This window comes from Leopardus geoffroyi, chromosome A2, assembly GCF_018350155.1.
Source record: "Leopardus geoffroyi isolate Oge1 chromosome A2, O.geoffroyi_Oge1_pat1.0, whole genome shotgun sequence".
Classification (NCBI taxonomy): Eukaryota; Metazoa; Chordata; class Mammalia; order Carnivora; family Felidae; genus Leopardus; species Leopardus geoffroyi.
The window spans coordinates 72,783,700-72,855,610 of NC_059331.1; the positions used below are offsets into that span (position 1 = coordinate 72,783,700).

The 71,911-nt window shown below is 43.5% G+C and overlaps 1 protein-coding gene and 1 long non-coding RNA gene across 5 annotated transcripts; one reads left to right on the forward strand and one right to left on the reverse strand.

Annotated features, from left to right (window-relative positions):
• Positions 1-251: 251 nt before the first annotated feature.
• Positions 252-36,718, reverse strand: LOC123606242. 2 transcript variants are annotated; one of them, XR_006716186.1, is made up of 3 exons: positions 36,586-36,718; positions 3,429-3,879; positions 252-3,117 (listed from the first exon to the last, which is right to left on the reverse strand). It is a non-coding gene; the product is annotated as an uncharacterized LOC123606242 (long non-coding RNA). The 2 variants fall into 2 exon arrangements; XR_006716185.1 differs by having other exon boundaries at positions 252-3,114; positions 36,586-36,716.
• Positions 21,485-45,690, forward strand: INHBA (inhibin subunit beta A). 3 transcript variants are annotated; one of them, XM_045494351.1, is made up of 4 exons: positions 21,485-21,733; positions 25,125-25,308; positions 30,015-30,579; positions 39,983-45,690. In XM_045494351.1, the coding sequence occupies exons 3-4, from the start codon at positions 30,192-30,194 to the stop codon at positions 40,867-40,869; spliced, it is 1,275 nt and encodes a 424-aa protein (XP_045350307.1). In that variant the 5' UTR covers positions 21,485-21,733; positions 25,125-25,308; positions 30,015-30,191; the 3' UTR covers positions 40,870-45,690. The 3 variants fall into 3 exon arrangements, with proteins under 3 accessions (XP_045350307.1, XP_045350308.1, XP_045350306.1); XM_045494352.1 differs by lacking the exon at positions 25,125-25,308; XM_045494350.1 differs by lacking the exons at positions 21,485-21,733; positions 25,125-25,308 and adding an exon at positions 26,881-27,519.
• Positions 45,691-71,911: the final 26,221 nt, after the last annotated feature.

Consider the following 71,911-nt stretch of genomic DNA (forward strand, 5'->3'; position numbering starts at 1 on the left):
AGAAACAAAACAAATCTTAAGAAGGAGAGTAGACAGGGTACAAAAAATCCTCAAGGGATTAGAAAAACAAGCAAACTGCAGATAAGAATTGAGCATTTCCTGGGCTCCCGGGTGGCTCAGTCAGTTAAACGTCTGACTCTCGATTTCCGCTCCGGTCATGATCTCATGGTTCGTGAGTTCAAGCCCCGCATTGGGTTCCATGCTGACAGTGCAGCACCTGCTTGGGATTCTCTCTCCCTCTCTCTCTGCCCCTCCCCTAATTGTGCACTCTCTCTCTCTCTCTCTCTCTCTCAAAGATAAATAAATAAACTTTAAAAAAAGAAAAACAGAATTGAGCCTTTCCAAGGTCCTACCTGAGACTGGCCAAAAGGACGTATCATCAGCCAATGAGCAAAGCAGTGTGATATTCTTCAGCAGTGCTTCGCAAGTTAGAAATTAGTCGGTTAGAATGAATCATTAGGCTGTTATAGAATAGACTACTTCAAGGCTTATGCAGCAGACGATCAAAGGGTTGGTGGAAATGAGTGTGTCGATGACAGTGTGGTTGAAATAATAAGCCATGAGGTCCAGACAAGTTAGGAAATGAATTGGAAGAAGGAGGGTGGAGAGACTGGTTAAATGGAGACAAGGAAGTGAGTTCAGGTGCAGTCCTGCTGACAGGGAGGAGGGTGGGTGTGAGGGCGGAGTGGTGGTGGAAAGAGGGAGCTGGGAAGTTCACGCGGCGGGGCGTTGGGGGGAAGGCAGGAGGTCAGAGGGGCAGCAGAGCCCAAGGGGTGAAGGCAGAGAAGAGCAAAGTTCACATCACGCACGGTTTTGGAAGGAACAGGTTTAAAGAAGGAAATTGGTCGGGGGGCCAACTGGTCTCAGAGGCCATGGCTATAAACGGAACACCAGTAGCAGGGAGACATGCAGTATCTGGAAATAAGAGCTGGCCAACCAGCTAGGAAGAGGCTTCACGTTGGTATCTTTCAGGATTTTTCTGTAAACGTAAAATCTGGAAGATATGCACTGTTAGCTCCATTTAATGGGTAAGTTTTAGAAAAAGTTTGGAGCACTGTCAGCTAATTGTGAATGATAGATGTTGAGTGCTTACAATTATTCTTCTTTTCCTGACACTAACGAGGACATCTTAGTAGTTAAGACCGAACCGCACAAGCCCTCCGTGCTATTGATTTTTTACTTTTTTCTTGTTCCAGTAGAGGGCACTCAAAGCTCAAATAAATGCATGCAATCGTTTTATGGCAATTGTTTTTATGTAATTAAAGCTCATATTTAAATGAAAACGAGAAATCCTGATTTAGTGAGACTTAATTACTAGTCATGCGTGTAAATTTCACTAACACGAAATGAGATCTTGTAAGTGATCACATGAGAACATGTCTCCCCAGACACTGTCAGCACACACTGAAAGTAGGAGGAAAAAATCTCTTGCCTGTGAGACAAGATGGGACTTTCTAAAGGCATGCCCACAACGGACCCCTGACCCCCAAGTTTCATTTTCATTCCCATCTGACTTCTTCGAGAGGGCTCTTAAATAATGTGGAAATAATCCTGCAGGCTACTGGACAAATATCCTTCATTGAAAGTCATCTGAGAACACACTAATAGAACAAAGGTGACTAAGACAAGAGAAAACCCTTTGCTGGCAGATCTGGGCCACAAATGAGTGAGGTGGCTCAGAGGGAGGCGGGAGCCACTGTGTCCAGCCCATGAGGGTTTCTTAGAGAAGCTTCCAGAAGACCTTGCATTTCAGAGAGAGCTGTGAAAATCCAAGTACTTACTATTAGGACTTGAGGGAAGACAATCTCCCCAGCACAAGATTAGCCTTGCGTGGCTTTGACTGCCAATTTGGCAGAATTACCGTGGACGATGGGAACAGTGGTAACGTGGCTGTCAGTATATTTCGTCAAAGATTCTCCTGGAGGAGTTAGACCTTGGGGTCAAGTGATTCTGCAGCGATGGTCTTTGCCACAAAGGGGGCTGCCATGATCCAAGCACAGCAGCTTTTCCAAACACAGAGGACATTTTGGTTTGGCTTTACGTCTTCTGTCGGAATTAAGGGTTACTTGCAGGCAGTGAATGGGAATCACTTCCAGCATCCTGTAATAATGATGATCTATCAATAAGAATTAGCTTCTTAGGTAGTATGCAGGCTGCTAAAGGGAAGAGAGGACTCTCCCACAAAAAAAAAGTCTTCTTGGCAGAGATCGTGGAGCTGGCATTACAAAGAGTATGTTATGGCTTTATGACTTATTTATAACAGATTTTTTCTGTAAAGCACTGTTACAAGACTCTGAAACTTTACGATTTAAACAACTCCCCTTACCTGCCCCCACCCTCACCAGACGCAGCCTTCCTAGTACTCATAAACTCGGTCCTGTCTCTTCTGGATACCTTAGTGCTGGGATTCTTCAGTCCTACACATGCATTAACTCCCTTACGCTCAGGATGCAAATGCCAGTGGGGCAAGGGTCTGAGAAGCTATGCAAAATGGAATTTTTTAAAAAGCTCTTTCTCTTCTTCTTAATAACATGACAGTACAAGATAAAGGATTTATCCTTTAAGACCCTGAGGGTGTGCAAACATCAATAATGAAAATCAAACAACTTTAAGCTTGTGGAGTTAAATATAGAATATATATTTATGGCTTTGTTGTAATTGTTGGGCACGTCTCGCCTTGCCATATATTGTTGACAGACCAGGCGGCAGCTGTCTCATTGTTTATTGTTTTTCTCAGCTTTCTGACATTGGCTTGATTTATAGTTGTAGGCGATAAATTACAAGGTTGAATCTAGTTTCTAACCCTCTGGCTAAAGATTTCCCATTACCTGGTTAGGCAAGCTAAATATTTTATTTAAAATAACCTCAAAATCGTACTAAATGAAAATGCTTCCAATGAAAGTGAATGCCGATGGTCTTGAAATTAACGAGCCCCACCCCATGTGACCGCTTGGTAGAGCGAAAAACCGTATAGCAGTCCCGTCAGCAAGTCTGGCTTCTGTAATTTAAGCAAGCCACATCTTCTCTGTGAGTCTGCAGAGTTACTCCTTCCCCAACCCAGCCAAACAATCTCGATGCCTCTAGGGATGATGTTTGTAGCACTTAGGATGCATTCTGCTGAAAGAAACAAAAGGCCTAGCTAAAGATGACTTAATAAATAAAGGCATGTATGATCTGGTTTTTTTTTTCCTTTTTTAAAAAATGCATTTTAATTCAAGTTAGTTAACATAGAGTGCAGTACTGGTTTCAGGAGTACAACCGAGTGATTCATCGCTCACATCGCTCACACTTAGTGCTCCTCCCAGTAAGTGCCCTCCGTAATGCCCATCACCCATTTAGCCCATCCTCGCACCCCCACCCCTCCAGCCACCCTCAGTGTGTTCTCTGTATTTAAGAGTCTCTTATGGTTAAGGCACGTATGATCTTACCTAATAGGAAGTCTGGGCACAGGGTAATTTCCAGGGACCTTCACTTGGTAGCTCAGTGATGTCAGCTGGCCTGCAATAAACTTGTCTTTAAAGTCACAAGATGACTGCCATCAGTATCACATCCTCACACAGTGACATTCACAGATAGGAAAATGGGTATTTTTCTTATTTCCATTTTCTTAAGGTCAAGGAACACTTTTCCAGAAGTTCCAGACTTCACGCACTGACCAGAATTGTACAATGTGTCCATCCCTTGGTGAATCACCAGTACAGGAAACAGAACAACCATAGTTAGCCTGGATCAATCATCATCCGTGCCCTGCATCAGGACAGCGTCAGCATGCCCAGGAATACAAGGGGAGCATGAACAAGTCAGTGTTCAGAGAGGTGAAGGTGACAGCCAGGGAGGGTTGCGTAGATGATGTGACCGTCTGTTGCTCCCTCTCAGGCTCTGCGTACGTGGAAACATGCACACAAGACTCACTCACTTGTAGGTTTCAGAGTGGCACAGTAAGTACCCCAAACCCAAACGACAAATCTTTCTATCCAAGTAACACAATTCCATTCAGTAGACACTGCCTTCTTTACTCTGCAGCCTGAAAATGACCCTCTTTGGAACGTATTCCCAGTTTGCTCCAAGCACTTGAGAGCACAGATTAAATTCTATAAGCAATATCTCCTAAACTTACCGAATTTAATTGAATCCTGATCCCTGTAACTAATCACTGAAAAGGCATGACACTCCATGATATGGATTACGGGGGGAAACCGTTCCATCATAACTGCTTAAGCTTTACTAAATGGTGATAGTGTGGGAGGAGAGAAGAAAGCTATGTTGCTTCTAGACCTCATCGTGGTCAAATTGTAAACTTCAGATAATCAGTTTTTACTGTCCTCGTGGCTTCATAATTTCCTTCCAAAAAGATCCAGAAGTCTCCCTCTACTGGGTTATTTCCCCCTCTTTCCATTTCAGGGAGCCTCTTCAATTCAAGATGGTTTTGCCTATGACCAACATGACGCTGTCTTCCCTTCTCTCATGTGAATGGTAACACAGATAAGATAGTTCAAGATTAGGAGACATGTCACGTGGCTCTCACTCTGTATCTTTTAATCTCAGGCTTCATTTTTTTCTGTCTGAAATCCTCTCGTTACTGGTGATGGAAAGAAAATGGAGCTTCTCTGTTGCCATGGGGCTGGAGTTCCTTCCCAGCTAAGTCAACCCGAACTGGAGCGCAATGTAGAGTTTGAGGAGATCATCATTCTAGAAGAGCAGCTGTGTTCACAAATTATAAGAGAGCTGAGGTTCCAAATACCAGAAGGTGAGTCAGGATGTTCTCAACAGGCAGAGAAGCAGGAGAGCGACAGGTGTCAGCTGGGAAATGGATCTGAACATTCAGAGTCAGGGCGGTGTGAGCAAGAGAAAACACAGGAGGATCAAGGGAACAGAGAGAGAGAAGGGAACCAAGTAACTGATGTATATGCCTGGCTCAACCAGGAGTCTGGATAAAAACAGTCTTCCAAATCATTTGCACCATAAAATTATTGCAGTTTTGAGACTGTTGATGAAGAAAATAGAATGCATTTCTAGGGGTGCCTGGGTGGCCTCAGTTGGTTAACCATCTGACTCTTGGTTTTGGCTCAGGTCATGATCTCACGGTTTCATGGGTTCAAGCCCCATGTCAGGCTCTGTGCTGACAGTATGGAGCCTGCTTGGGATTCTCTCTCTCTCTCTCTCTCTCTCTCTCTCCCTCTCTCTCTTTCTCTCTCTGCTCTTCCCTTACTTGTGCTGACTCTGTCTCACTCAAGATAAATAAATAAAGTTAAGAAATGCATTTCTATTTTTTTTTTTATTTTTATTTTTGGAACTTTTAGAGTAGTTGCTTTGGGATCCAAAGCTATTTATTGTCGTAGTAATGTGAGGTTCTGTCAGCAACCTTTTTTTCTGGTATTTTAACCTCCTCTTACTCGAGATTCTTTCTAGAGTTTGTTGTGTCTGCCTTCCTATTTTTGCTACAAATTAAGGTATACTCTTTTACTGGGCATCACAAAGGAGCAGCCTGGAGTCACTACACATATAGGTTTGAGTTCAGATGACAACTTAGTCTACACATTCACATCCTATAGAGCAGTTAAACTCTATTTTCTTCTATGTGCTGATACTGAAAAGAGTCAGAACATTTGCAACAGAGATATATAGAATATCATAAAATATGATTATTCCATTTTAATTACATCATATTTTATAAATATATACTTATAAATATATAAAAATACAAAATATATATCAGTTAGAGAAGGTCTGTGGCTTTAGCTAATAGAAAACTTAACTAATATAAACTTGGGGCATCTGGGTGGCTCAGTTGGTTGAGCGTCCAAATCTTGACTTCTGTTCAGGTCATTATCTCATGGTCATGGGATCAAACCCCACGTTGGGCTCTTTGCTCTGCCATTCTCACCATCATGGCTTATTGCCTTGATGTCGAAAAATGGCTGCTCCAGCTTAACCATCCCATCTGTGTTCAAGGCCAGAGGTAAAGGAAATTACTGGTACAACCTATCCCTTTATCAGGAAAGGATCAGCTTCTTTGGCCAGAATTGAGTCACGTGGATATTGCTAGCTGCAAAGAGAGCTAGAAAAGTGTGTATTTAATTCTTTTAGCTTCGGGGCGCCTGGGTGGCTCAGTCAGTTAAGCATCCAACTTCAGCTCAGGTCATGATCTCGTGGTTTGTGGGTTCGAGCCCTGTGTCAGGCTCTGTGCTGACAGCTGAGAGCCTGGAGCCTGCTTCAGATTCTGTGTCTCCCTCTCTCTCTGCCCCTCCCCCACTCATGCTTTGTCTCTCTCTGTCTCTGAGCTTTCACGAGCTCTCTCTGCTTTGATGAGCACGCTCTCTCTCTAAATGGATAAATAAACTTAAAAAAAAAAAAACCTAATTTATTTGCTTCTTTGCCTTCTTACTATTCTTTACTTCTGCCTACATTTCCATAATAGAATTTCAGACATCTTCTAAAGGTATGTAAATTATTATGAAGTAACCAAAGTTAAAATCGGAGCAAAGGAATAAGGATGATTAGCTGAACCCATTACGGTAATCATTTCACAATGTATGTAAGTCAAACCATCATGCTGTATGCCTTAAACATACACAGTGATTATTTTTGTCAATTATTTCTCAATAAAACTGGGGGAAAATTTTTAAAAAAGAATAAGGATGGGAGCCAATTGGAATCAGGAATTTGACTAAAAAGGCACCCCTTGTTGAGGTAAATATATAGTATGGGTAGGCCCAAAATTTGCCTTTGTCTCTCCTTATCTTTTGCCTTATGTTCCCTCTAAGAGGGACCCTTCCAGGTCTCCTTCAGTTGTGATCGGAATGAGCTCTCGTGGGTCCGGGAGCAAAATCAGCTGGAAAAGCAGGTGTCCATGCATGGGTGACCTTCTCTTTCCTGAGTTACTGCAGCCACTTCTTGGGACCAAGGTCTTCATGGCTGCTCAGCCATTTGAAGTGTTTTTTCAGTGCTCCTCCTGTTGAGGAGAGTTTATTATTATTATTCAGTTGATAAACACTTTTGATTACTTTCTCTCTTGGGTTAAAGGAGAAAGGAGAGAGACATATTAACTGAGGACTTACAAGGTATCAATGACTGGCTCTGTGTCTCCCCGTGGCTCCCACAATCTTCTTTGCTGGCTTGGAGGAAGTCACGTATTGTAGGCAAAGAGGCTGAGGTTCAATGAGGTTGAGTTATGTTTAAACCCAGTCAATGGCAGAGGTAGGTTTAGAGCTTGGATCTGACTCCGAAGCCCACGCCTATCCATTATGCTGCTTTAAAGGAACTGCATTTATCCATAAAACCAAGGTCCACCATCAGAGTTGGACATCTGAGGCTCAACCATTCTCTCCTATTCTCTCTGCTCCCCAACCAGCTTCTCTGAAGGCTGTTCTAGAAAGATTCCCAGGCTTAGAATTAGAAGGCTTGTTTACCACTTCCTGCTCTTTTACTTAATAGCTGTGTGGGTTGGGTAATTCACTGAAGCCTCCTGAAGCCAGGTTTACGCATTCACAAAGAGAGGATGATGACAGTGCCCCCAGCACTTCATGACTGGGGTGGCAGGAGGGAAGGGAATGGTGTAAAACTCAAGCTAGATCCTCTTTGTGGTACACACCTTGAAAGAAGCATAATCTTTAATCCCATTCCATGCATTGTTTTATCTATTTACTTATTACGGGACTCTCAAGATGTTGTTATAGAGAAAATACTACTTCTCTGTTGCTTTTCAGGCCCCAGTTCATTTGTTTAGGAGAATCTGACCTTCCTGTCTAGGAAAACTCTGACTCCACAAACACTCAGTAGCCTATTCATGGCACTCACCCAGTTGTAATCAAACAATCATCTGTTTAATGTCTGCCTTCTTCCTGCATGAAAGGGGTGGTTGCCTGCTTTATTTTGGACCTCTGTTCCCAGCACCCACTACTCTGGTTGGTTAGAGGATACCGAGAACAACATCAACAAGTTGCCATGTTGAGAAACTACTCAGACAACTCCTGAAATCTAAGGGAGTGCATTTCTCCTAGCCTGTATTACCTGCCACAGGGTACTTACTTTGGAAGGGGAGAGCTTTTTGGGTTATGTCAGAGGTAAACAGTTTTTGACTCACACATCTCATATAACTGAGCCTACACATAGCCATTAGAGCAAGAATCAAGGCTGGAGAAGTAAGCTCAAGAACCACTGGATAAAGTAGATCACTGGTGATTGGCATTTTAGTGTCTCCCTAAAACACAAATTGCCTATCCACTGCATTTACTCACAGACAAGGACATGCACACTTGCACCCCTCGAGGCGGGTTTCCCATTGTGCTGGGAACCTCTGAAGAGCATTCTTTGGGAAGAAGGTCAACTTTGGAAAGCCAGCTAATTCTCTTGCAGACCCTGCAGGGATGGAAGCCACTGTGCAACCACAGAGCCGGGCAGTCTCTGGATCCAGTCCTCTGTTTCCCTAGTCCTCTGACTCAGCACTGTTTCCAAAATTTAGAGAAAAAAAGATCTAATAAGTGGAAAAAATTATTTCCCAGTAATGAATAGACGCAAAGCAAAACCAGCTTATACCCAGAATCCAGGAACATATTTTTGGATCTGGCTACCTGGAAATAAGACATTTGAAGTAGGGTCCTCTTGGCCTGACTGCCCAACCAGCAGCACAGTTCAGTGAGTGTAGGGCACAGGACAGGCACCAGGCTGATGCTCAAAAAGAAAATGGAAACGTTCAAAGGAAGCAGTAGGAACATTTTTTTTTTTTTTTTTTTTTTACTGTGCAGCCAATCAAGCAATGGAAACATTTGGGACTCCCTAAATAGAAACATTCAGGAGAAAAGTGAGATGGAACACACATTCCCATTGTCATTATGAAGCAGTGTTTATTGAGTGTGGACAGGGCACGAGGTAGCTTTCCAAACGCAGAGGCACCCCCAGTTCCTGTGGAAAAGTGTGTGGAAGACTGCATGTTGGCAGCTCCCGGCTGTGGCAGAACCCGTGACTCATGACGACCCTGCTGGCTGGCCGAATCTGTGGCTCTGTGGCAAGCTTACAAACTCTTGAGGTGCTTCCTGCTCAGAAAACTGTGCCTTGGGCTGGTTATGAAACAGGAACATTAATTACTATTGTGATCGTTAATGGGGAGTTCTAAGAATTAATGCACTTAAGGTTCTATGTGGTATTTGACTTGTTACCGTGTTTTAAAACATTACGAATCAGATGACTCTTCTCTCTTGGGTGTTTGATGAATTGTGATTGGTAATAGCAGCTAACTCATGATGTCACTCTGAACAGAAACAGGCTGGTTAACAGAAAATGGCGTGCACACGGGGATACAGGATGGAAAGTTACATAGGAGATAGAAAGGTAAAGTCTAGAGAGGCCTTTGTTCTTGTCCAGATCGTATTGCATATTAAAATAATCTTACTCAGGGCACCTGGGTGGCTCAGTCAGTTGGGTGCCCGACTTCGGCTCAGATCACGATCTCATGGCTGGTGAGTTCGAGTCCCACATCAGGCTCTGCTCTGACAGCTTGGAGCCTGGAGCCTACTTTGGATTCTGTCTCCCTCTCTCTCTCTCCTCCCCCTCTTGTGTTCTATCTCTCTGTCTCTATCTCTGTCTCCATCTCTCTCTCTCAAAAAGAAATAAACATTAAAGAATGAATAAAATAAAATAAAATAAAATAAAATAAAATAATCTTACTGTAATACCAAAGGGGGAAAATTGGTTGATCAAAATGCACCATAAAAGCCTGGCATGAAGATCTGCCTTTCTTTAGAATCATTTACTGATGGAAAATAGGAACACAGTTGACTTGACTCATTGTTTCACGGAGAAACCATAATCTCGATACACCTTTTGGTGACCATCAATACCAATAACCAAACCAAGAATCTGGGGGATGGTTTCATTAACTCTCATATCACTGGGGTCTGAGAAGACAAACTATGCACTGACCCATGAAATAAAGCAGCACTTATCAGCAGGCAGAAGAAAGGACATTATTTTATTCCTCCCCAAGTTCTGGCTCCTGGCTAGTTAGCTGAGCATCCATTTTCACTGCATAAGTAGAGCTTTCCAATGAGGCTAACATATGGTCCTTTTCCCACCTTTCCCCTCTTTTTCTATCTTTTTTAACCTTTTTTGCACCAATTGTGGAACTGTCACTTCCAGAAAACAAGGGCAGACACTGACACTGGAATTATCATCTCCTTGCTAAATCTCTGGAAATATCATTCCCTTGGTAAAGCACTCCTGAAGAGTTAGAAATGGAAGTACCTCTATAAAAGTGCCTTGGGAATTATAGTTTTTCATATATACCATTGGTTCAGGGTATCACAAAACCAGTCATCTTCAGAACACTTGTCAGATCCTAGGAGTTACTAATGTTCTTCCTTCCAGAGTATTTTAGCACATCACATAAGTTAGAGAACAGAACCAAAGAATCCACATATCCTGTCTAATTGCAAACATCATATAGGAATGGTTCTCTTTGCAACTGAAGATGAAGAGGGGGGAAAAGAAAGACCAACATAAGAACTAAGTTGAAAACAGAAAGTACCCATAATATTTGACATTCAGCGGAAAATTATTTGTCCTCCAATTATTTACCAATACAATTATTTAGAAATTCGGTATCCTAAAGCAGTCTAAGTAAAAGTGACTGGAAAAGATGTAATAACAAATAATAGAATAAATTTGGCTTTAGAAAGAAATAAAGAATGAAGAAAGAGCTAAGTGAGATGAAAAAGGATTGTAAAGAAACCACGTTTGCCAGAGCAGAGTGAAAATCTTTATTAGAGGCTATAAAGAACAAATTCCATACTGAATGAAATTCAACATTGCTGAGAGTGGCACACTTTGGTGACTCTTCCAGAAAGAAGAAACATACCAAGAGATGAACATAGAGAGGAAAGATATGGGATTCCTGAAATGCAAAGCCAAACTAGGAATGATAGATGTGTCTGGAGAGGATATCAAACTGATTGCAAGAAAACTTTCTTGAACTGAAAGAAACATCTGAATGTACAGATTGAAAATGGCTAAATCGGTTTCAGAGAATGTTAATAAAAAGAATCACATATTATTCTATCATGATGAGTTTTTGAATTATGAAGATTAGTAAGAATTATGAAGAGCTTATAAACATCCTTGAAGAAAATAAGAGGGTAGTAGCAACGTAACTTTGAAAGCAGCAAAAAAATCAAGCTGACTTAAGACTTTTCCAGAAGCAAACACCTGATGGCCACAGAGAGGGAACAATAGAGTGTTAGGATTAAGACATTATTGCCAGAGAATTGGATTCACTCAAGTTTTCATTCATATGTGACAACCCAGAAAGGTATTCTGTGATATACGGAAGTTAATAAAACGTGTTATCACACATATTTTTGAAGAATGGCTTGTAGACAGATACCACAGTACAGTTATGAGTTACAGTACAATTATGAATGAAGGCTGGTGGTAGGTATTTGCAAAACTTATTGTTTCCAGGGTGATTGATAAAACTCTACAAAATATTGACGTATATGCCAAGAAAACCCTGGGAAACTACAGGTGATGAAATGTTTGGTCTCTATATTTAGAGAAACTAGGATTTAGCTAGATTAAGTGGTATGTCTCAGAAGCTCAGTAATACAAATGGAATCAGGACTCACATCCTCTGAATCTTGATGCAGAGGGCACTAGTTGTCATTTAGTGTTACTTCTTTCTATTTTGATTTAACTTTAGGAAGTTTCTATAATAAAACAAAAGGGAAAAGACAGTCGGCTTGAATGGTTGATCATGTTTAAAATAAATTCCTCTTTTCTTTTCCAGGATTAGGTTAGTGCCTATCTTTCATCAGAATTTTCTCTAGATTCCAATCATAATCTTGTCAACACAACAAGAAAGGCCTTCAACAATGATGGGTTCTGACCTTTAAGATCCTTGGTGAGTATCAGGCCCTGCCCTAGGCCCCAGGGCCAATTCTCCTAGGTATAGAGGACTAAACCAAACAAAATCATGTGCTCATGCCTCCTCCCATCAAGAGTTAAGTCTGGGGACAGAAGGACCTACCTAGACTACAGCAAAGGATGCCTTTTCTCATCTGGTAATTAACATTCCAGCTTTGGTAATTAACACATCTCACCGTCACTACAAGGGGACAATGTAGGATCGCCAGGCGTGAGGAAAACCAAAGATGCAAAAGAGGAACAGAAAAACTACTGGTGGAGAAAACAAACTATTAAGGGCACAGAATAGAAAGTGTCTTTCCTAAGGCCACCTTTCAAAAGTGTCAAAAGTTCTAAGTGTCCTCAGATCTATTTTAGAAGAAATTAACCCAAAGACATAAAAGAAACCGAAACAATGCAAAAGCTTTTACAAACTAAAAACATAAGGTAAAACAGAAGCGAGGGAAGGGCTAGAAGGTAAAGTTGAAGGTGGTTCTCAAAATGCAGGGCAAAGATAGGGACAAACATGAAAGAGAAAAGAAAGAAGGAAACAATGGGAGTGTTAACCCCAAAGTTCCAACAGTCGGGGGCTGTGGTGGCACAGTTTGCTTCTGTTGTGGTGGTGGAAGTTGTTATTGTTTATGTATTAGTAAAAATAATAGCTAACATTTGTTGAGGGTTTTCATTGTACTGGCATCTGGGCTAACCCAGGACGTCTTGTTTTATTATCCTACCAGCTTTTGAATAGAACCATGGGGTTATAGCAGAGAAATATTTAGAAGGTAAATGATTACGATGTGGTTATTGAATGTATTTAGTTGCGGGGAAGAGAACGCTGGTTAAGGGGTAACTCTTGGCTGGTTGAATAGCAACAACTGAGATCAGCAATGCAAAAGCAGGAGCTGGTTTGGAAAATTAGAATATGCGTTCAGTTTCAACTTGAGCTGAAGTTGCCTGAAGACCGTCAGAAGGAAGAAGATCAGTAGAGTTTGGCTTAATGAGCCTGACACTCAGAGAAAAGGCTAGGTCAGAGAGAGCTATAGGAATCACCCACTTATCAGTTGAAGCCAGAGTGGATAAATCACCCAAAGAGTCTGGGTGTAGACAGAGAAGAGCTGGAGACCAAGGACAAAGCAGCCTGAGGGACAGACTAGGGAGGAGTGCTCCGTGAGTGGGCAGCCTGGGCCCAGGGTGGCAAATGGCCGTGGGACAAGAGAGGCCTGGGCAGGAAGTGGCCAAGGGCGGACACAAGTGTACTGGACTTTTCGACGCAGAGGATTATTGGCAGGTGGTATTTGTCAGAACAATTTTAATGTCATCCTGAGCACAAGCCAGATAACAACTGAAGAACGAATGAGAAATGAATTAATCAAGTTCTTTGTCTGCTTCACGTGTGGATTGAATGAATAGGCCTATATCAGTAGATATTACACGATTGACAGGTACTGTCTGCGAGTATTTAGCAAATTGCCTGGGATATAACATATGCTCAACAAATTCAGTAGAGACAGATAGATAGAGATATTGATGGTTAAAAAAATTTTTTTAATTAGTTTTCTTTATTTTTGAGAGGCAGAGAGAGACAGAGCATGTGTGGGGCAGGGGGGCAGAGAGAGAGGGAGACACAGAATCAGAAGCAGGCTCCAGGCTCTGAGCTGTCAGCACAGAGCCCGATGCGGGGCCCAAACTCATGAACCATGAGATCATGACCTGAGCCTAAGTCGGACGCTCAACCGACTGAGCCACCCAGGCGCCCCAGATATTGATGTTTTAAACCAGTGTATTATAGTGATTGGGTGTATAAATTTTGGATCTGGATGGACTTGAATTTGTAGTTTAGCTCTGCCACTGTGTAGCTGTGTAAACTTGGACAAGCCACTTGGTTTCTTTAAAAAAAAATTTGTTTTAACATTTATTATTTATTTTTGAGAAAGAGAGAAACAGAGCGTGAGCAGGGGAAGGCTAGAAAGAAAGGGAGACATAGAATCCGAAGCAGACTCCAGGCTCTGAGCTATCAGCACAGAGCCTGATGAGGGGCTCAAACCCCTGAGCCACAAGGTCATGACCTGAGCTAAAATTGGATGCTCGACTGACTGAGCCACCCAGGTGCCCCTAAGTCACTTTGTTTCTACATCTTCTCTTTCTTGTACAATGATTTATGGGTATCATCCATCGTTTTTTTGTTGTTGTTGTTTTTTTTTTTTTTTCCTATTATGAATGGTAGATTAGTTTGTGGATATTTGTTTTGTCATCAGGATGAGCTCTCATGTTCATATGTGAATTGATACAATCAGGGTTCATCTGGTCATGCAACGTTGAATACAGTTTAGTTTAATAATGGTTTGAATTTGTTCTAGCATGCTCTTTTCCCCATAAGAAAGTAGGAAGCCAGGTCTTTTGTATACCTTTGCCTTGGGTATTTCTGCAGGCAGACCCCTGCTAAATTTGGAAGATGCAATGGTGGGGGTCCAGAATAGGATGTGAAGACAGGACATGGCCCAGGGCAGAGAAGAGAGGTGGATGAAGGTGGGCACCCACCGCGAGGAGCAGTGGACCCTTGCAGGAGGCTGGGCGGTGTCCCGAGAGACTGGCAAGGTCTCAGTCCTTGCAGGACCTTGTGGCCGACACAATGGTGTCCTAGCACTGGGCAGTTGGGGACCTATGAATAGAGGGGCTTTCCTTTGGCTAAGATGCAGGAAATGGAATGAGGGGGAAGCAAAGACTGGTAACAGAGATATGATTCACCATTGATTTGTGGTAATTTGAGAGCTAAAGGAACAGCCTGTGTCTTTTTTTTTTCTTTATTATTTTTTTTAATGTTTATTTATTTTTGAGACAGAGAGAGACAGAGTGCAAGTGGGGGAGGGGCAGAGAGAGAGGGAGACACAGAATCTGAAACAAGCTCCAGGCTCTGAGCTGTCAGCACAGAGCCCGGCGCGGGGCTCGAACCCACGAACCGTGAGATCATGACCTGAGCTGAAGTCGGACGCTCAACCAACCAGGCGCCCCAAACAGCCTGTGTCTTGCACATGAATCTGTGCACTGAAAAATCCCACCTGCAGCACACTCATACTATCTACCAAGAAATAAATGTAACTTGTTCCTGCTTTCCTGAGATTTGCCCACTGTTTTTATTTCTTGCCTTATGACACTGGCCAGAACTTGCAAAATAATTAAGAGGCCACAACTTAAGAACGAAGAACAATTTAGCCACGAGCTGCCAAGACCAGGACATCTGAGGGGGGACACAAGCGAGACAGATGATGATCCTTTTATTCATTCCAGCCTACAGACTGGAAAACTAGGTGAACTCTCCCACCACCCCCCACCCGCCCGCCTCTTCCCTCCATCTCCCAGGTGCCGGGACAATTGGGAGACTCCAAATAGAGTGAGGTTCATTCACTGGCATATAGCGAATTGAAGGCTCATGGTAGAAACTCAGTGCAATTATAAGAAACCAAAGGAAGTTACTGATCTTGACTACCAAGATACATAGCTTAAGGGGCGCCTGGGTGGCTCAGTCGGTTGAGCGTCCGACTTCGGCTCAGGTCATGATCTCACAGCTTGTGAGTTCGAGCCCCGCGTCGGGCTCTGGGCTGACAGCTCAGAGCCGGGAGCATGCTTCGGATTCTGTGTCTCCCTCTCTCTCTGCCTCTAACCCACTCGCATTCCATCTCTGTCTTTCTCAAAAATAAATAAACGTTCAAAAATGATTTAAAAAAAAGGTACATAAAGATTCACTCTCACTCTTACTTCAATGCTTCCAGAAATTTCTACTTTGTGTGATATCCTCATGAAAGCAGGTATGGCAAAACAAGTTGAAAGCTACGATACTAACCAGGGACTCCTCAATTAAAATTACTTTCATCTTTACTTCTCTTCAATAGCTGCCAATACAGGTCATCATTACACGTAAAAGTTTTCTTATGTCATGATAAATGAGTATACAGATACCATATATGTTGTATTTCAAGTATGAAATTTAAGGTCAATTAATTTTCGTCAGTCTTTCTCACCATCCCAAACAAGACCTTCAGAGAGCTGTCCTTCACAGTTATCCCATCCAATGGGCTCTGTGCTCGCTCCCACCTCTCCTCCTCTGGATGTGCTCGCTCCCACCCCTCCTCCTCCCATGGCGCCCACTCACTTTGCTCCACTGTGAATAAGCTACCACTCTGTTTTCACCCTAAATGCTTACCCCCCCCCCCCACCTAATCTCTGACATTGGGTCCTCCACGGATGTTCTTGCTCCAATCAAGCATGCCTCCTTTCCTGCAGCTCCTAGATCCTTGAGAGCGTGGGGTTGGACAGGAGCCACTCAGGATTCTTATTGCTCTCCACTGCTGCTCTAAGTAAGAAGGCAGTTGAGTGTAGAAGTAACGTGCATAGACCTCAGTGGGGTTAAAATCCTTGCTCCACCAGAGCACATCCATGGACAGGGTATTTGGTCTTTCAAAGCCTCTGTGGTTTCATTTGTCAATGGCAATAATAAGAAAACCTACTTCAGACGGTTGCTCAAAGGACTGAAGGAGATGACACATATATCAAGCTCTCTGAACCATGCCCAGCAGAGGTGAGTGCTTGATAAATATAACCAACAACGGCATCATCTGCATCACGTTCTCACCCTCGCGTAAAATCAGCTTTGAGGCTTTGGGCCTCTGTTGCACATGTTCTGGGCTTTACCCCGCCTGTGCTTTTTTATTGCATCCGACCCTCTCTCACAGACCTTCAAATTCCTTAACGCCAAGGACGTTCACACTCGCTCCGCATAAGAAATCCAGCCCCATGGCCACACCTGGCACTTTCTCACCGTTTACAACTGTTTGCCTTTTGAAATCTTAAACTTCACCCTTCCATTCTCTGAGAAACACTTCCGGTCAACTCCCTCCGACTCACTCCAAACATACCCTTTCACATCATCAATGCCTCTGATGCCTGGATGATTCTATTTTCCCCCGATTACGAGTTGCTTTCGGGCCGCACTCCTTTCTTCACCAAGTTCAGACCCCCGAGTCCACCGACCATTTCTTTCATGATTTTTCCTTTTAGTCCCTTTCTTTGTTGTCCTTCTGTGGCTTCTGTTCTGTCAGAACCTGACTGTAGACCCACCTACTCGCACTGTCCAATATGGTAGCCAGTCAGGACAGGTACATGTGGACCGTGTCACATAGTCTTTAGATTTTGCCCATAAATAAATGGGCAAAGATACCAACAGCTACTCAGAAGAAAACTGTTCAAATGGACAATGATCTATATTTTATCTTAACTGATAAGTAAAAAATAGAAGTTAACACAAACCATATATCATCTTTGGCTTGGGAGGAATATTGTGATAACATCAGGCTAGAACACAGTAAAAGAATCATGCCCTTACACTATTAGTTGTAATAGAAACAGGTAAAAACTTTCAGGAGGACAATTTGGTAACATACATATAAAGATCTGAAATATGCCCATGCTCTTAGATCCAATAATCCAATTCATAGGAATTTATCTTTAAAAAATAAGCAGAGATGCATTAAAAAGAGTAAAATAGTACTATAACTGTGAAATTTTGAAAACAAATTCAATCTACAATAATAGTAGACTAGTTCAAAAATAAAGGCACATCTATGTGATATATTACTTCCCAGTCATTAATATTTTCTCTTTTTTAAATGAGAGAACAGGTTTATTTGTTTTTGAGAGAGAGAGAGACAGGCAGAGCATGGAGAGACAGAATTCCAAGCAGGTCCAGGCCCTGAGCTGTCAGCACTGAGCCTGATGCGGGGCTGGAACTCATGAGCTGCGAGATCCTGACCTGAGCCAAAGTCAGGTGCTTAACCCACTGAGCCCCCTGGGCGACCCCGGGCCATTAATATTTTCAAGGACCACTTAGGCCATTGAAAATAATCACCATGAAATCTCATCACAAATGAAAATTATACAAAATTGTGTTTACGGTATGACTACAATTTAGTTTTACATAGGTATGTAAAGCATGGTGTATAAATATATATGGTATATATATATATGTGTGTATATATATATATGTACATATATATATATACACATACACACATGTATATGCATGGTAGGTAGATGGTATATGTAGGTATGTAAATGATACACATATATCAAAATTTTAGTAGTTATTTCTGGGAGAGATGATTAAGTGTGATTTACACTTTTGTATTTATCCATATTTTCTGTATTTCATACAAAGAATGTGCGTTACTTTTAAAATCAAGACGGATGATTTTTAAAAAGTGGTAAGTTTGTATTGGGAGTGGAGGGATCAGAGAGAAGGCGCCCCTTACTGCGCCCTTCATAGACTTTCCTTCTGCACAGATGCACCAGAAGAGGGCGCCTCCGCCTCTTCCCGCAGGCAGGATCTCTCAATTACCTATGAGGGATGGGGGGGGGGGGATGCTCCCCAAGTCAGTAGAAACTAACCTGAAATGCCTCACTTCCCTGGTGGCCACATTCCTCTTCCCGGCCTTGTGTAGCAGAGGGATATGTAGTTTTGAATGGCCTGTGAGAGCTTCCTCTGGTCACCCTCTTAACAAACACGCAGCCCGAATGACTTCCGCTCGGTCACCCCTGTATCCTGGTTTCACCTACGCAGCTGCTAGGAGCTCCTCAGCAGAAGGCCGAGGCAACGCAGGCAATGGCTTTGCCTTACTGGCCACAAACAGGTTGGTGGAGGTGGCCCAGTTCACACCTACCACCTAACAGGCTGACCCAGTCACCAAGGGTCCCTGAACCCTACCTTGCTCCTTAAAAAGCACATGCTATTCTTCGAGGTATCAGTTAGGGGGCAGCAGATATCCTGGCATCCTCTGCTCTCTCAAGGAAGCTTCCAATTTGGAGATCCTGAAGTTGCTATGAATCGGGCTACTATTTCACTTACCGGCTAACGTGGCCTGGCAGTTCCTTCCTGCACTAGCAGATCACGTCGAGGAGCCTAACCCTTTCACCCGGTGGAGTGCTTATAACTCACTATTTTGAGCAAAGGTGAATCTGAGTAATAAATTAGCCTGGATGATTACTGGACTCTGCCTCAGCGGAGCCAGTTTCTTTACTATCTAAGTATTACAAAGCCCCAGACTTCTCTTTTGGGCTATCATTCTGTCTCTCCCATACGCCCAAGACAGCTCTATTTTGACTCCTTAAAATACCCTCAGGAGGAGGCTGCAGGTAAAGGATGAGTGGAAGACATCGACACAATTGCTTCTGCAAGGTCCCGGGTTTAAGAGGATGAGGTATAGCCCCACCCACAGTAAAAACATGCTTTCTCTGATGCATATGCATTATGGAGACGCTTCTGTTGCTTTCTCTTTACTTATATATGCATATCTACACCCACATATACACACACATGTAAACATGTTAACAATGATTATTTGGGGAGGGATGCTGATAGGGGTTTTACATTTCTTACATTTCATACAAAGAATGTGTGCTTGAGAGCCGGGGCGGGGGGCGGGGGGGATGGGATGGGGGTAGTGACCAGACTGATAACTTTGTTCAAAATGGCTTGATGCTGAGCTCTTCAGCATCCCTGAAACAAAGTCTTCTTTTGGTTTTAGTCACGTGCCTTTGTTCCTCGTCAGAAGTGCCTCCTCTGGCAAATGCAGGAGGTGGAGACAGAAGCACGGTGGGGGGAGGGGGGGGGGGAGACTGACCGGTGACGTCCCAGCCAGCGACAGAGCCACCATGTACAGTCGCGTGGGTCTGGCCAGGACCAGTCTGCCCTGATGGCCTCTCATAGTTCGTTTGCCCGTCTTTCTGTGCTCCACAGAGCAGGATACCGACAGTTCAGTCCAGTCAGCAGAACTTTCTAGAGAAGAGAAGTCACACCTACTATGTACCAACCAAGCACGCTTTCTGTCAACTCATGATTCCTCACAGCAATCCCCAGAAGGGGGTGCCATTGTTACCAGCGCTCATTTGTCAGGGACCGAGCTACTACTGGGCCATTTGCCCAGTGTCCCCTAGCTTGAAAGTGGTGGAAGCCGAATCTGAACCCAGGCAGTCTAGCTGCAGGACCCACTCACTGAACCGTTACCTTTCCGCACATCTTCAGATGGAGTTTCTTCTATTTCAGATCCCTAGAGGTGCAGAGCCCTGCCTTTGGTTACCAGGAGGCCATGGGTAGCTACACCCACCCAGATCATTCGGTCCTCTTCATGGCGGGCGGCCCCGTCCGGTCAGATGCCACCAGAGCCAGCATCACCCGAGAATCATTTGGGATGCTGTGGTTCTAGAGACTGCCTCCATCTTGAGCCAAGGAAGAAGCTGTTCCGGGGAGGACATTGGAACCTTGGTGAGAGTTGGCCTTTCTGTGCCTCCATCTGAAAGCTAAGCTCTTCTATGGGAGTTTGGATTGAAGGTTAGGGATGATGGCTCAGAGGGGGAAAGTGTGAAATGGTAATCTCTTTCATATGTCACTTGAGAAATGTTATAATAAAGCTGAGTAAATTGGAGCATGAGTTAGCCCGGTCTTTTGCCTAATGATGTCACCCACTTTCTGCTTCCTCCAGCCTATGATTAATAAAAGGGGGATTATTACAGTAACTCATTCCTAGTGGGCAGCAGTGACGTCAGCAACAGCTGAGCAAACTGACTACATTTAGTCGTGCGTGTGTATGTGGGCATTTTTTTTTTTTTTTCCCTGTGACTAACATGAAGCTAAGAGCATCTAATGAAACAAAAGCTCCTTGAAATTTGGGGAACTTACTGGGTGAACTCTTTGCTACAGGGAGCACCATTTTAATTTTTCTCAGTTCATAGTTGAACGATGCTGCAGTTGACCAAATGACATGATTGGCTTTCTGCCTCTGCTCGTTAAGTGATCCGAAATTGACCCCTGGTCTATGAGAGAGAGGGTTTTTGAAGCTGTTTTCCTTCTAATATAACGGCTCTTAACTTCATTCAACATTCTATCTCATCTTTAAAATTTGTTTAATATTTGTTTTTAAGAAAGAGAGAGAGAGAGAGAGCAAGCACGAGTGGGGGAGGGGTAGGCCCTGAGCTGTCAGCATGGAGCCCGGCATGGGGCTCAAACTCATGAAAACCATGAGATCGTGACGAAAGCCACAAGATCATGACCTGAGCCAAAGTCAGACGCTCAACCGACTGAGCCACCCAGGCGCCCCTCTATCTCATCTTTAAAAAGGAACTCAGTGACTATTAAGAAAAGAGACTGTGGCCATCAGTTATCTTTTGAAAGTTTAAGGTGAGTTGTAGAATCCAGAGGTTCCAAACTCTCAGTACATTGTGCTTAATGACAGTTTGCTTTTCCAAGCTGATAAAGGTTTACAGAGGTCCTGCTTGCCAGTTCACCTTTGCAAACTTGACCTTCCTAAAATGAGAGTGAGGCACTTGGAAATATTTACTAACCGAGCTGAACCACCGCCAATGCTCCCGGTCAGTGTGCACAAAAGTACACAGTGACCGGAACAAGGGCACTCCCCGTCGTGCAGGCCTGGACGTGCCTCGGAGGTGCTCCGACAGAAGGGCAGGACCTTTGGACTCTTTCTATCAGCACACGAGGGACATAGCAATTCACTGATTAAAAAAAAAAAAAAAAAAAAAAAAAAAAACACCACACACCAAAAACTGCTCCCAGCCTTTTCTGTGTCTTCCCTTCCAAAGCCACAATTTGGGAGCTGGTCGTGGGGGCATCTTTGTAGAAAGGGGAAGTTGGATTAGAATCAAGATTTCTGCTCTTATTGGCCCCGTGGAATTTATTCGCTAAACGTATGTGTCCTCAAGTCAACAACATGGAAGTTACTGCCCGAGGGGATCCGGGTGAGAAGAACGGCGACAGCAATCTGGTCTATGTTCTCTTGTGAGTATTTTTCATGATCTTCTTGGGCAATAAAGATCTACCACTGTAGCAGATGTTTCCTGATTGGATTAGAAGTGAGTTATGATAAACAACTTGGAAATATGTGTTGGTCAGGAAGGACTTTGACGGCATATTTATTCAGTTTGTATTAGTGTTAGTGCTTTTTTTTTTTTTTTTTTCCATATATGGTTTTTGGTAGAGGTTGCAACTGATGGCTTCTCTCTATATATTGGGTTTTTCATAACTACGACATGGTTACTTCTTGGGAAGAAATCCAGGCACTTCTGAATCATTTGGAAGTGGATTGAGTGAGGCCTCTGGTTCCAAAATAACCATCTACCTGAGGAGACTGTGACTCACATGTTGGAGGTGATGAAATGGCATTGGGGTGCCTAACATATTCCGCTCAAGGGTGTCTCTTCATCTTAAAACAATCTCTGACTGATCCTCTCCTTTCTGGATGATCCCAGTGGCTCAGGGACTAAGTGATGATCCAGGCAAACTGGCCTCATCATGTGGAGAACGGCATTTCACTTCTAAGCTAGTTTGATCCAGGCAGATTCCCTCTGGAGGGTCTCACCGACATTTGTTGATTATTATTATTATCATTATTGTTATTGTTGTTGTCATTATTTTCTGAGATGTGGGATCCTGCACAGGGTTCCCCCCAGTCCTTACAGGAAAGCAGCACCTGAAGGGGCATGCCCTTCCTTGAATGGTCACACCCCTCCCTTTTAAGAAGGAAGTTTGGAGAATGTAACCTTGCTTGAAACATGCAGTAGGATTTAGGAGAGCATTCTGTTGTATCTCCTTGGATATTGACTGTGTGTCATTCCCCTAAGGTATTAAACAAATAAAATCAAGCTCCATCATATTTGTTTGCTGGGGAGGAAGGCTTGCTAATCTCACTTTCGTGAATTTTCCTTCAGGGAATTCTCTAGTGCGTGGATTTATCTGATACTGAATTGCTAACGCGAGCAACACATGCTTCATTCACTTACTCTTTTCCATGAGGCTCTTTGCCTCCTAACAACTTGGGTGCGGGCCAACTCATCTCATCTTGTCGCTGGTCACCCAAGTTCTGCTTTTGGTTCGAACACAAAGCCAACAGGAAGTGTATGGAGGCCATGCTGGAATGTTAGCGAGGGTGACAACAATGTTGCCGGAGAGGCACTCTTTCTGTGTTGGTATCTCTGTGGGGCGTGGGCTTCCATTAATCAGGAAGCACAAGACACTTGAGGAGGCAGAATCACTTGAATTATTAATGTTTTGCATCGTTGCCAAGGCCCCTGGGAGCATGGACGAGAAGGGAATTAGGGGAAACTTTAACTCTAGATCAGGGTTCCTCAGTTGCAGAACCATTACCGTTTGGGGCCAGATAATTTCTCAGTCACAGGGGCTGATCTGTGCACTGCAGGATGTTGGGCAGCATCCCCGGCCTCTACCCACTAGATGCCAGTAACACTTTCCTTCCCAGTTATGTCAGGCAAGAATGCGTTCACATGTTGCCAAATATCTCCTGCGGGGGGGGGGGGGGGGGAATATCATCCCAGTTGAGAAGCCTGCTGTAGACTGGTGGATAACAATTTACTGGGTTCCCCCCCCTTCTTTTATTTCCCTACTCATTTTAGTTGTAGCATCTGGGTTCCCTGGGTTTAGATAAGGCATTTCCAAACACTCTGGAAACAGAGCTGTCATATGCAGCACAAGGCTTTGTGGGATATTCCAGTGGTTCTCAGAGAAATGTGAGGCTGAGGAACTGGGGTTTGGATTAACTGTTTCTGACCCTGTTGTTTTCTAATGAGTTTTGGGAGGAATTTTAATGTTTCCCTCTCCCTCTGTGCTTAGCTGCATTCATTGCTTGATTGAACTTAAAAGCAAACAGCTTCCCAGTTCAGTTGTGAATGTGGAAGGCTGATCCTTCTTTGTCGAAAATCTCTGTAACCTAACATACGGCCCGGGCGATGGGCAGGCTCTGGCTGTCCAGGAAACCGGCAGGGCTTGCCAATCCTGTACTCAATCTAAAGCATTTCATGAGACTTCTGAAATCTCACTGCAGCAAATATCACTCTGGATCCTGCCCACGTTTTCTGGATTCCGAGCTGCCTCTCCAGGGAGGTACCTCTCCCCACCGGCAAGGTTTTCCTGCCCTGAGCCCAGAATAACCCCGGCAGCTGCTCAGAACACCTCGAATCCTTTTGATTTCTCTCCACAGTCACGTTTTATGTTCCGTTTCCCAGACGGGATGAACCAGAAATCATGCTTTTGGGGGAAACAGATTTTTCATAGGAAGGAACTAAAACACCCTGAGTTGTCAGCAGCATAGTCCATGCTCTGAACCCCCCCAGCCTCGTGTCATTTCAGCTGAATCGGACGACAACTTCCCGGTCACCTGCTTGGGGTGTTCATGTCTCCCGGCGTGTATTTTTCACGGAATTACAGCAAGGTGTGAGCGAGCAGCCGCGAAAATAACAGAGCCATGAAAAACGGCCCCCTTTCCTAGGCCTGTCTCCTTGTTCCAGGAGAAGTGAGCAAAGAGACCAATTAATAGCACGGATGAAAGCCGAAGGCCATACGGTTTGCTCGAGAAGAAAAATGAACATCCTTGCTTCTTGGTCTGTGCCAGCTCCACACGGGCACAGCTGCTGATACGGGTAACCACCGAGATAGGTTAGCCGCTGCCCTAAGGTGTGTGTCGCCACAGGCCACAGGGAGGCACGGGGGACGCTGGTCTCTCCTCCCTGCACACCATGGAGCTCTTATCCTTAAATGAACTTTGTTTTTTGACCAGCTCACTAATTGTGATTGAAAACACCAGCTCCCCAGCAAGGCCCAAGCACTGGAGTTAGCAGCAGCAAAGACAGGCCCTAATTGCTCCATTTACATAAAAGTAGAAACATACAACGTCTAAATATAAATCTCTGGCACATCGCGCCTTTTGCAATTACAGTAAAAGAAGGTACCACGGTTTCCCTCCCGGCTCCTTCTCGCAGCAAGCTGCTCTACCAGGTTCCCCAGGGGCTGCTCCTCGAGGCGAGAACAGAGCCGTGCTAACGCTCCAGCGAGTAGTGGGGAGCTCGGCGAAGTCGCCAGTAAATCAGGCCGCCTGCACTAGGTGAAAAACGCGGTGGCAGCGGGCCACTGTGCTAGCGCAGAAGCGGGTAGGACCCGACTGCACACTCGGAAAGGGGACGGCTCGTGGGGCGTGAGCGCTCCTGGCGCGCCTCGATCCGCGCTGGAGCCGGCCCCGCGGGTCCCCGTCCCCGTCCCCGACACTGGCCGGGCTTTCGACCCTGGCACTGAGGGCTGGGTTCAGAGATTCCCAGCTGCACTCGCTGAATAGTGATTTTATTTTATTTTATTTTTTTCTCCCCCTCTCTGAATTCTTTAGCTGCCAAAAGGGGGGAAAAATCAAGAGCTGCTCTTAAGAGAAGTTGCCCTTGCTGGTGCCCGGGGTAAAAATAGAGGCGGCCGCTCGGAGCGGCTTGGCCCAGACCCTGGCCCCGCGAGCCGGGCTCGAGCAGCGGCCGCGTTCCGGCGTGATCCCTGGGAGCTGCCAGCAGGTGCTGCTCAAGGTACAGTAGCAGGCCGAGCAGCGGGCCCGCAGGGCCGGGGGTGGGGACGCTGCTGGGGGAGGGGGCAGGAAGTGAAAGAGAAACCAAACCCAGGCAGGAAAAGTAGATGCCTGTCAGGAGTTGGGCTGACCGGCTTACCCCTGGGCCCTGGAGTTCGGAAGGGAAGAGATCATTCCCAGTCCGCGATACTCGACAGAAGTTATTTTAACCTGCCTGCTTCCTCCACCACCCCCACTTTAATTTCCACCGGTGAGGAGGCATTTCCTCGGTGTGGCTCAGCTCTGAAGCTGGGGATTCAGGTGGAGAATGACATCATTGCTGGTGGGCTGACCTGGTAGGTGGGCACTTCAGAGGCATCCGGTGGCCAACTGGATCTGAGTCACGCACGTAGAGGGTCGCCCCTCTAGTCAGGGCCCTGCGAATTTCTGTGACACAACTGTTGACAAAGAGCCACCAGGCACCTCAAAAATAACACCACCTCCTATGTTCTGAGCACGCACTTGACCCTGTCAGTTGAGTACTGTGGCTCCCGCTTTACAGAGGAGGACACACGAAGCCTTAGGGGGTTGTGGTGGCTATAGGAGGCAGTGGAGCCAGGGTCTGATCTGCGTTTGTTTTGCGCACCCAGAGCTCATACACATGATGGGATTTCCAGGACACCAGGGTTCACGCCTGGGAGTGGTTTCAGAGGCCCTGCAGGCCAGTGGTCTCCCACAGTGCTTATCAAAAAGGATGGTGAAGATCCTTCCTTAGGCAGGGGTCGAGTCCATCCAATTCCAAATTGATGGGCAGTTTGGGAGTTAACCAACACCGATCCTGTTTATATCTTTCCTTCCCAGGTTCCCTCTGTGCTTCTACAGCCCAATGATTTAGTTTCCTATTTTATTTCTGCCTATACAGTTCTCAGAATACCCCCCCTCCCCATCCCCAGCGTACAGCTCATCATCCCCACCGTCTCTGTGTTTAGCCAAGGCACACCCTCCTACATAGCAAACTTCTGGTGTCCTAAAGGAACCTGCTTCGACTACACATCAGGAGGCCAGAGCCTCTATATTTTGCTTGTGGGTACAGTGAAAAGTTTATTTTATGCATGTTAAATCCTGCATACAAAACAACATATCTGGTCATATGGCTTGCATTAGCTCCCAATTTTGCACATTTTATTCCACTTGTCATGAGTACCCCGGCTTATGCTTCAGTTGTACTCCTTCAAACAGCCCTTCCCCACTATTCTCGTCTGAAGATTCCTTCCAACTGTGTTATTTCTCGGCCTTGCTAGCAACCTTCCCGCCCAACAAAAACCCTAACCGACATAACCCCCGTTTCAAAGAATGTTCATTCCTTTTCACTAATCTCACTTTGTATTTGTAACAATTTAGAAATCGTAGGGCTTGAAGTCCTGATAAAGAAGAATGGGGTGTGAGTCTTCCTTCTTTTTTTTTTTTTTTTTTTTTTTTTTTTTGCTAGTTGGGAAGGATATTTGTAAAGTTCACTAGCAGAGAATGGCTGTTTTCAAAGTTCTTGGTGACAAATGATTTATGAAGCAGGCATTCAATGTCAAGATGTAAAATAATAGTGGAAGTCAGGGGAGGGGGGGGACCATCATCATATAGGTATACATATTTTCCCTTTTTTTTTTCCTCAATGAAGTCTCTTACTTTCATAAGTAAAATCAGAATCATTCTAAAGAGCACTGCAGATTTTCTTCCCTGTAAGAAACAATCAAAGACTTTGTAAATAGAGGCAACTTCATGAAGTAACAGATGTTTTATGTGAAGACATAAAACCCGAGCCTGAATATAATGAGAAGTGTGTGCTCGAGTAGTAAAAGTTGGAAGTTGGACACTCAGTGAGATATAGCTGTTCAGTTCCAGTGTTTTTCTAAAAGGTAGTCTAGTCAGTCAGAGGTTTGACTGGCTCAGTGATCACCAAGTTGTGTCCCAGCAGCCAAGAAAGGCTTTCCATCAGATAATGAATTATGAAATATGTCTCACAGTGGAAAAACCAGTCATCTGCTGATGTCATGCTGATTCTAACCAATCCCAAACAAAGCCCCAGCCCTCCTCTGTTTGAGTGGTACCAATGTGTGAGTGTGCAAATGAGTAGCACAGTATAAAACTTGAGAGTGCCAATACCATGAAGAGGAACTCCTCACACAGCTCTTTCCACACGATACAGGAGTCTGCCGGTGAAAGACAGAGGACCGGAAAGGTAATGCTTTTTTAACTCTTACTTAGGAGCTGTTGACACATTCATAGTCAGGAAGGTTACAAGGAGTTGACTTACTGCACTTCCAATGCACGTTGTAATTTGGTACCTTTTTATATTATTCAGGCAGGTTAATAATACAGCTTTTAATAGTAGAGCATGCAGAGAGATTGTGTGTTTATACAGCCCATTCAGCACTTATATACAAGTACATATGCCACAGGGAAAGCTGTTTTTAAGAGTTACATTCACAAACAGTAAATTCAGGGAACACACACATACTCGACATGCAGAGGGAATCCAAATATTGATAACTTACCCTTATCTAAATGCTACTAGTAGGACTCCTGAGTTGTTTGGAGTCATTAAACTTTTAGGTTTATTTCAGACTCTCTTGTAAAACTTAATTGGACTACAAAATTCTTTGGGTGCTGTATATATGACGCCAACGAGGTAGAGTATGTTAAGTTTTGTATTTCAAAGATGTTTTATTAACAGATCATAAGGCAAATAAATGCCCCCCTCCCCATTCCCTTTCACCATTCCCTGCTTAAAAAAAAAAAAAAAAAAATTAGGCTCTTTAGGAAATGTTGACAGAAATCTTAAGAAGAGCAGAGTAATCGATGTTCCTGGAGGAGAAATCCCAAAGGTGATAGATGGCGTGGAACAGAGAAAGTCTTGCAAGTAATTGTTTTGGAAAAGGGGGACAGTGTGTCCGATTCAGAAAAGCATTGTTATCTATGCAAACTGTAATTTTAACTTAATGTCACAATTTATTCACCCTCCTCCCCTGGCCCTCAGATCCTAGGCTTGTAGTAATGGTATTTCTTAACTTTTTCCACCCAAAGCACATTGCTTAACTATGATGCTCTGAACACACTAGGTGTCAGATATAAGCTGACTGTATCTACAGAAACTGAGGGCTTATGTGTGGGAAAGAAACCGAGAGAGAAGGAAAGCTTTAACAGATGGACCTCTTAAAGATACTTCTGCATGATAAAAGCAATAAGACAGAAAATGAAAAAAAAGGGGGGGGGGGGAGAATAAAAAAAACTCAGAGAGGCATTGTTTAAAAATTCACATTTTTCTTTTTCTGTGAACGCTGAAATCCATGATGATTTCATCTGTGCCTTTCCTTTGAGGGAAAAAGAAGCCGTCAAGGGGCCAGTCCATGAGCAGGCTGGTCCAGGACAGGGTAGGGGGATGGCTGAAAAACTCCCACATGGCGGAGAAAATCATTTGCCAGTATATTTCAGAGATTCTTTTCCCAGAGGACCAGTTATCCGAGTCATAGGAGCCCACTGTTTGTAGGGAATAATGTGGGAAAAGGCCAAATGAACTCTGCACTTTTATCTGTAAAGTCGGGGCTGGAGGTAGGCTGTAATTTGTGAGTGCGGGCGCGCAGGGCAGAAGGGGGCGGCGGCCGAGGAGAGGGAGAGGAGTTTCAGGTGACCGAGCAGGTTGACTTGCCCGTGGATCCTTCAGTGAGCGGCTGCACTTTGCGGTTGGGAAAAGTAGAGGGTGTTAGGTGACCCCAGACAGAAGTTCTCCCCGCCCCCCTCAGATCCCCTACCCGAGCTGAGGACCCTGAACATTTAAATATGAATGAATGGGAGACCGGCCACCTCTGGGACTCCCTCCAGCCAGGACGATCCACTGGCCCCCGGTGACCAGCCTGCCCCTCTTCCCGACCTCCAGGTACCTGTCCACCCACCACCCGGGATCCTCGGCGGCCCCGCCTTATGGGCCGGGCGGTGGGTCCCCTGGAGCAGAGGCCAGGTGGGCTGGAGGGCCCTGGGGGCACAGTGTTTCGACCCAGTCACCCCTGGAGATTAGGACAGTGCCTTCCAGCGGGGTTTTCTTTCCCGTCCAAAAGAGGAACTGGGTGAAGCAAGGGGACTGGGCAGAGAAAGAAAAAATAAAAGGGGGAAGTAGAACAAAATTGGAAGGATTTCTTTCAGAAGGGAAGTAGAACTCCCGAGAATGGTGATATCTGAAGAGAGGTGTGTGTGAGGGAGCAGTGAATAGAGCAGCCTGTCAGAAACCGGGCTGTCCCTCCCCTTCCTAATCACAGCCTCTACTCACAGAGCAACTCCCTCCCTCGCCCATTCACGCACTCACTTAGGACCAATCGTTCTCTCTCTCCCTCTCTCTCTCCCTCTCTCTCTCCCTCTCCCTCTCTCTCCCCCTCTTTTCCCTCTCCCTCTCTCTCCCTCCCTCTCTCCCTCCCTCTCTCTCCCTCTCCCCCCTTCTCTCCTCTCTCTCCCTCTCTCCCTGTCTCTCTCCCTCCCATCCTCTCTCTGTCTCTGTCTGTCTCCCCCCCCACCCTGTCTCTCCCTCCCTCCCTCTCTCCCTCCCTCCCTCCCTCCCTCCTTCTCTCTTACTCGGAGACAGTCAGAACTCTCCTCCCTGAGAGCCACAAACCTACCGCACTGACTGCATTCAGAGAGGGAACCTGCAAACAAAACTTCACAGAAAACTTTTTGTTCTTGTTCCAGAGAATTTGCTGAAGAGGAGGAGGGGGAAAAAAAGAAAGAAAAAAAGAAAAGAAAAGAAAAGAAAGAACGAAAGAAAGAAAGGGGGGAAAAAAAAACCAAACCCAAACCTGTGCGTGAGTGGGGGTAGGAAAAGCAGGGCCTTTTAAAAAGGCAATCACAACAACTTTTGCTGCCAGGATGCCCTTGCTTTGGCTGCGAGGATTTCTGTTGGCGAGTTGCTGGATTATAGTGAGGAGTTCCCCCACCCCGGGATCCGAGGGGCCCGGCGCAGCCCCCGACTGCCCGTCCTGCGCGCTGGCCACCCTGCCAAAGGATGTACCCAACTCTCAGCCGGAGATGGTGGAGGCCGTCAAGAAACACATTTTAAACATGCTGCACTTGAAGAAGAGACCCGAAGTCACCCAGCCGGTGCCCAAGGCGGCGCTTCTGAACGCGATCAGGAAGCTCCATGTGGGCAAAGTGGGGGAGAACGGGTACGTGGAGATAGAGGATGACATCGGCAGGAGGGCAGAAATGAATGAACTCATGGAGCAGACCTCGGAGATCATCACGTTCGCGGAGTCAGGTCGGTGCCGGCCTGGGGGGTGGGGGGGGGGGAAGCGGGGGGGGCCTGCGTCTCTCCGCGGCGGTCCGGGGGCCGAACTTGCGCCTCCGGCCGCGCGCTCTGCCCCAGGGAGGAGGTGAGGTGCCGGGCGCCGGTGGCGCCGGGGCCGGAGGGGAGGCGGGGGGTGGCGGGCGGGGGGTGGGGGGGGGGAGGACTTCTCCGCGGACGCGGAATTCGAGGCTGAGCCCTGGCTGGAGAGGCGGCGAGCTCACACTTGCTGAACTCGGCCGGTGAGCCCGGAGCGAGCTCCGAGGGCCAGCGTGGGGCCGGGAGCCGGGCTGCGGGAGGCTCGCTCGCCCTGCCTGTGAAACCAGATCCGGGCAGCCGGATGAAAGCCCGGGCGTTTTCGGGTGCTGGGGGTGGGGGGGGCCCGGAAGGCTTCCGGACCCCATCCAAAGTTTTTAATGGGGGTGGGGGTGGGGGCGCGGAGCGCGGGTCGGGGTGGCCTGGCATGGATGGAGTCATTGTCTTAAGACAAACCTTCCCTTTAAAAGTCCAGTCAGGGGCCACACCAGGGAAGCAGGGCATATTCATTGGTGACAGTCAGTTTTGCCTTTAGAAAAAACTCTGCCTTGGAAGAGCACGGGCATCACATTCTAGGCAGCGAGGAGGGACTTTGGGGGGACAGTTGACATTGAACCCGCGGCCACTTTTGGAACACTGACTTTTGCTCTCTGAGCAACAACAGCACCACCACCAACAAAAAAGAGTTTTGTTCCCTGCAAAGTTACTAAAAGAGCTCTCTGGCAAGGAACGCAACCTTGACAGAGTGCTCTCAGATACTACACTGAGCTCTCACTCAATCCTTAAGAGGAAGAACTTTGATAGATTCTAATCCTTGGCTCTGGACCACGCTAACCTGTTGCTGGATAGAAAATACCTGTCAGAAGGGCGGCCACAGACCTGGAGCCAGGTTATTGGGTTATTTTTACAGTTATGTGACACAGACCCTTTGCCTGCCTACACGCCCCTGCACGCCCAGGCACACAGATGTGTTCATACCGTGTTACTTTCATGGTAATGCCAGGCTAAAGAATTGTTTCCCTTGCCAAATCCATTTGAAAGGAATGCCATTGTTTTGTTTGGTAGAGCATATGGCCAGTAAAGTATGTGCAGGGACTCCCAGCATTACTGTTTAAAAGTTTGCCGCAGCCGTATAAACAATTAAGGCAACACTCAGAATTTCCAATCCTGAAAACCTGTTGACTCAGATGTTCTGTTTTCAAGAAAACCCTGCCAGACCTGGGCATCCTTTTGGGGGAGCAGATAGATAGCCTGCTGGCTTCCTGGCTCCCCTCGTAGGAGAAGCCCTGACGTCCTGCAAGTTTCCCCGCAGGACAGTCTCTCTCTCTCTCTCTCTCTCTCTCTCTCTCTCTCTCTCTCTCACCAGAAGCTTCTTTTCAAAGAAGGTCTTTCTTTCTCAAAGCTCTTTCTCAATGCAGCCCCCGAAGGGCATGATAATGATGACTTTATCTGTTGAAGCTTATTGAGGGAAAAAAAAGTCAGGTTGGAGTTTTCAAGTTGCACACTCAGTTTTTCCTCAACCTTTCCTGATGGCAAGGTAGGAAAGAAAGTGCTTACTGACATGGAGTCCAGTGTTGGGGGGTGGGGGGGATGGATTCCAGTGGTCTAGAGGTCTGCTCCCAGTGCTGACACAAAGGGACCCTGTCTAGGTTTTTATATACCAATTACCACACATGATGGCTTTAATTGCAAGCCTTACTCAATTGGCTTTACCCGCATCGGATGACTAAGTATACCTATGACTTTGACCACTTTTAATATACACCTGATGCTGGCAACAGCATCTGACTTAGCTGACTTGTCTAGCAAACCACTCTTTTGGCCCTGAGAGATTTTGCAGTGAAAGAATTTGACCTTTAGCATTCTTTCTTACTTATGGCCTTCATCTCAGTGCCAGTCTTTTTCTTATTTATATGAAATCTCGGCTTTTTTTTTTTTAACTTTTCTGTTACGTGTTTAGTTTAAAAGAAATTGAGTTACTTTTTAAAAAGGTGATTCATTTGACTCACACGTTGACTCCAGTTTAAGGTTTGTAATGGAAAACTCCTCCTGGTTGAGTTTACAACTTGACTTTGGGTCAGCTGCTGGAGTCCCAGAAAAGGTTTATTACACTTAACTTATTTTTCTCATCTGAGAAGTTTCACACATCAACTTTAAGTTGGTTTACTATGACTTCACGGAATTAATGATTGCTATGTGGACCGTCTGCTGTCCAAGCAGAGTACCATATGAGTATGTTGTTGCTGATTTTGCTAACCAGGAAAGAGCTTCATCATCTGAATATACAAAAAAGTCTTGTTGCTTTTGGAATAGTTCAACCTTAATCATATTCAAACTATGTCAAACTGTAAGAATTTGGAGAATAGCAAAGGGTATTCATTTTGCTTTTCTTTATAAACTATTGGGTAGCAGCGGATCCCAGTCAGTTAGTGTCACCGATGCCCGTGACACTGACGCATACCCACAGATGTATCTTTCAACCTTAAGATTCCTCAACTGGGGGAATTCCTGCTTAACTTTTGCCCTCGGCCCCCTTCTTGATGGTTAAATGAGGCCGCGATGCGGCCCAGCAGCTGAGCAACTACAAAAAGCTCAAGCGTCTAGAACTCTTGGAACTGAATTTGTCCCACTGAGCTCAGGTGGAAAGTCCCATCTTTGTAAAGCTGATACGAGTTGTTATTAACTAAGTGGTGAGGAATTGCTCTCAGGCTCTCTGACATTCATCCCAACAAATAAAAATTATTTTTTTAATGCATGTCATCCAAGGTTGCTCATCATTACTACATTCTCTGGATGGCTGGCACAGAATCCTCTGTGTTTACCTTAAGTCCTTAAAGGAAAAAAAGAAGGGATGGGTAGAGTCAAGTCCACTCTGGCTATAATTGTCAATGAAGCTGGGATCAGTGGCCTTCTTGACTCCTATATCTTATTTTATCTTCTTGTGATCCGTGACAATATCTGGTCAATGTACAATAGCAATCTATCATTGAGTCTCCATATGCTGCCAGATTTACATACTGGTGGTGGTAATCAACTTAGACATTGATAGCACTTGTTGGAGAACAGAGAGGGAAAGAAAGACAAATGGAGAGCCAAGAAATGGAAAATGCTCACTAAGCCCAGGTGTTGTTGAAAGTAACCCTTAAATCTCCCTTCTTGGAGGATTCCAGTTACAGAAGATTTGAATTAGAAATTGACACTTCCCAAACAGGGGCCTAAGAAGGCTTGCTTGGATGACTGTTTTCCCCCAGCCCAAGAAAGCCATCTCAAGGTGGACTTGACTCCCACCATTCCGTGCCAGTCTAATGAACTTTCCTGTGAATTACCCGTCACTGAAGGGTGCCTTTAGTTAGGGTTACACGCTTTCTTCTCCCAATAATGGGCAATGATTGGCCACAAGAGGGCGCATTCCAAAGACTTTTGCTCCTTCCCATTTAATCTAGGGAAATGCAATTTCACCTCCTGGAAGCCCCATTCTGCAGCACCCAAATCTTGGTGCTTGTCAGTTGCCCCCTGCTTCCTCTCGTCCTCCAGAAAAAGTTAGGATTTTATGGGATGGGAGAAACATGACTCCCTGTGATACAGTAAATGAGACAGAAGAAAAGAAATGAGAATTCTAGTGATGCATGTGAACATTCCCGAGCTCTATGGAAGGCAGAGGAATGATACATTTCAGAAGCAGAGCGTGGAGAAATGTGACCATGAATCATCAGCAATACTGATCTGCTCACACATCTCTCCCTAAGACGGCTGGCTGCCTGGGCTTTTACAAAAATGCCTTCCAGCTCCCCTCATTTCATTGCCTGGTTTCCCTGTCTTATCAACGCTTTTCACCAGGGACAAATGACAAGTGACTTCCAACAGGGAGGAAAGGGCTGTTTGGTGACTGCCTTGTGAAAAATTGGGTACGGCTTTGGGGGATGCATTTGTTTCCAAAGTTAGAGTGTGCAGCGAGATGGTGGCAGAAAGACCAGAAGCAAGATGCCTAGTGGTTTTGGGCCTGTGACGTAGGTGGATCTGAGTGGGGGCGGCGAGCTGTCAGAGGGCAGAAAGTCGGCTTTCGTATTTGGAGAACTGGGAGTAATACCTTCCCAGGCACTTTTTGTGAGAACATATTATTTGTCTTGGCCCCTCTTCTGCTAAACTATACTCGAGCATGAGCTGTAGATCAGAATTCCTCATACTCGACTGGTCCCTAGATCCAAAACCCAAAGTGTAAAAGTTCGCAGGAACTTTGGAAGAGGTCTCTGAAATTTCTGTGGGTTGAATCTTAAGAATTTTTTTTCTACTTCTTCTAGGATCCTAAGCCCCTTTCTCTCTCTATTTCACCCCTATTTGAATGGGAGACACAGGAATGTGGCCGAGCATTTGCAATTCAATAGCACATCCTAAGATAAAAATATTAAGGCTAAAAGAAAAATCCAATCCAGATAATTTATGACCAAAAAGACCTCTGCGACAGGTTAAAGGAGGCATAACCTTGAAGACCCCACTTTCTGCCATCTGCAGAGACCCCTGAAAACAGCCCAAATGCAAAGTTAGTGCTTTAGAGAACACGCATGCTGTAACCGGTAGTTCTGTATACTGGTACCAGGGACTATACCATATCTAGGCGCAGTGAAACCTGGATGAAGAATGGGAAATTAAAGTAACAGCAGCATTTTACAAGGAGCCCCCCTCCCCCTGCCCCGCCTCCCGTGGCGAGTTTAAATCTATAAACAAGATTTTCCACATTCACATTAGAGACATAATTATTACCCATAGGTACAAGGGCAGCATACTTTGGGCAGGACCCTGGTGAGGCGAACAAAGCAGAATACAAACGAAATGCGAAGTGTGCATGTGTGTGTGTGTGTGTGTGTGTGTGTGTGTGTGTGTGTGTGTGTGTGTGTATTGCGTGTATTGCTTATTTCATGAGAAATGTTCATCCGCCCACAGATCTGAGGTGTGGGGCTTGAGGGGGAGCAGAATTTTGAGTCCCGGTGTGGGGGAAGAGAACAACAAGGGGCTTGGCTGCTTAACCCTTGGCAGGCCTGCTTTCATGATTGAGTTATTAAAAACATCTGAAAAATCCTGAAAGCAAAGGAAAAGGTGCTTTCAGGTGTTCTGACTTCTAGCTTCCGGTCTTTCCTCAGTCCAATCCCTCCTTCCCCGGCAGCATTTCAAAGGTCTTCCCTGTAAAGTGCAATTTTTCAGCCTCCTACTCATTTTTATGCACCTTTCTCTCTCCCTTTGGTATGTGTCCCCCGAGCTCATAGAGGTTTAAGTGATGAAATATTATCACCCACATGGGTTTGCGTGGGACTTTCTTAGTGAATTACTCAGGCAGAGCAGGCTGTGATACAAGCCTTGCTCACGAGCCTCGGGAGGGAAAAAATAGCACAGAGGATGAAAAGAATATTATCAGAGAGTAGGTAATGAAAGGTTAGCAAAGCCACCAGCTATATCTAGTTAGATAGGTAATAATGCAGGAACCCAGAGCGCACCTGTATAAGCTAATGCTGTACCTGCTCCCAAAGCATTGTGGGAAGGCTTCCATTTCAGGATTTGATGCAGGAGATATTTAAGTCAAACCTGAAACTGATTAGTAATTGATCCTAAACACCTCAGCCTCAGGCAACCTCCTTTCATTTTTTCAAACTGTTATGCATAGAGATTTGAAGATTGGAGCATCCTAAAAGCATCACTGCGGTATAACAATCTCCCTTAGGTAGAATACAGATAAAAGGGAATATAATCAAGTGACTAGTTATATTTTCCATACCTAAGAAATTTGAGGGTTGTAATATCTTTCTGAAACCTGCAGCCCTGATAAATATTAATCATCTCAGCTTCTAGCTGTCTCATTCTCTCCACCCCCTTCTGCAATGAAAGCTAAATGTAAAAGAAAAAAAATATTGCACTGCTTAATAAGTCAAATACAATAGAACTTTTAAAATGTACCTGCATATAAGGTAGACATTAGGAAGACTTGCATCTCTCTCTTCCCCCTGTTCTCCTGAGCATTATGGCAACAGCATTTTCATGAAATTGGATCTGTTTTATTTTTTTTCCCTGATAAAATATCATGCAATATACAAATAGCAGTTCCAGAAATGGACACCAGGAGAAGGAGGCGACAGGCATGTCAATTAGTAGGGGGAAAATCCAAATGTCAGAAATATGGGGGAGAGATACAGCACGCAGGCAATGGAAGCAAATACAGGGAACAGAATCTTTCAGCTCAGATAATTAAACCAATGCATAAATCAGTGCTGTGCCTCTCCACAGTACGCAGGCGATGCCATGCAGTTAATTATCAGCCAGGACCAGGTTGAAAGTCATTTTATGATGCCTCTCTGATCCTAATATAACAGCACCTGACAGATTGAGCCCCCTCTAATGAGTACTCTCTTTGTATGATCCTCTCTCAGGAACACTAAATCATTTGCTTCCAAGTACAGCTGCCTGTGAAGAAGGGGAGGGGCTATATCCTGCGTTAGAAACCTGCTCCTGTGAACTGAGGGGCTCTCCTCTAGGCTGTTCCTGGAAGCCAGCGACCTCAGCCTCCCTGGCCCTAGGAAGGCAGTTTGCACAGGCTGTCGCGGCTTCAATCCAGTGGGCCAGTGAGCCCACCCTGGCCCCCACCCCCACCCCCAGCATATCCGTGGACTTCTCTGGACTCTATTCATGGGAAGTCCAATGTGTGCTGGTCTGCACTGCCATCTGGACCCTCTCTATAACCGAGCACTGGCTGCCTTCACCCCGGCCCCTCCTGTCAAGCCCAGGTGAAAGCCCAGCGGAGCCTGTGGGAACGAGTTACCTGAAACCCAGAGAGCTTTTCCCATTCTGAGGACGAGTCAGATTCTCCAGTTTCACACTCTTTCCTAGAAAAACAAAACACAACCTTGTGCCCTCTGGCTTCTCTAATTTAGCAGCTACTATCTCTCGGTCCTTAGGGTGGCACCCTGCACAGTTTAAGGTTTCAGACGCTGGCCTATGTCGAGGCAGAAGGCAGAAGGGAGAACAGCAGGTAGCTTGTGACTGTCCTCTGCGGGGCAGGGTGGAGGTGCCCACGCCGGAGGGAGCCTGCACCCTCCTTCAGGCCGGCTCTCCGAGGCTTGGGTGGCTTCCGGAAGCTGCTTGTCTTTTTAAATTTAAATCATTAAGCTCTCCTTCCTAGAGTCTGCTCTTTTCCTTTCTTAAACAAAACAAAACAAAACAAAAAACAGCAACAGAGAAACCCACCGTTTGTAGCAAAGGGGCGTACTGCATTCACGTTTTGAAAAGAAATCATGCCCCCTAAAAAAAAGACAGTCCCCCCCTTCTTCTAACTGCTCCCCGCTCTAGTGATCTAATCATAAACCTAGCTTTATTATTCATTTCAACTCCTGCCAGGGACCCAGGGCTGGAGGCAAAGGGACCCCCCCTCTCCCCCCGCACCACCACCACCAATGTGGCCAGGGTCCTACAACTTTATACCAAGATGCCGGAGAATCTTTTGTATACATATGTAGCCCTTCCTGGCCCTGGCCTCAGCGAATTTACCACTATCAGAATCGCAGTGTGCAGAGTGTGTTAAATTAAGAACAGAATCTACAGTGCGCAATGCACAGAAAAGCCTGCCTTCTGCTGCAGAGAACTTGAACGAGTGCCGAAAATTTATAGTACCGTAAACATCTCAGGGCTGAGAGTGATAACTATGGCTGGATTTCCGTTAGCTATAGAAATCCAGGCAGGGAGACCCTCCTAGGGAGTTGCGAGTTCTAAGATGAACTTCTCCTGACATTGTTCTCAGATTTGTGTACAAGATGCATGTGCGTGGGACTGTTGTAAGCAGGCACACGCAGGAGGCGGCCATGAAAAGAGGGCACGTTTCATATACCACCAAGGGGTAAACGTGGAACTGAGGGAAGGTGTTTCATCAACCCGAGAATTCCAGTCTGGACACCTGCTCCTTGCAGTAAATGTTGTTACATGTACAGACATACAGGTGCTTATGGAAGGAGAAGGGAGTAGTGTGAACTAGGCAAGAACTGAATGGTCTCTGAATCCAACTGCCTCGCCATTGTGGGGGTTGCCCCTCTGTTAGTAGCAGTCGCTGTAATTGGGGCTCATTAAGCTGCATTCAGAAGGGAACGAGGCAAAAATGGGGCACACGGCAGTAGGGGGTGGGTCTCCTAATCTAATATAACTCAAGGCTGAAGATGCCTCCATTTGTTAATAGGGAGTCAGGCGATTGCCTACTTCCTGGTAAATGCCGGACCATGACCGTGAACAAGATGGATAGGATCTCAGACCTGGGGCATCCTAAATTAGACTGGCAGGAGGGTCGGGGAAGTGGTGTGGTCTCATCTGCAAACCAAAACCTCATCAAGGGCAGCCACTGAGGGTGACGTGTTGGGAGCTGGAGGATTCTAGACGAGGGGCACACTGCCTGGAGGTGAGAGAGTGCATGGGATGCTTCTGACCTCAAACACTGTGTGGCTGTGCCACAGAGGACGGGGCGCTGGGAGAGAGCCCGAGTTGAGGCAGAGTCCAGAGTCTCGGGTGGCTCCCGTTTTATACCTGCTGAATGGTGAAATGATGGGAGAGGGGCCTGGCTTTATGCTGAAAGGCCAGATGCAAGCAAAGACTGTCGTGGTGACCCAGAAAAGAAATGATGGACAAGTGAAGCAGGTTGTGGTGAGGGAGGAGGAGTCTAGCTCTGTGGGCACTTCTGTCGGGGAGGGGGGAGGTGTTTGCGTGTTTATGTGGGAACAGCACCGCTTCCACGACTTGCTAGAGCTCGCGGGGTGCTTTCATCTGTGTGATCCCATTTGATCCTTCCAAACCTGAGGCATAAGGGGTCAAATGTCTTTATGACATTCCCATTTTATAGAAGAGGAAACTGAGATTAAGCGGCTAGGGAACAGACACAGACCTCCCGGGCTTCTGGACACTGAGATCTGGGCTCTCTTCTTTCTAGGGCAAGAGTTGACAAATTTTCTCTGGAAAGGGCCAGAGAGCAAAGATGTGAAGCTTTGTGGGCCAGTCTGTCTTGTGACTGGCGGGGACCTAGTGCGAAAGCAGCCACAGACAGCCTATGAAGAAATGAGTGTAGCCGGGGTCCCGCTAAACCTTATCACAGGCGCTGAAGCGTCCATTTCATATAATTTTCCCATGTCACCAAAATCCTATTTTTCTTCAACCATTTAAAAATGTCAAAAGTGTTCTTACAGTCAGGGGGCCACAATCCTCTGACCCGTGTTGGAGATGGCCTGTGGCAGAGGCCCCACGCCTGCCTGAAATTAGTGACTGGTGACCAACATCGCAACTAACGAGTGTCCCTGCTCTCTCTTGTGCTGTGTTTCGTCTGCAGGCACAGCCAGGAAAACACTGCACTTTGAGATTTCCAAAGAAGGCAGTGACCTGTCGGTGGTGGAACGCGCAGAAGTCTGGCTCTTCCTCAAAGTCCCCAAGGCCAACAGGACCAGGACCAAAGTCACCATCCAGCTCTTGCAGAAACAACCCCAGGGCGGCGTGGACGCGGGGGAGGAGGCAGAGGAAATGGGCTTGATGGAGGAGAGAAACGAGGTGTTGATATCGGAAAAGGTGGTGGATGCCCGGAAGAGCACGTGGCACATCTTCCCCGTCTCCAGCAGCATCCAGCGGTTGCTGGACCAGGGCAAGAGCTCCCTGGACGTTCGGATTGCCTGTGAGCAGTGCCACGAGACGGGCGCCAGCCTGGTGCTCCTGGGCAAGAAGAAGAAGAAGGAGGAGGAGGGTGAAGGGAAGAAGAAGGACGGAGGAGACGGAGGGGCAGGGGCAGACGAGGACAAGGAGCAGTCCCACAGACCTTTCCTCATGCTGCAGGCCCGCCAGTCTGAAGACCACCCTCATCGGCGGCGGAGGCGGGGCTTGGAGTGTGACGGCAAGGTCAACATCTGCTGTAAGAAACAGTTCTTTGTTAGTTTCAAGGACATTGGCTGGAATGACTGGATCATCGCTCCCTCCGGCTATCACGCCAACTACTGCGAGGGTGAGTGCCCGAGCCACATAGCAGGCACATCTGGGTCCTCGCTCTCCTTTCACTCGACCGTCATCAACCACTACCGCATGCGGGGCCACAGCCCCTTCGCCAACCTCAAGTCGTGCTGTGTGCCCACCAAGCTGAGACCCATGTCCATGCTGTACTATGATGATGGGCAGAACATCATCAAAAAGGACATTCAGAACATGATAGTGGAGGAGTGTGGGTGCTCATAGAGCGCCCAGCCCAGGGGGGACGGGAGCCAGAGTTGTCCAGAGAAGACAGTGGCAACATGAAGAAGTGTTTAAGGTTTCGGAGTTAAACGAGGAGAAAAAATATATATAGAGAAATTAAAAAAAAATAAACTAAAAACAAAACCTGAAACAGATGAAGGAAGATGTGGAAAAATTCCTTAGCCAGGGCTCAGAGATGAAGCAGTGAACAAGATGGGAGTTGGGAGGGAAAGGGAGAAAGGCGTGCCCTTCGTTTCTTCCGGTATCTATCAAAGTGATGACATCCGTTGCTTACACGGGAGTATCATCCCCTCCTTTTCAGTCCCCCTTCAGTGTGAGCCTCGAAGTCAACTTGTCTGGTCTGCAGGAATGTGGGCTAGCACAACCCAAATAGCATCTAGAAAGCCATGAGTTTGAAAGAGCCAGTTACAGGCACTTTCCCATCCAGTTACCCAGGTTGTAAGGTATGTCTGTGTGACCCTCTCTCTGTGTATATCAGCCCGTGCACACACGCACACAGACACACACACCACAGACACACACACACACACACACACACACACACACACACACACACAGACGCGTTTCCACACAGCCCATGCACACACACACGTACCGGTAAGAGAACTATAGTGTGCAGGTGGTACACTTCCTTTTCTGCACCAGTTTTGCAACAAAGCAAAACAGAACAAAAACCAACCTAAAAAAAAAAAAAAAAATTGAGAGCAAGAATGGGAAGAGAGAAAAATCAAGGAACAAAGAATACCAAGTCACATTTCGTTAAGGTGCTTATGATCTTAGAACTATGCAACCTAATAGGTTTGAAACTGTTTACCTGAGAGAGAACAAAAAGAGAGACTTTTTTGTATTGGAAGTAACCTGATTAATTTTTATTTTCTTCAAGGAGAGATACTTGAAAGGAATATGTTTGTCCATCTGTTGGATCCAAACATTTCTATATTTTGTAAATGTTGTTTTTTTTTTATCGTTTACTATTTGCACTACAATGGTGTTTGACCTGTCTAATCCCTTATTTAACAAGTATTTTCTGTGGGTGGGGGTGGGGGGGGGTTAAGAGCTGCACTTAATGTGAGCTATAAAAGAACTGCTACAGCACACAAAATAGCTATTTTTATTATTATAATTATAATTATTATTATTATTTTGTACCTTAAAAAATAGACACATACACCAAAGACATTTGTGTGAGCCTTTAAACAGTCTGTCTGTGGTTGGTATCATTCACCATCAGTGAGTCAGGGGTTGGGATTCAAGGTGGAGTAGGGTGGATCGTGTTCAGGCTTCGGAGACCTGAGAAGTTTGGGTTTTGACTCCTTTGACATCCATTAAGCAGGACATTTCATACTGGACGTACAGTAGTTGTACACTGTTGGATGTCAAGTTCAATCGGATTCACAGAACACTACATGCTTGTATGTGTATATATACATTGCTTGTGCATATGCGTACCTGTGTGTATATATACATGTATTGCATCATGCCCATATACACATTTTAAGGACTTCAGGCTGTCATTTTTTAAATGTTCTTAAAGCAATGAATGTTTGTGTGCAAAACACAGTATTTTTAAGAAGGATAGGCTATAGTTTTGCTTTTACTCTGAATTAGGTGGGCACGTTTCAAAAAGTTGGGTGGGAAGAAGCCTGGAAATGCCAGTGAATATTCAGCAAGGCCCTCTTTCCATGTGCAGGGACTGAGTTCCCTCTTCTCTCTTGTCCCCCACCTCCACCCCACCAGGGAAAACAGGAAACTCATGTTCTTCAAGGTTCTAGGCTGATCTGAAGTTGTTTTTTTTTTGTTTGTTGTTTTGGTAACTTATATTTATTATCTATTGGAATCAATCTTAAATCAGAAAACTTTTTCAGAAAGAAAAAATTAATCTTTAGGCCTTTGGTTACTTTTTTTGTGATTAAGGCCTGCTTGTGAGAAATTTTACTTGCTGGGCTAGATAATGTTGTTGTCACTAGTAAAAAGATAAATAACTTGGGAGGGGGGAAGGTCTTAAGAGTTTGAGAGTAAGAAAGAGAACTGCAGGGGTGACAGCAGTGGTAAAAATCCCTAATATTTTATTTAATTTACAGCCAAAACTCTTGATACATAAGTTTGTATGTATTGACTCAGATGCAAAAAAAGAAAAAAAAATCACTTTGTTTTATAAATATCAAAGTACATGCTTAAAGCTAAATTTCTACTAATTTATTCCACAGTATTTAGCTTGCCTAGGATAGCTCATAAGTTATTCATTTATATGCTTTTAAAAATACAGAGCCTTATTTTTACTGACTTGTTTGAAGTTTGCCAAAATTGAAAAAAATACTAATAATTTGGAAAAAAAATTGCATTCATTAGCATTTTGTAAAATACTGAAACTTTCAGCCCTATGTCCATTCATAGATTAAAAAAAAATAATTGTAGGAAAATAAAATAGTGAGAAACCAAACATTGCAAAAGGTGGTTTAGCTCTTCTTGAGATAAATACTAAATCGGTACACTATGTAACACTAGGCTGTATGTAGGCAAATTATTTTAATGTTATTACTGGGCACATATACTTACTACATCTTGAGGTCCATCCTTTCTTAGGCAGAAATATAACATGTACTACATGGGAGTGGACCCTAAGCGCAAGAGGGAGAGCATGCAAAACTGGTCCTTGCTTCCTCACTCTTAACCACTGACGAGGAAATCGTGCAGGTGGGGAAGGTGCGCATGGTGAGGAAAGCTTCAAGGAGAGGGGGATGGCAGTGTTCAACTTTACAAATTGCCATGAAAAACTTAAAGGGTGTTTTGAACTGCGTCTTAACTGTTACTGGAACTAATAGCGGAACCCACGAAAATAAGCGTGGGGAACCAAGTCCTAGTTCCCTGTGTGCTAGCAGAGATGGCCAGGGCAATGGGAAAAACAAGATGTTCGAAAGACAGTTGCTACCTGTTTGTGGCTCCCATTCATCTCAAGTGCGTGCCCCATCTTTGTAAGCCCTTTAAAAGAGTGCTTGGATGGAGTTTGACTAGTGGCCACAGTAATTAGAAGCAGAGCAAAGTGAAATTCCATACGACAATATTTTCATGGGAGGATTTAATTGAAACTAAATGATCGAGTTATCAAATACCTATAAACTTTAACTTTATTTCATTAAATTTATATGGCCTTGAAATAGAATGATAAGTTATTGCTATCTTCAATAACCTTGGAAGATATGCGGGCTTGTGAATAACCCCACTTTTCATGTAGCAGCATGAGGCCAAAAGAAAAAACTTTAAAATTCTACCATATTGGGCTCTTCAGAGTATGTTTTCCTTAAAGCAGGGTGGCTCTGGCTGATCTTAGCATCTCTCTACTCTTCTCTAGGGCTGATCTCTAGGCTCTTAAAAATCTACACATACCAGTCTTAAAAGCTCTGAAAAGCATTCGTCCCCAAGTATCTTTTAAGAATGATATATATTTTGTAGTTTGGACTCTTCTTTCTCCCTGTTTTCCTTTTTTCCTTCCTTCCTCCCTCCCTCCCTCCCTCCCTCCCTCCCTCCCTCCCTTCCTTCCTTCCTTCCTTCCTTTTCTTCCTTTCTGTCTTTCTTCTTCCTTCCTTCCTTCCTTCCTTCCTTCCTTCCTTCCTTCCTTCCTTTCTCTTTCTTTCTTTCTTCTTTCTTTCTTTCTTTCTTTCTTCTTTCTTCTTTCACTTTTTTTTAATTTTTTTCAAAAAGAGCACGGCAAATTCCAGCACACTGACTTGGGGTTTTTCTTGCCCCAGAAGACCAATCAATTTCATAGATATTTAAGATTGATTCCACACTTTGTTTTCCAGGAGAATGCCTGCATTCTCCTCTAAGGAAGAGCAAGTGAATTTTTTTTTTTTCACCCCCGTGGGATTGGACCTCAAGAAGTAAGTCTAAAAAATAGAGAGCGTGAATGCCCCAGTTGTATTAAGCTTAGATTCAAATTATTATGTTCACTTGAAAAAATGATTTCCCGGGGGCCTTTTGGCAACTTCCCTTTTCAATGTAGAGAAAAACTTAGTCACCCTGAAAACCTACACAATAAACGAAACTTGTAGATGTGGGCAGGAGGTTTGGGGGTGGACATTGTGTGTGTTTAAATTAAACCCTTTATCACTGAAAGCTGTTGTATGGGTCAGAGAGGATGAATGCTCACTCAGAAGCTGTTCACATCTTCAAGAGCAGAAGCAAACCACATGTCTCAGCTCTATTATTTATTTTTTATGCATAAAGTGCATCATTTCTTCTGTATTAATTTCCAGTGGGTTTTACCCTCTATTTAAATGCTTTGAAAAACAGTGCATTGACAATGGGTTGATATTTTTCTTTAAAAGAAAAATATAATTATGAAAGCCAAGATAATCTGAAGCCTGTTTTGTTTTAAAACTTTTTATGTTCTGTGGTTGATGTTGTTTGTTTGTTTGTTTGTTTTTATTTTTTATTTTTATTTTATTTTATTATTTTTTTTTGTTTTGGCATACTACATGCAGTTCTTTAACCGATGTCTGTTTGGCTAATGTAATTAAAGTTGTTAATTTATATGAGTGCATTTCAACTATGTCAATGGTTTCTTAATATTTATTGTGTAGAAGTACTGGTAATTTTTTTATTTACAATCTGTTTAAAGAGATAACAGTTTGATATGTTTTCATGTGTTTATAGCGGAAGTTATTTATTTCTATGGCATTCCAGCGGATATTTTGGTGTTTGCAAGGCATGCAGTCAATATTTTGTACAGTTAGTGGACAGTATTCAGCAGCGCCTGATAGCTTCTTTGGCCTTATGTTAAATAAAAAACCTGTTTGGGATTTATTTTTTATTTTTATTTTTATTCTATGTCTTATTGGTTTTCCAAGATCAACTTGGCACACACACTGCTACACCCTTCGCTGGGTGATAATTTCATTTCTCCTGTAATTCTTGGGAAAAGTATGAGACACAGACTGAACGGAAGAGAGAGGGGACCAAAGCTGGAACAGGAGAACTCAGGGAGGAAAAGAATAACTATTGCTGTGGCAGGGCTTTGTAATAAGCTGCAGATGCTTGGACCAGCAGGAGTTATATTTTATTCATTTTGTTAATTTCCCATTTCTCAAGCTGTAGTGGCAAGTAACATGAAATAAAGCAACATTCCCTTCTTCCCTCCGTCCCTTCCTCCCTCCTCCTTCTCTCCTTCCCTACGTCCTCTCTTTTCCCTCCCTTCTTTCTTATTCCTTTCCTGGCTAGAAAATCCGAATTGCATGAGAGCAGAAAACAGCATACCTTAGGAAAGAAAAGAACCTAGACCAACAGGACCAATAGGGACTCAAAGAAGGACAGTCAACAATGAATTGATTGTTCAATCTTTTCTTCTATAGGTTTCCCTTTAGTATCTGTGCCAATCTAAGAGGTTATATGGAGAAACTAACTCCTGTAAATACCCTGGGTATTGCCGGGTGAACCAAGCAAGTCCTGTGTGCCCATTGGGTAGATGTTACTTTCCCTGCTTTTACATCCGAGGCATAAAGTAACATTAATTGGAACTAGGATTCCAATCCAGGTCTATCTTCAAGTCTAAAGTCATTACTTTGCTGCCCCGGACCCTGATATTTATATTAGTTTCTTTATGGACTGAGAAAAAAAAGAGGGAGGTGGCCATGGGAGTTGGGACTGAGTGTTGAAGACACTTCTAACTTTTTACCACACTTTATATTCACCAGACAGTTTACTTATCTCCAAGTGAAATGCCAGGTTCATGTAAAATCGTATTAAACCTTTTTATTTGTTTTAGGTAGAAAAGTTACATTTTTTGAAAATTAAAAATGAGAGTTGTTCCAGTTTTGCTTTATATTTATGAATATGTCTTATTTTTTCTGTTCTCATATTGTGTTACATGAAACCCTTTACCCAAAGTATTTTTCTTTATGGGCCCAGTGGTATTCTTGCGTGCACGTGTGTGGGTACACACAGAAGCACGTGCGTTAGCCTTCATTTCCTGCCAGGTTTAATAATGAATGCATGTTAGTAACGAAGTAAAAACTCCACTAAATTACAAATGAGTAACATTATTATAAAATTTATACAGATATTACCATCATTAAGGCAAAAATAACGGACAGAAACCAAAGTCAAGTGTAGAAAAATATATCAATATGTATATATATATATATATATATATGTTACACATCTAACGTATATGATGAAGATGCATATATATGGGGCACAGTGTCATCATTCAAGGGGAACTGCCAAATCCATTTAATTTAGAAGTTTGATGCTTTCTCAGAAAACAGTTTAATTGTCTGAGGAGGTATCCAAGTGTAAGGGCACAGAGCATTGCATTAATTTCCTCTTGCATCAAATAATGGCATCGGCTCCTTTGAAAGAATTCTGGTGTTTCTGCGTTGAATCCAATTTTAAGTCTTCTCTTTGGTCCATGAAAAGGCAGGATTCATTAGAAATTCTCCATTACACTCTTTCAGGCTTTCTTGAATTGTCATGTAATTAACAGCGAGAAGAAAAAAGGGAGGCAAATTGTTTATCCACAAGCAAAAAAAAAAAAAAAAAAAAAAAAAAAAACCCACAGAGCTGTTTCAAGACATTTTAGACATCAGCAATTGTCCCCCTTGCCTCTGTGCACTTTGGGAAGAGCTTGAAATCCTCAGAGTCCAGCAAGATGTCACATCACTAGAGGGACACCAGAGAAGTCCTCTTCTCACAGAACCCTTGGCAGTTAAAATCCCACAGTGGGTTTGAGAAATACCAGGCCAACTGATTGACTAAAAATGATGAGGAGTCTTACTTTTTAAAACTGATATCTGCTCAGGAAGGAGTCTGAAGGAGCTCGGAGGGAAGGTCCAGTCAGGGTCAGAAAAGGACATTGGAAAAGCCACCCAGGGCAAGAGTTAAGGTGCGGCTGTCATTCCTCCTGTCACGGTGGTGGCAGTGCCTGCATCATTGTCCGTGTGGGGACGCACTGTTCTAAGACAAACACTATCATGTGGCAGCAAAGGTCCCACCGAATATATACGTCTTGCATTAATGAAGTTGTCCCAACACAGTTGAGCCCCACAGTCCAAAAGCTTAAAAAGCTGGGTACTCACATGGGATAAAGGCTGTCATTATGGGGAAACTCGTCCATTGTGAAAGCAAGAAAGCAAGAGAGAAAAGAAAAAAAAAAAAAGAAAAAAGGACAAACACTGCTAATCTATGCCAGAAACAGCAGGCCTGAGGCAGGGGGTTGACAAAGCCTTGTGCTTCAAAGTGCTTATTGTGCTAGAACTTCCAAGGGCTGTGAAGACAAGCATCAAACTCTTCTAAATGGAACCAGGGAGGCTTCCTGCCACTGATCTCAACAACAAATGTTTGTGTTTCATGGTCAATTTATGTATCCCTCAAAGACTCGAAGTAAAATTGTCATTAAATAGGATATTTTTAAAGATAAAACTAATTTTCCATTTGAGTAATCATATCCTCAACACGGGTCCATTTGCCAACTAGATGACATGGTTTGAAATGGTCTTGCGATGATATATTTAGTAGCTATTAATGTTCCCAGCATTATGGGGCTCACAATTCTGAAATCAACTAACCCTTGTGAGTTTTCGTAGTCTTGATGAGATCGTGGACTGGCCCATATTGCTGTGAGGTTACTAGTAACGCCCTCAGATTGAAAACTTGGAGCAAGCAAAGATAGCCCCCTTCGTTTTGGGCTCAGGAGAATAGAATTTGAGTTACATGGAAAACTCTAGATAATTGGGTTGCATCAACCATTTATTTAGCTGCTTTGCGAAAAGAGTCTGGACGGAGGACTCAAAAGAATTTTCCCTGAACTTAACGCTGCCTAGTAAGTAGTATGCCCCCGTGACTCCTTGAAAGAGGAGTGGACGGCGAATGCTTGTTGGCCCCGTCAGTGTCCCAGTGACGCAAGTGTCAATAGGTATGGAGGAGCAAAACAAACCAGCCAGTACCAGGCTCACTGCTATGACCAGGCTTCCTAGGGTGATGGTGAACAGCTTTTATCTTTAGGCGTTAAATGTTTCACAAGACAGAAAGTGCAATATTAACTCATTTTATATTGAACAACTCCCCAATTATGATCCTAACTAGATCCATCCGTCATCTGGGAAACTGATTTTCCAAGTAGTCAGTCCAGAATTGGGAGTACATGGATTAGGCATTAGAAGTAAATTCTAGGGAAAAGTAATCACTGTAAAACAAAACAAAGCAAAACAAACATCTTTCAGATGTCAAAACTGGAGAGAAAGTAAGAAAGGAGGTGAAACCCGTGGGTGGCAAGGGTGAGGTCAGGTACTTCTCTCCAGATTCAGCGGGACTTACCAGGAGCAAACTGATAAATGCATGTGCTGGCCTTGAGGAATCATATTGCTTGAGGGTTTTAGATTTTTGTTTTGTTTTGCTTTGCTTTTCCCGAAGGAGGTGCCCAGGGGAAAGCAGGGTGGGGAAGGCTGTACCCTCCACCTGTCAGTCTTCAAAGACTTGAATCTAGACCAGTGGAGAGAGGCGGCTGCAGGCAGAAATGGAAGGAGCCTTAACATCAAGGACCCTGTGGTTCCCAAATAACAAATTGTGATACTACGCGGGATAGAGGACCATTTTCCCTGATCATGTGTTAAAGGTAGCACCATGGCTGCTGCAAAGAAAACGGGCCAACAGTTTGGGGAGCCATGAGACACAGGACCTTCACCAGATTTCAGCGTTTTTGAGGTGGCCTCTGAAAACAGTGTCTGTGTGATGGATTCCCATTGGAGGTGTGGCACAACCGAGAGAGGTTTTGTAGGAACAGAAGTTCCTCATAGGAACTGACTGGACAGTTTATTGGCCCGCATGAAACACCCGTGGTTTCCCAGGTACAACTGGATAAAATGTAGAAAGGGGCTATGCATCTACTAAGTTCCATCTTTGATCTTAAAGAGGTGGATGTGGTTTTAAACTGTATGAATAGGGCTTAGTATCATTACCCTGCCTCCTTGTTTTCACATTAGATCTAATACGAAGGGGATTTTAGTAATTATATGACTTCATTTCTCAAAAAAGCCAGTTTGGTTTCACATGAATGGATAATGTACAGCACTAACTCTACTTGAACTTGTCTATGCATGGAGAAACGGAAGATGAGTCGGTCATGGAGTGAATGCTAAGCGTATTTGGTCCAGGATGTCCTTGAATTTGGTGATATGACCTTGAACCAGATGCTTTGATTCTGGATTTATTCTTCTTTAGGGTGAAGTCAATGGTACCTAGGCAGCATGTGTCCCTGGGGTACTCGGAGAATGAGTTCATGTCAAAGTGCTTTAGTGACTGAAAAATCAAACTAACAATGAGGATACCCTTCCCATCTTCCTTAATCCATAAACACAATCTCCCAGGCCATTAATTTGTTTCTAACATTTTTTTTAATTCTATAATTTATTTTTTACTTACCATTGTATCCAAACCACTCAGTACACCACTGTGAAATGAGCTTATGACAAAGAAACACAGTCTGAATAGAGTTTTTAAAGAATAATAGTGACCATGCTATACAACCTTGGCCAAAGGTACTTTTTTAAACTTTGAAAGTTACTCCTTCAAAAAATTTTCAAGTGCAGTTAATCCCAAAATATCTACACATTTACCACGTTACTCCAATGTAAAGTCATTGGAAATGCTTTTATAGGCTATTTTATTATTATTATTATTATTTTATTTTATTATTATTATTATTATTATTATTATTATTATTATGGGCTATTTTATAGGAAACGGCTATTATAGACTATCACTTTCCAGAGACCCACAGCAGAAAATTCTTCTATTTGAAAATTCAGAAGGGGGGCACCTGGATGGCTTAGTCAGTTAAGCGTTGGACTTCGGCTCAGGTCATGGTCTCCTGGTCCATGAGTTCGAGCCCTGTGCTGGGCTCTGTGCTGACAGGTCAGAGCCTGGAGCCTGCTTTGGATTCTGTGTCTCCCTCTCTCTGTTCCTCCCCCACTCACATTCTGTCTCTCTTTCTCTCTCTCAAAAATAAGTAAACATCCAAAAAAATTTTCTTTTGAAAAGTCAGAAGGGCCTTTTTGGCCCATTGAGAAGGTACATGCTATTAAAACAAGCAAAGCTGAGTTAACTGTCTGTTCCGAGGAAAGTGCTGGAAGATGTTTCTAATCATTATAGTTAGGCATGCCCTGTATTTGGCTTCTGAGTTTTAATCTTCTTTTTTTGAAGTTTATGAATTAAATAATTAAATTACAGTAAACTGGGGCGCCTGGGTGGCTCAGTCTGTCTGTTAAGCATCTGACTCTCAATTTTGGCTCAGCTCCTGCTCTCAGTTTATGTGTCGGGGAGGCCTGCACGGACTCTGCGTTGAGAGCGTGGGCTCTGCTTGAGATTCTTCTTCTTTCTTTGCCCTTCTCCTGCTCAAACTCTCTCTGTCTCTCTCTAAATAAACTTAAAAAAATTAAATCACATTAAAGTTATAACATAGTGAAGAGAATAGCTTCTAGGATAGGTAACACAAACTTCAGGTCAGCTACTTAGTGGCATCGTGACACTGGAAAATTATTTAAATTCAGTAACTATATTTCCTTTACTTCTTTACATTTAAGATAAAAATAATATCTACCTGATAAGACTTTTTGGAAAATTTCCAAAGTGAAAAGACATCTAAATGGCAGAGGTCAGGGTCTGATATGATGAGTTTACCATTGACCCCCTGCTAGAAATATCCAGTTATATTTTTATGGCCCCACTCTCCAAGAATTATCAGAAACACTTCCTGCAGTTGGACCCTGTCCTGGGCATTTTAGGATGCTAGTTCTGGCCTTAATGCCACAGGATGTTTTGAGAGTAGATATTATTACTTGCTCTCTATGATATCAATCGGGGAGGGTTCTTGTTTTTGATCCAAATAGCTTTCGTAAATAATCCTGCTATTGCCATCCTTTTCAGACTCATCCATCCATCTCTTGAGGTAACACTTCCGTTATTAGTTAATGTATAAATGAAAGAAACACCTAATTTCTTTGAATTGATAGGAACTGAAATGTCTTATATAAAGCATTTTGTTTTCTAACTGAAGAAGATCCTTTTAAACACTGAAAAAGAAATTAGCGGATGTTTGACTCTAAAAAGTAGACATGTGACCAAACAGGTTTAAATAATAAAGACATTTGTTGCCCATTTAATGTGAAACCAAGGTTCTAGGCATAGTGTAATCATGGCACCCGCTCTATTTCTTTACAATTCTCTGATCACTCCCCTCGTCCATATTTTGGCTTCATCATCAGACTCATGATCTCTACCAAACCCTTAGCAAAAACTGGATATTCATCTTCATGTGGATCTAGCATAGACTGCTACCCATGGTTTTCTCTTAAAAGCAGCAAGGACCTTTCACAGAAAGAGTCAATCTTTCCTAGTGACTTTCTGGCTCAAGGTGGCACAGGCCAGTCTCCAGGACAGGAGACCATGATCGACTAAGAAAAATCAGAGCCAACTTCCTGAGAAGGGCCAGTTCCCTAACTAGCACTGTTGCCAGATGCCTGGGATTAGGTAGGGTGAAAGGTGGAGAGTCAAATATTACAAGTACCAGACTTGTCTTTCAATATTCTTGAGGGAAATCTTTATACAGTGCTCCCACTTTCCATATTCTTAAATAGACGACCTTGATCATACTTTAGCCCTATGGAGGAGTGGGGGGATGGTGATACAGAGACGATTATTCAGTGATAATCTCAGTAGCTACCATTTAGGTGGCAGAGCTGTTTGCTCCTAAACTAAGTAATTACCGGCTATTCTTGCACTTTATGGCTGCTCTCCTGAATACTTTGTCTCCTCACTTGTGGTGCCACTAACAACTTAAGTTCTTACGATAGATAGCAATCCTCTTCCCAACTTTACTTTGCTATGGGCGGAAATAATACAGAATATCTCTTAATGGATGCCGTTGAACCGACTCTGGGATTGATGGATGATTCCTATTTCCTGCATAAAATACGTTGCCTGATGCTTTCAGAATATAGTACATATAGCTAGTACAATACCTGTACAATCTTGCTCTCACTGGTTGAGTTGTATGGTTACTAAGGCTCAGTTGTGTTTGTTCCCAAATCTGTACATTCCAGTCGTATTTGTGATTGTGTTACATAAAAACTTGAAATATGAGTAAAGCAAAAATAAAAACAAACAACAAACAAACAACAACAAAATAAACCTAACTACTAATCAAATGTATTGTTTCTACAGAGCTAAGGGAAGCTCACTACAAACATTGGTGGCTAAATTAGCCATGGGAGAAATGATTGCAAAAGACTGAAGAAAAAGTGCAAAATATAGAGAGATTCTCTATTCATAAAATTCTGTAGGGGTCTTTAAATTCTTGTTCTACTTCAAATTTTTTTTAACGGTTATTTATTATTAAGAGACAGAGAGAGACAGACCGTGAGCAGGGGAGGGCCAGAGAGAGGGGGACACAGAATCTGAAGCAGGCTCCAGGCTCCAGGCTTCGAGCCCAACGTGGGGCTCGAACTCATGAACCACAAGATCGTGACCTGAGTCGAAGTCGGGCACTTAACCGACTGACCCAGGCGCCCCTCTTGTTCTACTTTAAAGATTCCAAAAAAGGGAATGGTAGAAGATACATTATTAATGTGATTCATACAGGAAAATGATGGCATCCTCCAATCAGCAGATCCACTCTCAAAGAAAGGGCCATGACGCTGTAGGTTAAGCTTGGTAAATGAACGTGGCAGAGTTAGGATTCCAGAACAGATCTGCCTAAAACCATTGCCTGTTCACCATCCACTAGCATGACAGAGGTCCATGGGAAATTGGAGTCAATTTTCCTCCTTTTTTGTTATATATCTGTGTAGATTACAGGACCTCTGTAATTCTCCTCTGGTGACCCCTGAAAGGAAGGAAACTCCAGCCGAGTCAGGGATGTGTAACAACATAGGACAAAGTACTTGAGGCAGGCTGTATGGAGTTGCATACTTACAGGAAGCAGTAGAGAAGGAAAGAAGTAAATATGAACTCCCAGTGAAGGGAAGCAAGGAGACACCATGTTAGAAAGGCAGAAGGGGTGGGTCATGGGGCAGGAGGATGGTTGCAAGGGGAGAGAAGCCAGGTGTGCACAGGCATGGAGGCCGGTTCTGATTAGCAGTATGGACAGAGATCTCGATGAACATCACTAGAAGAAAGACCAACCAAGGACTTCATGTGGATTTGAACCCAGGATGGGGGAGTCTGCCAGTGAGGCCAGTCGGGGCTAGGAATGTTGTTAAAATTGAGCCACAAACACATGGTGGGGTTGGTACGTAGTTGGAAGAGTTCCTCTTAACTGGAGGGTGGAAACAAGGTGAGTCTAGCAAGATGGCAGGGACCCCAACAGTGAGAGATTGGAGGAAAGGCTGAGAGCAGTGGAGGGGTGGGACAGCAGAGCCACCTGGAGGAGCTGTTAATGGATTATACTTGGTCTTGTGAGCTGGGTGTCAGGAGACTGTTCCATTTCAGTTTGCAGGAACATATCCCTTAAAATGTGGTACAAATTGGTTGTGCGCTTAAACTATTGGATGAGCTGGATGGTATGAGATGCTCGAGACTTGGTGCAGAGACATCTGGCATCAGCGATGCAGAATTTAAGAGAGGACCATTTTTCCTTGCTTGTACTCAGTCACCAGCCATGGTTCACTCTGGTGTCTTGAAGGCTGCAGAAATGACAGGCTATAAATGCTATATGGACTCCTGGGTGTGAGCCTCCTGATGGCAGGAGCTCTGGTTTAGAGCTAAGAGAAAGTCTGACACAAAAAGCCCAATAAGTAGTTAAATGAATGAATGAATGAATGAATGAACAAATGGCACATGTTATGAATCTGTGCAATATGAAGTTGCATGTGTGGGGCTGCATATGAGAGAGGGCTTGGCCCAGCATAGACGTTGGAATGATTAAATCACTGGTTTGAACACATTTCCGAAGAGAGACTGAAAGATGAGGGAATGCAGAGCAGTATAAATATTCAAGAGTGAGCAGGAAAAGAGAGCACATGGAAGCGGAAGGATGTGTCTGCAGAAGCGGTAAGGATGCTAGGAGAGAACACAGAGAAATCCTGTGTAGAAGGAGGGAGTGCTCCAAAGAAACAAATGCAATGAAAATAAAAAGACCAAGGAAGATATTGACTGAAAAGTGTCTGTTGGATTTAACAACAAGGAGGTCATCTGTAGGTTTTGGGAGAGCCATTTCATTGGAGCGGAGGAGTCGGAAATCAGATATTCTGAGTTAAGAAGTCAATGAAAAATGAAAAGCGTCTACATCAACTTCTGGACAGTCGACATCTTTACTATGGTGGGTCTTCCAATCCATGAACACGATACGTCTTCCTATTTATTTAGATCACTTTTGATTATTTTCAGCATACAAGTCCTGTTCAGGTTTTGTTAGATTCATACCTAAGTATTTCATTTTCTGAGTGATTATAAATGATTTTTTATTTTTAACTGCATTTTTCACATATTCATTGACACAGCAGTGGGGTGGCCTTGTTACTGCTGGGCAATGATGACGTCCTCATTCTCCACTAGACTTCCTAGAGTGGGAGGCGGAGGGGTGCCTCCTCACTGCCAGGGGGGGCTGGCTGACCAGACTCCCCATGTGGTGTTCTCTGATACCTGGATGGAGCTCACTGTTGGTGGGTGAAGATGAAGGGCATGGTCAAGCGTATTGAGGCACATTGGGTGGCTCAGTTGGTTAAGCGTCCAGCTCTTGATTTTGGCTCAGGTCATAATCTTGCTGCTCATGAGTTTGAGCCCTGCATTAGACTCTCTGCTGTCAGTGTGGAGCCCCCTTCAGATTCCTTGTCTCTCTGCCCCTTTCTCTCTCTCCCTGCCCCTCCCCCACTAGCTCTCTCTTTCACTCTCTTTCTCTCTCTCAAAAATAAATAAACATTTTTAAAAAGGGGGGTATGGAGGCACCTTATTACAGCCTCATACAGGTGAAAGCCTAGACTGCCCACTTGGCCTTAGCGTGGGTTGAGGCCAGGCTACAGTTTTTTCTGTGTTGCTCTGCTGGAAGGAGTAGAACTAAAATTAGTTTTCTGACTTGCCAGGCTGCCCTTGCCCTGGTCTTTTGATTAGGAAGCACAGGCTTTGTTGGGCTCTTCTATCTGTGTCTGTTGCCGTTTCCAGGTTGTCGACTTCTTGAGCACCAAGTCTGAGATACAGAAGAAAGAAGAAAGCCCTAGGAACTTCCCACCATATTGTTTCTCTCATCCTGAGGTCTGCATAGATCTATTTGCCTTCTTTCTACCTCTAAGAACTTTCTTAGGTTTGTTTTACAGGCTTTTTGCTCTACTTAGTGGGAGGAATAGAAAGAGGTATGTCTACTCCATCTTCCCAGAAATCAATTCTGCTCCCCAAATGGTGTTTTATTTATTTATTTGTTTATTTATTATTTTTTTATAACCTTAAATTTTTTTTAATGTTTATTTATTTTTGAGAGAGAGAGAGAGAGTGAGAGAGAGAGAAAGAGCATGAGCAGGGGAGGGGCAGAGAAGGAGACACAGAATCCAAAACAGGCTCCAGACTCTGAGCTGTCATCACAGAGCCTGACATGGGGCTTGAACTCATGAACCAAGAGATCATGACCTGAGCTGAAGTTGGATACTTAACCAGCTGAGCCATCCAGGTGCCCCTCCAAAAGGTGTTTTAAATTCCTGTTGCTATTTCCAAATCTAGATTGCTCAACTGGACCAACTACTGAGCTCTAGGCAGATGACTTTACCCTTCTGAATGTTTACCTGGATATCCCACAAGAAGCCTCGATTCAACATGAATATATGAGCTCCCTCCCCTCTTCCTCAACAGCCCTCCTTCTTTCACTCTATCCTGGTTATCATCACCGCATGGCCATCCAAACCAGAAGCCAATCTTCGTGCCTTTCTTCATGTGCGGATCTTAGCCATCCAGATGCTTACCCCATGCCTACTTTTCTCGCCCATTACCTCTGTGGATATTGCTTTATTCAAGCTCTAATAACACTTAAAACTTACATTGTCCCCAAGTGAATAATTAGTATCAGCTTCTCTTCCTTGTTGTAGTTAATATGTCTCATTTTCCTATTCCCTATCGTCAAAATTTCTACTCTACTTTCCACTCACCTTTGCCTTGTATCCAACAGTTTCAAATGTGATCAATTCTATGATGCTGACATCTTTCCCATCCGCGACTTCCTATCTATTTCCATGGTCATAATCCAGTGCCTAAATATTAGTGGAACTCTATGTATGTCCAGGTCCTCATCCACCCTCATTTATATTTTTGCAGTTACCTCCTGTTCAGTCTCTCCTCTTCCAAACTGTGGCAATCTTTCCTGTGCAATGTCTGGATAATTTTCCTGAATCACTGTTTCTTAACTCAATTTCCCGGCTTCAAAATATCCAATGACCCTCTGTGGCCGGCAGAATGCGTGTCCAGCGGTTTTAGTTTGGTATTCGAGATCCTCCACACTCTCCTCTTTTATTCTGAGTTTCCTCCCTGAGTTTTGTTTATTTCTCTCCCCCGGCCCCGGCAGGTCCCTGTAGCAACCCCAGGCAGGTTATGAATGATCAGCTCAGCCTGAGACGCTGCTTTAATTCAACAGCAGCACAGATCATGTTGCTTAGTTTATTACTTCTGGCCTTCCCTGCATGAGATGTGAGGTGAAGAAGGGGGGAAAATATAACAAAGCAAAGATGAGTGATGTGAGAAGAGGTAGATAAAAAAAAAAAATCAACTTTGTGTCGAAGGGATCCTCACGTAAACAAGAGTGTTGGGTAGTTAGTCTCCACAGGCAGAGGGGGGAAGTACCCGCTCACAGCGGGCCATGCGTGTGACTTCAAAGATAGGAGCACATCAGCTGGCAATAAATATTTATAAAATGAGACGTAGGTATTTAGACCATTAGCCTGCCACATACTCCTTCCACACAATGAAATATGAAGCCTAAATCATGCTAAAGACAGGCAGAACAAATAATACGGGGCCTAAATTTAGGCTTGGGTAAATGTTCAGGTTTATTTTAAAATATGGATCTGTACACACAAGCATTATAGGCAAAGCCAGATTTTTAAATGGCCGCAACTCTTTTTCATTCATTTCCCTTCGTTTCTACCGTCTTTCATGAAAGGAAGAACTTGTCTCTCAACTCGTAGCATCTTTTCTTTTGTCTTACCACACATCAGCATATCCAGTGTGCCCAGAGACATTCTTGCCTTGTCAAGTCTTGTGATTTGTTTGTTAGAATGGAGGAAAGAGGCTCTTGAAGCTAATTTCATCCAAACCAATTTTCTTCAGAGTCTATGAAGTGATTCCCAGCTAAGTGTCCAGCACAGAGACTTCTTTTTCCACTGATCTTCCTATAAATTCATTTCTCACAATTATGAACTAATAAGCCTCAGGACTGAACACAGGCTCTAGTGTTAACAGAAGGGGTTGGGTGAGGATCAGAACTTATTCCAAATTCTGGTCTTTCTGAACTCCTTGCTGATAAAAACAAACAAACAAACAAACAAACAAACAAACAACTAGATGTTCCATTTTCTTTCCTTTGAGATAGTGGGAAGCAACAAGCTAATGAGACAAGCCATTTGAGCTAAGCAACTAAAGAGCAGCTAAGAGATTTAACATGTCGTCTCTTCCAAATGAAAAAAAATTCTTCTCAGACCCTGTGGGGGGTTGGGGAGTGTCTCTCTGCCTTCCAAACATGGCAGCAGTGGAGGGTGGTTGCCCAGTCCGGGGCACTGCCCAAGCCCTATCATTGACTGAGGCTTTCTAGCACAGATGTATGCACTAAATCGCTGTAACCTCGAGAGTTACGGGATATGGTGTAGATAAGCAAGCATCCCCTCTAGAACGATGTGATATAAGATGGAGTCTCCTGTAGGGGCGCCTGGGTAGCTGAGTCGGTTAAGCATCCAACTTCAGCTCAGGTCATGATCTTGCAGTCTGTGAGTTCCAGCTGATTCTGTGCTGACAGCTGAGAGTCTGGAGCCTGTTTCAGATTGTGTCTCCTTCTCTCTCTGCCCCTCCCCCACGCATGCTCTGTCTCTCTCTCTCTCTCTGTCAAAAATAAATAAACATTAAAAGAAAAGATTGAGTCTCCCCTAGATGGTCTTGAACCAGTTATTTAAAATTTGAGGCCTTTGATGGTCTCACCTAGAGAATGGAAGCAATACTGTCTTCTTTGTTTTTATGAGCATTAATTGATGCAGCTCTGTGCACATTTATGACATCAATGACCTTGTCATTGCAGGTAGGAACAGCCTAAGCAATGGGGGGCTTGCTGACAACTCTAGGTCATTGAAGAGAAGGGCAAGTTCAAAACACTGATTTTTCTGTTCTATCACGTCTTACCAGGATATCATTTGGGAAGTATATTATCAGGTTTTCAAAAACACTTTCTCATCTCCTACCCCATTTGTATCCTTAACTACCCAGTGAGGCCAGGTAATGGAATTGTGATCATTCCCTTGTGACTGAAGCAAAATACTACATGTGCAGAAAAGTGTGGCCCAAAGCCATAGGGCAATTTTGTTTAGAGCCAAGTCAAGAGCCTTCTTTATATTGTATGTGTAGTGGTTAAGTATACTGAAATTGCAAATTTTACTGACAAAGCCCTTTTTGATTGAACAAGAGGAATTAAGAAATTCCCAGGCAAGAAACCTTTGATTAATGGTACCCATTAAACCCTTTGTAGCCTAATGCAATTCACACATCTACAATGGGTCACTGTAAAATCTTTGAAAATGTATACTTTAAGCATGAATATGGTTAAAATCTGTCAACCACGGTCCAGAAGCAGATGATCTTCCTTGTGATGTATCATCAGAAGGTCAGTAGTAGCCTAATGCTAAGTCACAGTGCCTGGGTCATCGATGTCACTTCATGCCACCACATAGGCATTTTATCATCTCCCATCATCACAAGAAGGCGACTATGTACGTAAGATCTTTTGAGAGAGAGAACGACCACATTCCCATAACTTTGATTACAATATATGGTCATGATTATTCTGTTTTATTGTTAGCTATTATGCTTTATCTCTTACTGTGCCTAATTTAGAAATTAAACTTTTTCGGAAGTATGCATGTCTACAAAAAACATAGTATGTATAGGGTTCGGTACTATCTGTGGTGTCAGGTATCTGCTACTAGGATCTTAGAAGGTATCCTCCATGGATAAGGCGGCGACTACCAAATGTAATTAGGCATCCCAGCCTTCTAGATCCCAAGATTTTCAAAGATGTAGAGAAACAACCAAGTCAGCTTCCAGTGGGTAAAAATGTAAGTTTACCTTTGGGGTGTACGTGTGTGTGTGTGTAATACGAGGGTATATCTATATTTTTTAATGTTTATTTTATTATTTTTGAGAGAGAGAGAGACAGATAGAGTGTGAGCAGGGGAGGGGCAGAGAGCAAGAGGGAGACACAGAATTTGAAACAGGCTCCAGGCTCTGAGCTGTTAGCACAGAGCCCATCACAGGGCTTGAATTTGGGAACGGCAAGATCATGACCTGAGCCTAAGTGGAATGCTTAACCAACTGAGCCGCCCTGATGCCCCTACTAGGGTATAATTTTAAGTAAAGGTAATGTGAGAATCCAGTCTTTGTTTAAGGGATTGACTGAAGCCTTAAAGAAGGCTGAAGGTCTGCAGTTAAGCATTCTACTTAGTAATATAAACTGAGGGCAAGTTTTATGTGAGTGACATCTCTGCAGACTATATTACTTTTATGGGACAATCATGATTTTTCTTTATGTGGGTTTAGACTCCTCTGTACCTTTATGATTATGGCATATACATTTGGAGTCATGTATTCGCTCATTTGACAAAAATTCAGTAAATGCTTACTATGGATTAGCCACTATTCTAGAAACAAGAGATATAGCAGTAAAGAAAGTATAAGAATCTTTGCTTTCAAGGAAGTTACCTCTACTCTGGGAAGTCATATATTAATATACAGTATAGGCTAGTTAGTATATCATTATAGAATATGAGTATATAATTATTGGCAGGATTGAATACATCCAAGACTTGGAAATGGGAAAAGAGATCACTTGGTGTCCTTTCAGTGGAATGTCTTGTTTGAAAGATCTTCATGTGACTATCTGAATCTATAAAGTATGCACCATGATTATCTTGGATTGACTAGATTATTTTACAATTCTGTAAGGAAAGAGTGTACCTTGTAGAAATGTATCAATTCTTATCAGAATGCAAACATTTCCTACCCATAGGGATACAAATGTTTCCTGTGCCTGGCAATGCAAATGAAGTTTGTCAGGGACAGAATATAAATCTCTCAAGAATTCTCAGTAAACTGTTTTAACATCTTACTGGTGAACTAAATAAAATCTTTGATTTGTTTTTATTTTATATTTATATGTGAATCACGATTTTACCTTTTGGAAAATAATATATTAGCATTATCTTAATATATATTTATATAAATTATTGTGTAGTATATAATGTGGTATAGTATAAGGTGATATGTGTTGTAAAGAAAGTAATTAAGGGAAAGGAGATAGAGGGAGGAAGATTCCAGGCATAGGCAACCACCGGTACAAAGACTCAGTGATGCAAACCCCTCTAAGTGCCCAAGGAACCATTAGAAGGCTCAAGAGTCTGGAGAAGATGCAGTTGGAGAGATGAGAGGGGAGGCAGGTATCATCTGGCCTTGAAAGACTGGAAAAGACTTTCAGCTTTTCTCTGAGTGTTGTGAAAAGCACAAACCAGTCTCTAGCAGTTCTGGGGGCCAGGGTAAGAGGACCAATGGAAGCCCACGGCCATGCCCTGACCCCACCTCTTGGCCTTCCCTCAAGCTTAGGGTTGTGTATACGTCCTACACCTTTTAACTTAGAGAGGATAGCAGAGAAGAGGCACTCACTGAGGGAGAAGTGGTCTGGGGCCATTTGGTCAGAGAATTCCTTTTCAGGGCACTCATTTGGTGATGGGGACATTGGGGGTGGGAAGACAGGGGTCAACTCCTTTGTGGCTCTAAGACTGGTACTAAAGAAGGCTTGGAAGGTTCTGAGCAGGGTTGTGAAATACTAGGACCTAAATGGTAAAAGAATCTCATTAAACTACTGAGTGGAGAATATAGTAAGCCCCCCCCCCAATCTGTGGGGGATATGTTCCAAGGCCCCAGGGGGATGCCTGAAATTGTGGATTGTATCAAATCCTACATATATTATGCTTTTTCCTATACATGCATACCTATGGTAAAGTTCAATTTATAAATCAGGCACAGTAAAATATCAACAACAATAGCAATAAAATAAAACAATGATCGAAATAAAAGTTATATGAATGTGGTCTCTGTCTCAAAGTATCTTCTATCTATTTGCGTTCACCCCCTGATGAGATGTCAGGGGAGCACCGTCTGCTTCCAGACCGTGGTTGACCACAGGTAATGGAAACCATGGATAGTAAGGGACTATTGTCTACTGCTGGGGTGGGTAAAGCAGAATATAAAAAGGTGGAGGCTCCTTCATGAACCCAGGCAAAAGGTAATGGGTGCTTGGAGCACAGGATAACAGTGGAGGGTTGTGAGAGGAGCTCAGATTCTGGATATGTATTGGAAACAGCTTAACAAGATAATAGATGCACTGGAAGTGGCTCTGAGACAAAAGGAGAATTCAGAGATGACTCTAGAAGTCTGCCTGATACCGTGGAAATAGGGAGGAGTCATTACAGAATGAGAGGAACTTAAAGTAAACTGTTTTTCTTTCAGCTTGTTTTTTTCTTTTGCTCAAGAGAAGCTAGGCTTGGATAGAGAGTACTTCGGGGACTTGATTGGGGTATTCCCCATTTTGGGGGAGCCTTGATTTTCAGACTGGAGTTAAGGAGAGACTCTCATGTTGGTGAGGTACTTAGCCCATTCGAGAGAATGGAAATCTGAGAATGAGGCTGTGGTTTCACACTTTTTGGTCCGGGAGCCCCTGGTGGTCATGGGTGCAACTTGTTTGCTGAGTCTTTCTTCTTTTCGGGTTTTCCCCAGAGTCCAGTAAAGCCTCTGAGAAGCTGGAACCTAGTTTTCTCTATCACTGAGGGGAGTTGAGTCAAGTACCTGTGCTCAAACTTGAAACAAAGCAATGCAGAAAAAATTAACAATATTTTGAAGGAATCCAGGCTCAAGGCATCAGGACGTGACCTACCATGACCTTCTCATAAGAAAACCAGACCATCTATTTGAAGCAAGATGTCTCCTCAGATGGAAACGACAACAAGATGGAACCACAGCTCATTCTCGGAAAGGGTGGGCCTGGACACAGCCTGGAAATCCCATGGTCAGTTCAAATGGAAGCTGATTTTCTTGTATCTTGAGTGGTGAGTTCTTGTAGACTAGACACCTGATCTATTTTACAGCTAATGAGATATAATAGTGTGTAACCCAAGATAGAACAGCTTGAGCTAAAAAAATCAATATTTCTAAAAATTAATAGGAATAATAAAAGCACCAGCATACATGGTGAGCTTGGAGTTTCGTGCCGACATCGGCAGACCACCCAAGAGTGCAGTCTGTGAGCAGATGCACTTGAGACCAAGCTACAGAGAGTACATGTGTCCATCTCTGGAAACCTTATCTGAGGACACGATCATGACACACTGGGGGTCCCTTGACTCTTCCAAAAATCAAGACACACTGGGGGCCACCTACTCTTTGTGCTTTCTTGGAGGTGCATTGTCTATTCAGACTTGTATCTGGGAGATTTATAATATTGTCCTCTTTGCAGTGTTTTTTGTTGTAGCCCAAAATCCATAGAAAAATATTCCGACCTGATAATTGAATGCTAAACTCCCTTCCAAGTCAATGGTCTTTCTTTAATCTTCCTGTTCAGGCATCACTCTATCATTTCCTCTTATTCTGAAATGGAACAGCCTATCATACCATCAATTCCTTACCTTTCAACAAAATTTTCCACTTTCCTGCCTTATACTTATACCCAGGCTTTGCTTTTCCTCTCCTATGCCAACAGGTAACATTTGTCGACACTCAACAATCCTATATTTTGATCCAGTATATCAGAGGGATAGCAAGTCATGGTGCACCAGTTTCCTTGGGCTGCCACAACAATTTACCACTAACTTAGAGGCTTAAAAGAGCAGAAATGTATTCTTTCCTAGTTCTGGAGGCCAGATGGCCAAAATCAAGGTGTCAACAGGGCCATACTTCCTCTGAAGACTCAGGAGTAGAATGCTTCTTGTCTCCAACAGGCTCTGGTGGCTTCAGGCATTCCTTGGTTTGCAATGTTCCTTGGCATGTTACTTCAATCTTGGGCTCTGTCTTCACAGGGCCTCCTGCCCTGTGTCTGTGTCTATGTTTCTAATCTTCCTCTACCATTCTCTTACAGGACACTTGCCATTGGAGTTAAGGCCAACCCTGATAGTCCAGGATGGAGTCATTTCAAGGTCTTCAACTTAATTAGATTTACAAAATCCCTTTTTCAAATAAAGTCATATTAAATAAGTCGAAGAGATTAGGACTTGAACATACCTCTTTGGAGGCCACAATTCAACTCACTGTACAGTTGGTCACTGGGGGGAGAGTTCTCTACTCAGAGGTCTTTGTTCCCACAGTGGCTGTTGGTTATCAAAAGTGATGCTACCAGTGTGAATTTTAGGAAGAAACAGACTTCACTGGGTTGCAGGATGAGCAGGTGTGGTGTGGGTCTACTCTTGGTTAAGCATTTAAATCATCCGAGGCCAAACACAAATATTCCTTCTTTGTTATAAAATTATAAACCAGGGCCATATGATGTGCTCACCTTTTAGACTCACCTTTTTTATATTTTGTATTTTTAAGAACAGAAAACACTTGAAATTTCAAGGGTGGTCAGATTTAACAGGTGTCCAAAAGAATGGTGAAATGTCTTTGAAGGTAAATATTGTCTGATGAGATGTCTTCAATACTTTAAAGAAAGATTATAACTGGGCACATGATGACTGCAGCACGTGAGGGCATGGGGACCATAAACTACAATTGATTCAGACAGAAAACCTCCAAGGAACAGAAAGCCACAGCTTGAATTGAGGAACAGTAAATGAGTCTATTAGTTAAGGTAAAGATACGATAAGTAAATATAGCAATATGAGCCTGACATTTTGAACAAGTTTTATTAATTATGCGAATTAGTACAGCAAGCCCTCAAATGCACATCTATAACTTTCATTGGCCAGATGGGTTACGGCCCCAAAAGCTGACTTTGACTCAAAGCATGTTCATATGTGTGTCTGCGTGCTAACATATGCCCATCATTCAGTGGAGTGCAATGCACTCCTTCTTCTGTAAGAAATAACTTGTGAGTGGCCACAATTTGAAGCATATGTTGTTGCCATAATAAGATAGGGTACCAAGGAAGAATTTACTAATCTTATTAGCAAAGATCTAGGGGTTTCTAAGCAATTCTGTTATATGTAGACATTCTTACAAGGACATGAAAATTGATGAATGGTTTTGATTTAGACATATAATACTCGAATTATAGTGCAGAACCAAATTATAAATCTATTAAGAATTAGAAATGGCAAAGTGTGTAGGATTTTGAGACATCTCAATGACACTTAGACATAGTGGATTAGGAATGTTCTACAAGGGACTGTAAAGCTATTTAGTTCAAGAAACAAGGACATTTGGAGTATTCTTGTCCCATCCACATGAATTAATTCTGACCAATATTATGGACATGTTCTGTAAGCCATACTGACTTAGGTCAGAGTTACAATGAGAAGTGTTTTCATTTAAACCAAGTTTAGTAACTGAATCCTTGTGACAGTGCCTGGAATTTATCATCGAAGGTACAAAAGAAAGATACCTACTGGTTTATTTAGAATTCAGATGATAAGTAGGGTTGGCCAAAGCTTCCAAAGAGGTTGCAAAGGTGTGAAATTGGTGATGGTGGTGGGATTCCTGTAGGAACCAGACACATAAAAATGATCCATAGACCATCTCTTGAGGAAGCAAGTTTGTCTTAGGCAAGGGTAGAACTCCAGGGGCTGGGATTTACTAGTGCTTATACTTTTCTCTGCAAAGTTCAATAACTAAACAGTTACTCCCCTTCAAGGTAAACAAAGAAACTGACACAGGGCTGGCTGCCTGGATTAATAAACTCTTGTAACTGAGTGTTATGGGAGAAGAGAGGGTCGAGTTGATTGGTGAATTAAGCCATCTAAACTTTCTTTCAACTGACTTGAAGGGTTGCCAAGGAGGCCCATCATGGATATTATCTCAAGAATTGGGTTAAAGGACCACCACAAGATATGACCATTTGGAAAGTGGTTTTATGTTCCAGGAAGCCACATAATTTTATGGTAACCATTTATATGTACAGTGGAAACTGGGTTTTGAGAGGCAATGGAGTCCAGACCTAGTTGAAACATTATGAAAAATTACTTGTCTATTATGAAGATTGGGGAAATGCTGCCTTAGACCCAGGAACTGATTTCATATCCTTTTTTTTTTCTTTCTTTCTTTCTTTTTTTTTTCTTTTGGACATTTTGCAGTCGTGCTGTCTTCCTTTTTCTTTTCCTTCTCTCTCCTTTTTTTTTTTTTTTTTTTTTTGGTTTTTACACTTCCATTTTACAGGTTTTCTGTGTCATTTTCCCCTAAATTACATAATCATAATGACTCTACTATTAAGGTTAGCTCAGCCTCACCCTTGGGAGAAATAGTTTCGTGTTTTTGTTGTATATCCACCCACAATTTACGTCACCAGAGAGCTTGCCCCGTAACCCATTATCACCTCTTCAACCTCACTTTTTTTTTTTCCACTTTAAAACCAATTTTCTGTTGCCTTGACTATGAAGTCTTCCTAGCCCGTTTATGTAAAAATTTTTCATCTCTATCTTACTGAAATTGAAACCCATTGTTTCCCTGCTCACGCCCTTGGGTTTGCCTTCCTCTTGGCCACCCGAACCCCTTTTCTGAGGAGTGGGCCTCTGTCTCTTAAGCAGGGTAATTCTCACGCACTTCTCCGTCTTGAAATGGCAAGGGCACCTGCCTGGCCCACCAGATCAGCTCAATGAGTGCTGACACTTGATGGAGTGGGCATCACAGCACCAAGACTGTCTGCACATCTGCCCATCCCAACTTGTCCATAACCTCATGGTGGGGAAGATATTTATTGTGGAAAGCAAACTTTAATTGAGGGGATCATTCTCTGTTTGTTTATTTCTCTATTCTTTCTCTAGTGGTTGTTATAGAATGTAATGCCAAAACTCTACTGGTTATCACTCATTACCTAATCTTTTTAAAAACAAAAGTCTCAAAAAATAAAATAAGGTGAGGAGTGGCAAAGAAACCTAGCCCCAAGTAAATGTAGGACATTGACAGGCGGCGTGTATGATCAGTGTTTCCCTTCATCTGTCTCTGTTGCTTTCAGTCACTATTCGCAACAGCAAATTAAATTCAAAATGGCAAATCGTAGAAGTGTGCCTACCACACCCCCATAGAACAAGAGTAGGGAGTCCAAGAACATTTCATCAATGTATTCTGTTATGTTCCCCTAAGCTCTTATTTCCCCACATGATTGAATGCTGGTGGGTTGACTCAGGTTCCTACCAGGCTTTCTCTGGAAACTGAGCCCTGTGTTATTGCTATGCTGTCTTTCATTATTGTGGCAGTCTCTGCAGATGAAGAAAACACACTGTTGCTACATGTAGAGAACCTCAGTCTCATTTTCCTTCTGGGTAGCTGTGTCTTCCTCGTTTCACACGGACATAGCCACAGTTGAAAGCTACCGTCGTGGTTCTTCGCTCTCATGACATAAACTGAGTTTGGTTATGTTGCTGAGTATGTACCAGGGGTAGGGAGAGCAGTCATCCCGAGGATGGATGTTAGCCTAGAAAGTAGATATATTTCCTCAGGCCTCCCTCAGGCAAGACTGTCTCTGCCCGTTTGACTCTCTTCCTGATTTGCATTGCCTTGTAGGAAAAGAAGGGAACGCTGATGCTCCCCTGTGGTTGGACACACATGCTCCGAGTGAACAGGGGCCCCCACATCTACTGCTAACTCTGCAAGGACTAAAATAGATCCAAGGAAAATTCTTCTCCAAACTTCTTAGATTTGTGGCTAGCACCCTCCTGAAAGAATAATGGAGAAATTGTTCATTAAGTGCCTGGTATGCGCCTAGGAACTGGCTCTGATTCTGTGGAATGGGGGTGGGGTAGGGAAAAAGCCACAGTCCTTTCTGCCAAGGAACAGACATGGCTGACCTTTCCAGTGGGCAGATGTACCAGCTGCCAGCATCTCCGCCCAGCTGACAGCCCTAGTTTCAGAAGTGGCACCATGAGTTTAATTCCTTTGGAAGTCTTTTTAATCTGCAAGCCCTCCGTATTACCACTGCCCCACAATAAAATGTGCGCAGGGAGACACTCTTGGAATTGGTCGGTTCAGTGAGGGCAAAGACCAATAGAAATGGAATTTAGATTTCCTAAATTATGGCTAGGTGAGTGTTCCTGTTTATTTATTTATTTTTACTTTCTTTTTTTTCTCTAGTGAAGGTTCTGAGTTTATCAAGTTAAGTATGGATTTTAACACACAATCTTTTTTTTTAATTTTTAATTTTTCTTAATTTTATTTTAGAGAGAGAGGGAGCATGAGCTGGGGAGAAGAGTTGAGGGGGGGGAGAGAGAGAGAGAGAGAGAGAGAGAGAATCCCAAGCAGGCTCCACACTCAGCATGGAGCCTGATGCAGGGCTCCATTCCACGGCCCTGGGATCATGACCTGAGCTGAGATCAAGAGTCGCATGCTCAACCAACTGAACCACCCAGGAGCCCCTAAAATACAATCTTTTATAAGGCAGGATGTTAAGGTATTTCTTTTATTTGTACAGTGGCCATAATAAGAATGTTCCTGAGATTCTATACATAAGTGACTTTTGGAACTCCAGAAATGTAAACTTTTATGAGAAACATTTAAACGCCTTCTAATAATTATCTATATATGAAGCTCACCAAAATGCATTCAAACATATGGAGATTCTTCTTATTTGAAAAACAATTTTGGCAATTTTGTTTTATATGGTGAATTTAATTTCAAAACAGAAATTAAAATGTGTGAGTTCCTATTGATATGGTCCCAAGTATTGTCAAAGTCTATAAACATGTTGGAAATCTATCTCAGATACAGCAGGAACAGAAGCAAACAAACACAAATGCAAAATGGTTGAAGTAAAATGGAGGCTTCCTTCTGCTGAATCAGTGGCAGAGTAGCTTAACGAAACAGAAAAAAAAAAAAAAACCCAAAACCCAAAAACTTACCTTCTGCAGAAATACAGGAATATAGTGTATATCCCATTCTTCAGTGTGATTTCCATTGGGTGTTTGAAGCCTGTAATGTATCTTCTGGGTGTTCCAATAGGCTTTTGACGTTATTGGTATTTGAAATGTGAAGTTCAATGCTAGACATTGTGCAAGAGATCCTAGAAATGAGAGATGAAGAAGCACCAGTAAGCCGTCTACCCTTCCCATTTTCTTTTCTAGTGAGTGCCTTATGCGTTTATCCAGGAAGGACCACTTGGGATGACCTACTTATACACTGGGGTGTGTTATGAACAAAGGCCAACTGCCCTGTTGCTTAAGCTGGAAGATACACAAACCCAGAGGATGCTGGGATGGTACTGGACACACAAAACCTTCCACGCCCCATGGAAGTGTGCCTGCCAGCATGAGAGGACATTGGTGATTCCTCTCTATCAGACATGGTCTTTCTCAAATGTGTCTACCCTTCAGAGAATATGTAGCTACAACTGGAACCCTGAATTCACTCAGGAAACGTGGCGGGGATATGTGAGACATATTCCTGATTCTGAGCCAGCATTATAGGCACTGTAATACCAGCAATGTAAAAGTTGGAAATGTGGTTTCAATAAGAACGCGCTCAAGGAAATGTGTGCCTTGGAGATAACTTAGATCTAAGTGGAGACTTGCATGGGCCTCTACAAAGCCCCGAGGTGGGTGTCTGAGATCTGCATAACGTAAAAGCAATGAATTTAGAAACAAGCTCATCTTCCTTTCTAGACCATCTCCTCTTTACTCAGTATTGTATGCTGTCAGATATAATGGTTTCTCTGGGAAATCTTGTTTGTACTGAGGGTTTGCCTGGGACAAATTATAACGCAGATAATAAAAAGTTGAGTCCTGATATTTTTAAATACGAAGAAGCTTTCGAGTATACGTAAATCGCAAGCTTATTTTGCACACGCACACACGCTTCACTTACAAAATACAAATCAATAAATAATCTCATCTGCTGAAAAAAATAATAAAAATCAGCCTACATCTTCTAGGGGAAAAGTAGAAACGTGTGCATTCAAAAGGACATGTCCCATAGAGACCATTTTTAGCTCGCAGAGCTCTAATAGCTATAAAAACACAGAAACAAAACAAAAACAGGAAAACAAGACCCTCCGGATGTTTGGGGGGTACATATGCTGCAAAGCAGAGTAAGTAATAACAATTGCAATGCAGGTGAGGTACAGGCAGCTTCTTCATCGGCGCCATTTTCGGTGAGTTTAAGTTTGGCACATAGGATGGGAGGTCAGTGCCTTTGTGTGTGTGTGGTGGGGGAAGAGAGTCTGCTTGGAGCTAGAGGTTTGGCTCCAGAGCAATTAGATGTGTTGAACCTCGGAAAAGTTCAGACAGCAAGATTAGTTCCTCTACAAGTATTCAAAGGTTTATGGACACAAAGCTCATCTGAACCCTCTAAACCTATGGCGTCAGCCAAGTTGGCTAGAACCACTGACAGGATTGGGCTCTTTCCCAAGCCTTCTATCACTTCCACTCTGATCCCTGCCAGAAATCAAACAAGAAAAAGCCTTTCTTGTCGTGTTTTGACACCCCCAGCTTTAGTCCCTGCTATAAACTCTGCATCCAAATATTTCAGCATATCAACTGAAGGTTGATAATATACATGGGCAAAGTTTCAAAGGGTGGCTAAGAGCCTGAAAAAGGGTCATTCAGCGTTACATAAATAACGTACTCCTAGGATAAATTAAAAAGTGACTGATTACAGGTCCAGCCATGGAAGCAGTGACTTTTCCTATTGCCGGACGGTCTCCAGTAGCAAAGAGCTGGTGTGTGTTCAGTTCAGTACGCATGCTCTAAGGCTACAGAACATGTCATCTGGAATTGAAAACATTGCACAATAAAAGAAAAAGAAGGGAAAAGAAAAGCAGCAACCATCAACCTGGTGGAGGACAGATATGTATCTAGTGGGGCAGAGTCGTAGGAAAAGCTAAAATTTCATTCTTTAATTCGACTTTCAAACGGTTATCACATGTGATTTCCAACGTGTGCTAATACTTTATTATTTTATTTTCCTTACTGTTTTCTTTATTAACGGTTAACATCAGTTTGTCTAATGTGGTAGTTGAACCCATAGTTTGGGGCTCTATTTCTGTGCTTTACTGGAGGCGAATATTGTCATCATTTGGATTTCATTTCAATGTTACTTTAATTTTGTGAAAATTAATGGATCTCAGCCTTGCTCAGGGTATCAGGCACCAAGACTAATTACTCTTAACTACCATGAGGTGCGTGATATAGCGTTTTGTGCAAAGATTCTTTTTCAAGTGTTCTTTTACACTCCAGGGTATAACTGATACACTCACACAATTGATTTATTGAGGGACAACCAAAAAAGTAAAACAAAACAAAACAAAAAAATAACTGGAATAAACTAAGTTAGGATAGAAACTATCTGAGTCCATACTAGATGGCACGAGTGACCAGGGTAATCTGATCATTTTGTTTTAGTTGTACTGGAACTTACACCAATCATCACATACCATGTGAATCTTCCCATGGATGATTGTCAAAAAGTTTGAGAGCCACTGATTTTGACCTTTGTACTAACTTTGGGATACCCAGCTACTTCTGGATTAACTTTTTCTTTAGGTCCAGTCTGACCACGGCAGCCAGAGTGGGGCCTCTGCGAACCGAAGTCACATCATGCTACTCATTTGCTCAGAAGTCTCCAGAGCCTCTCCAGCGAAGCTGGAGGTGCCTCTCTGACCCCTTGGCGGTCCAGT

What these genes read in the sequence shown, in the direction of transcription:
- INHBA (XM_045494351.1), top strand. Translation starts at nt 30,192, where the DNA reads ATGCCCTTGCTTTGGCTGCGAGGATTTCTGTTGGCGAGTTGCTGGATT. An exon ending in CATCACGTTCGCGGAGTCAG is followed by an intron (nt 30,580 to 39,982) that starts GTCGGTGCCGGC and finishes TTTCGTCTGCAG; the next exon opens with GCACAGCCAGGAAAACACTG.